The sequence below is a fragment of the Nomascus leucogenys genome, chromosome 6 (assembly GCF_006542625.1).
Source record: "Nomascus leucogenys isolate Asia chromosome 6, Asia_NLE_v1, whole genome shotgun sequence".
NCBI lineage: Eukaryota > Metazoa > Chordata > Mammalia > Primates > Hylobatidae > Nomascus > Nomascus leucogenys.
Window position 1 is genome coordinate 9,369,754 of NC_044386.1, and position 68,360 is coordinate 9,438,113.

Here is a 68,360-nt window from a genome sequence, read left to right on the forward strand (position 1 = left end):
TTCATTAATTTTGCCCCACTGGCTCCCTTTTCTCAGCAAGGGAGCTGATCAATATTAATACTTGATCACTGATGTTTAAATAATATGCCAGCCATAGTTATGACAGTATTTTCAGAGACAGAGTTCTTTTCTTCAGTTTCTGCACCTTGCATCTATTCACTGACTCATTGAAAATTTTACACATTTTACAAATTTTACCATTTACACATACTGTCTGTGTATGTATGCGCTTAATTTTGTAAAAACAATTACAATCAGGTCAAGGAAATGACTGTAATCTAATGTTCATTAAAGTGAAGATTGATCTCAAAAGATAATTATAAAAATACAGCTTAATTCTCTCATAACCTCAGATGTACAAATTGATCTACAAATCTAAAGACCAATCTGTTATTCTTCCCCAAATGGCAGTGAAAAAGACTAAAGAGGCTCCTGAAGGTTTAAAACACTGGAGGATAAAATTTCCATTATGTTTAATATCATTCTAGCAGTGAAACTCTGGATCTGTGATAGATTTTAGAGGGCACTGAACATATTGGATTTGAATCATAATGATCAAATCTATCAATCATTATCATAATAGATTTCTTAATTAAAATACATTATAACTATAATGGTTATAATACCTTTCTTATAAGAAGCCTGCTTTTCAGACTTCCTTCACTAATCCATGTAAAAGGAGGGAGGCAACAGATACTATTAATAATATCTTCATTCCATATTTCAAATAGACAGAAATGAAATGCTTAGCACAATGTCACCTGACACAAACATTTTTAACACTAGGCCAAAGGAGAGAGAAAACAAGCATAATGAACTAAGCATTTGGCACCTGTCATTTAGGGACTAAAAATTTCTACTCTAGGTCAAAGATTTTACAGGTTGAATGTGAACATAACAGTATTAAAGCTCATACAAGTATCTCTGAATTGGAATGACATTTAGATGTTACTAACACAAATGGGATAAAAGCACTGAAAATGCCCTCTTTGAAACAATAGCAATGAAAAATATAGCAGTTCCTACAAAGTTTAAGAAAGTAGTTCATAAGGGCCAGGCACAGTGGCTCAAGCCTGTAATCCCAGCACTTTGGGAGGCCGAGGGAGTTCGAGACCAGCCTGACCAACACGGAGAAACCCCGTCTCTACTAAAAATACAAAATTAGCCGGGCGTGGTGGCGCATGCTTGTAATTCCAACTACTGGGGAGGCTGAGGCAAGAGAATCGCGTGAACCCGGGAGGCAGAGGTTGCGGTGAGCCAAGATCCCGCCACTGCACTCCAGCTTGGGCAACAAGAGCAAAACTCTGTCTCAAAAAAAAAAAAAAAGAAAGAAAAAGAAAAAGAAAGTTGTTCATAAAGATTTTAAGTTGTCAACAGGAGAATTTTTTGAAAATAAAGGAGATAAAGAAAAAAATATTTAGAGCTAGCACATACCTACATATTTTCTCACCATCCCACTATCTAGCATACAATCAGAGAGCTTTTTTCTGCAAATGGAAAATTTCACATGAATATAGGCAAATTGGAAACCTAATTCAGTGATGACACTATTTTCGCACTTTTTAAATTTCTTATGGTATTGATAAAAGATATATATTTGTTCTGGTAGTTGCCTTTATATATTTATAGTGCCTTTACACACCTTTCTTCTTACCATTTTACTATCTGCTTTTCAGTCTTCACTGGAATCCTTTGACTGCCACATATTAGCTATATAACAAGCAATGGTCTTTTACCATTTTCCCTTTTCTCTCTTTTTTCCTATATCTTAGTAACATTTTTTCAACTTTGTCAGAACCTATGACTTTTGCATATTTTTTCTACTCATATTTCCACTCTAGTTTTAGTCTTAATTCTACAATAAAATATATTAAATTGCCATCATTAGTCCTTTTGCTAAAATTTCTCTAGCTGTTTGTAAGTTTGATTAAGCCACTCTTCTGGTAGATACCTCAGAAAAGGTTCCTGAGTACAGTATTCCCTGAGTTCCTGCACATGTAGAACTATTTTTACACAGCTTTGATTCTTAATGAACAGCTCAACTGACTGTAAAATTCTTGGCTTGCACTTTCTTTCCTTGAGTTTCTTAAAAATGTTGCTTCAGTGTTACTTTGCTTTGTACACTGCTATTGAGAAAGCTAATGCCAGCCTAATTTCCTTACCCTTCTAAGTAATATTGTCTTTTTGCAATATTTTTTCTGTCTTTAAAATCGGAAAATTTTTCTTTGTCTTTAAAATCGGAAAATTTTACTACACTATTATAGCCTAGAGTTGATTCTTCCATTCCATTGTTCCAGGCATATCATGGGCCATTTCAATATTTAGATTAAGGTTTTCTCTTATTTCCAGAAAGTTTTCTTGAAATATAGTTTTAAGTATTAGATCTGTTTCATTGTTTTATTTTTCTTCTTCTTCAAATATGCTTTCATTTATTCTTCTTTCTTGAAACATAGTTTTAATATTAGTTCTGGTCCACGGGTGGTAGTAAATCTTCTTCTCTTTCTCCTCCTTTCCTTCCTCCTCCTACTCCTCCTCCTTCCTCGGTATCATCTTCTTCATCTTCACTGTCTTCTTCTTCTCCTTCCCTCCCTCTTCCTCTTCTTCAGTTTTACAAATGTTAGATCTGCTTTGCCTCTCTTCCAATTCAATCACTCTCTATCTGGCCCTTTTTACTCCTGTCTTTATCTCATTGTTATATTCTTGGTTGTTTGCCTACCTTTATTTAATAGTCTTATTAAAATTTCCAGGTACAAATAGCTTCACTAATAAATTTTACCACTGCTTAAAAAAGGAATAATAGCATTTGTGTGTCTAATTCTACATAAACTCTATCAGAAAAGAGAAAATAAGGAAACACTCTTGAACTCAAATGGCCAGCATTGCCCTGATACCAAAACCCAAAAAAGACCTTTGCAAGAAAAGAAAACTAAAGATCACTATTCTTTATGAATATAGGATACAAAATTTTTCACCAAAATATTAGCAAATGAAATCAAGTAATCATAAGAAAGATTATTCATTATAACCAAGTGCAATTTATCTTTGCAATACACAGCTAGTTCAACATTCAAAAGTCTATTAATGTCATTCATCGTGTCGGCAGACTAAAAAAGAAAATATGTGATCATCTTGACAGAAATAGAAAAAGCCTTTTGAGGAATGCTTTTAATCAAATGATTGACATCAATTCATTATTTGTAAAACTTCAGCAAACTAGGAATATAATAGAACTTTCTCAAGCTGATAAAGATCATGCTCAAAAAAACTACAGCTAAAGTTAACATAAAGCTTCATGGTGAAAGATTGAATACTTTCTTCCTAATACACGATAAAAGGCATGGATGTCTTCTTTCCCCACTCTTATACAATATCAAAGTGAAGATCTTCACCACAGCAATAAGGCAAAAAAAAAAAAAAAAAAAAAAAAAAGAACGCATACAGATTAGAGAGGAAGAAATAAAACTGTCCCAATTTGTAAACAAAATTGTGTATATTAAAAAATCACAAAGACAGCTTGGCCAACATGGCGAAACCCCATCTCTACCAAAAAATACAAAAATTAGCTGGGCATGGTGGCACAAGCCTATAGTCCCGGATACTCTGGAGGCTGAGGTGGGAGAATCTCTTGAACCCAGGGACAGAGGTTCCAGTGAACTGAGATCACATCACTGTACTCCAGCCTGGGTGACAGAGTGAGACCTTGTCTCAAAAAAAAAAAAAATTATAAAGAATCTACAAAGGAACTACTAGTAAGCTTAGCAAAGTCATCGTCAATATATAAAAATATATAAATATACAAGTATATAAAAATCAGTTGTAATTCTATGTACAAGGAATAAAACAATTCTAATTACAAACTGAAGTTTTTTAAATACCATTTACAATAGTACCCAAAACGTAAAATACTTAGGTATAAATCCAAAAAAAGTGCAAGATTTATATACTGAAAACTATAAAACACTGATGAAAAATTTTAAAGACCTAAATAAATGTGAGATAGACCATGTTCATATATTAGAAGACTCAATATTGTTCAGATATTAATTCTCCCAATTTAATAGATTTAATGTAAACCCTTTCAAAGTCCCAAAGACTTTCTGGTAGAAGCTGATAAGAAAAGCCAATGAAAAGACAAAGCAATTTCAATATAGAAAACAATGTTTAAAAGGAACAAAGTTGGAGACGTACCATCCAATTTCAAAATGTACTATAAAGCTGCAATACTTAAGACTGTAGAGTATTAAATAAAGGATAGACACATAAATCAGTGGTACAAAATATACAGTTCCAAAATAGACTCACATTTACTTTGGCCAATTAATTTTCAACACAGATGCAATGGCAATTCAATGGAGAAAGAATAGTCTTTTGAACAAATAGTACTCTACTAATTGGGTAGTCATATGCAAAGAAATAAACCTTAATCCATACCTTATCCCATAAAAACTAACCCAGAATGAATCATAGACCTAAACTGTAAAACCTAAAACTATAAAACTTCTAAAATTACACATAGAAGAAAATCTTTGTGACTGTAGCAAAGATTTATTAGATATGACACCAAAACACAATTCATAAAAGACTGATTAAATTGGACTTCATCAAAATTAAAGACTTCTGCTTTGCAAAAGACACTATTAAGTGAATGAAAAGAAAAACTAGGCTGGGCACAGTGGCTCATACCTGTAATCCCAACACTTTGGGAGGCCGAGGCAGGAGGGTTGCTTGAAGCTAGGAGTTCAACACCAGCCTGGGCAACAAAGCATGACCCTGGTCTCTATTTTAAAAAGAGAAACGAAGAAGGGAAAAACAAAAAAGAAAGAAAGAAAAGCCCAAAAACTAGGAGAAAATATTGGAAAAACACATTGAGCCAAGCGCAGTGGCTCACGCCTGTAATCCCAGCACTTTGGGAGACCGACACGGGCAGATCACCTAAGGTCAGAAGTTTGAGACCAGCCTGGCCAACATGATGAAACCCCATCTCTACTTAAAAAAAAATTTATATATACAAAAATTAACTGGGCATGGTGGCACACACCTGTAGTCCCAGCTACTCAGGAGGCTGAGGCAGGAGAATTGATTGAACCTAGGGGATGGACGTTGCAGTGAGCCGAGATTGGGCCACTGCACTCCAGCCTGGGCAACAGAGTGAGACTCTATCTCCAAAAAAAAAAAAAAGTCTGATAAAGGATTTGTATCCTATATATACAAGGAATTATCAAAACTCAATAGTAAGTAAACAAACAACCCAATTTTTAAAATAGTCAAAAGATCTGAACAGACAGTTCACCAAGGAAGATCCATAAGTAGCAAGCAAGCATATGAAAAGATGCTCCACAGAGTCTGTCATTAGGAAAATGAAAAATGAGACTCTAATAAGAAACCAGTACATCAGGACAGAAGGGAGAAAACTAAGAAAACCAAGTGCTGATGAGGAAGCACAGCAACCGGAGCTGTCGTACACTGCAGGTGAGTATGCCGAATGGAACAGCACACTCAGGCAGCTTGGTGGGCCAGGCCCAGGGGCCCCCTGCTCTGTGCAGCCTGGGGTGGAATTATATGGTTTGGCTGTGTCTTCAGCCAAAATCTCATCTTGAATTGTAATCCCCATAATCCCCACATGTCAAAGGTGGGACCAGACGGAGGTAATTGGATCATGGAGGCAGTTTCCCCTATGCTGTTCTTGTGATCATGAGTGAGTCTCACAAGATCTGATGGTCTTATAAGCGTCTGGTATTTCCCCTGCTTGTACTCTCTCTCTTCTGCCCTGTGAAGAAGGTGCCTGCTTCTATTTTGCATTCTGCATGATTGTAAGTTCCCTGAGGCCGCCCCAGCAATGCGAAACGGTGAGTCAATTAAACCTCTTTACTTTATAAATTACCCAGTCTCGGGTATTCTTCATAGCAGTGAGAGTGCGGACTAACACAGGTAGCAAGCAAGCATATGAAAAGATGCTCTACATAGCATGTCATTAGGAAAACACAAAATGAAACCCTAATAAGAAACCAGTACATTAGGATAGAAGGAAGAAAACTGAGAAAACCAAGTGCTGATGAGAATGCAAAGCAACTGGACTGTCACGCCCTGTGGGTGAGAATGCCAAAGGGTGCAGCACACTCAGGCAGCTTCTCATAACATTCACACATAACCCCACTTGCTTACACAACGTCAACAAAAACTCACGTTCTCAACAGAAAACCTGTATGCAAATGTTTATAGTGACCTTATCCATAATCATCAAAATGGGGAAAATCCAAATGTTTCCCTACTGGTGAATGGATAAACAGACAGGTACATCCATACAATGGACCGCTACTCATTGATGAAAAGTAATTAACATGCAACAACATGGATGAAACTCAAATGCATTATACTAAGGGAAAGAAGCTGGACTCAAAGGGCAATTACATTCTGTGTGATTCCACTTATGTGGCATTATAGAAAAGGCTAAACTAATTGCACTCCAGCCTGGGCAACAGAGTGAGACTCTGTCTCAAAAAAAAGAAAAGAAATAAAAGGCTAAACTATAGGGACAGAAAACAGATCAGTGGTTACCAGGAAGTAGGAGTTAGAGAGGAGCTGACTTAGGGGGCACAATGGAATTTTGTGGATAATGGAATTTTTCTACCTCTTGATTGTAGTGATAGTTATGTGACTGTATGAATTGTTAGAACTCACAGCACTGTAAACCAAAAAGGGTGAATTTGTCTCTATGTAAATCATACCTCAATTTTTTTAAGTGTATGACTTTCAAATTCTTCTGTTAACACCTGGAAACATTAAACTAAAACATTCCTACATAGCACTTACATAACTTATCATTATCAACCTACACTCAGAAGATATTTCTATTTTCTCAAGACAGAATATTGGTTTTTCTGAACAAATGATTGAAAACTGAAAGAAAATACTATCAAGCCCACTTTGAACCTTTCTCCTGCTGTGGGGAAAAATTGCCTATAAATTGCAAATCACTGTCCTTCATCATTTCCCTTCACACACAAATTGAGCGGTAAAATCCTGTTTCTTGTTTTAATTTCAGCAATAGTTCATTGACTTCTGGGAAAGAATTCATCATAACCAATCTGATTATTTTCATGTTTGCTAGCAGTTTGCATGATTTGACCAACAGTCATATGGATAATTTGAAATATTTGTTTGTTCATATCAGTCTAACAATAATCCATTGTGTTCTGTAGCAAAGTAATTCTTTATGCCTGAAAAAAAAAAATCAGAATCATCTGTTTTAATGCAAACTCTCCTGATACAGGATAAAATTCCTGTCTTAAATGGCATTGAGTAAAACCAACCTGAAGAAATAATCACCAAATGACTGAAGACACAAAACACCTACTCGTGAGCCAAACCGTGTAGCCGAATAAAATGTAAATCTATCACGTACTTATCTCATCTCAGAGAACAGCTGAGCACTCAAGCTTTTCTTCTTCTTTTTGCCTAAGTGGGTGGAAATGTTTTCCTTTCATTTACTGGAAACAAAAGTGATGCCGCATCAGCAGATAGACTACGAAATGAAACATTAAAAAAAAAAAAAGATGATGCCTAGTTAAATGTAAACAAGGCACACGACAGGAGACTCCATTAGGGCATGAATTTTGCAATCAAAAACTGTATTGGGAGCCAGGCTCAGTGGCTCACACCTGTAATCCCAGCACTTGGGGAGGCCGAGGCGGGCGGATCACCTGGGATCAGGAGTTCAAGACCATCCTGGCCAACATGGTGAAACCCTGTCTCTTACTAAAAATACAAAAATTCACCGGGCATGGTGGCACGTGCCTGTAGTCCCAGTTATTAGGGAGGCTGAGGTAGGAGGATCACTTGAATCTAGGAAGTGGAGGTTGCAGTGAGCTGAGATTGCATGACTGCACTCCAGCTTGAGTGACAGAGTGAGACCCTGTCTCAAAAAAAAAAAAATTGGATTGAGGAAAATGTAAATGTGGAAGGAAAAGGCCTATGATCCTATCAAAGACAGAAAGAGCACACAGCACATGCCAGGACCCACAGGGCCCAAGATGCAATATAGATAGGACAGCCAAAAAATACACCAAGTTAGCAGTGGAGGGAGGACCAGAGGAGTCAGCTCAACCAACCAGTGAACAGGAAAAAACCAATAAGTGGAAAAGAATTCATAAATTGTAAATAAAATCAGAAATACGATCAATGTGAAATAAAGAATTCTATTTTTGGAACACACCCTCCCCAAAAGACACGTTTTGACACATTATAAATGAAAAATGTTAGTAGAGTGAAATGTTCTCTCAATTAGTCATTATGCTAAGAGAAAATCTGTTACTAAAAATTCCAGTTTGGACTAGTTGGACTTTATGAAGGTCCTTATAGTCAAAACAGAGAAACAGAAGCTAGAAGAGAGCATCATTGAGTAGATTATTAGCTAAATAAACAATCAGCCAGGTGAGGTGGTCCCAGCACTTTGGGTGCCCAAGGCAGGTGGATGGCTTGAGCCCATGAGTTTGAGACCACCCATGGGCAATATGGAAAAACCCTGTCTCTACGAAAAAAAAAAAAAAATGCAAAACTTAGCCGGGTGTGGTGGTGTATGCCTATAGTCCCACCTACTCAGGAGGCGGAGGTGAGAGGATCAGTTGAGCCCAGGAGGTAGAGGCTGCAGTGAGCCATGATCACGCGACTGCACTCCAGCCTGGGCAACAGAGGGAGAGCTGTCTCAAAAAAACAAATAAGTATATAAATAAATAATCTCCAAAGAGTGCTTAACAACAGCACAAATCAGATACAATTTGGCAGCTAGGGAGGTCTCAGGTGTCTGATCACAGCCCTGTCTCAAAGTTTGTGTCTGTTCCTCTCAAACAACATAGACAAGAACACTGATCGAATGGTTATTAAAGTCGCATGTGGCATAAAGTACACAGAGATAACCAAATGATTGGTTAAATTTACACCCCAAAAGCCCTAAATAACCCATAGCAATGGGGCAAATCTAACATGATGAAATTTAAAAAGGAATATATTTCAGGTTCCTCAGTTGCTTCAAAAACATAAAACCCACTTGGGTCAAAAATGACTCCACTTACGTGGTTTTTATAAGATATGTTATGTGGCATATCTGGCTTATCAGAAGCATAAGCAAAAATTCCACAGAAGTTGAGAGTGTGATGTCCCAGCCTCATTCATGAGCAAGGAAAGAGGTGGTCTGTTCTCCTCTGCACTAGGTGGCCCACACCAGCGGCTGTGTCTGGCTCTAGGAACCACATTCCAGAAAGATGATTTACAACCTAGCTTCTGTTAAGGAGAGTTACCAGCCTAGGGGACCATTGGGTTATGTAAAGAACTGTAAGAACAGAAGACTGGGGACACGAGAGACCTTCCGGCATTCCAAGTTCTAGCCCATAGTGAAAGTGTTAGATTTGCTCAGCCTGGTCCCCAGAGGATGAAATTAGGGCCAGTGGGTGGCAAATGCTAGACAGCCAGGTTTTAGCCAGGTATAGGAAGACACTTCCAAGCTAGGTGTGGTCCCTGTAATCCCAGCACTTTGGGAGGCCGAGCTGGAAGGATCACGTGAGTCCAGGAGTTCAAGGCCAGCTTAGGCAACATAGTGAAACCCCATCTCTATAAAAACTTTTTTTTTTTAATTAACCAGGTATGGTGGTGCATTCCTATAGTCCCAGCTACTCAGGAGGCTGAGGCAGGAGGATCTCTTGAGCCCAGGAGGTCAAGGCTGCAGTGATTGCACCACTGCTCTCCAGCCTGGGCAACAGAGAAAGACCCTTTCTCTAAAAAAATAAAAAAGAAAAGAGAAAAGAGGAAGACATTTCTGACAGGGGTGCCTCAAGGTAAAACAGGCTGCCTTAAGAATTGGGAGCAAATTGCCAGTTTCTGGACACATTTCTGCAGAGGCTCCAAAACCACAAAAGAAATATTTTAGATGAGGGCTGATGGTCATTTGGGGTTAGAAACCTAAAGGTTCCTCTCGGTGCTGTTTGTGTGTGTCATTTGCTCTTCACCCAATATGTCCTCTTTTAGACAATACAAAAAGCAAAAGAGAACGTGTCTTGGCTTTTATCCTGCTGTCAAAATCTGGTGCAGGAATAACCAGTTCTAAAAGGTAGCATTAAACTTTCAGAGAAGGCAAGAAAGGACAAGGAGGGCCAAGGGCAGAGGGAGGGCCACTGGAGACCAGACATCACCCACCATGGCCAGGGGATGGGAAGGACCCACCGAGAAGGGGGTTCTGCCCAAGGCTGCTCCCTTGCTTCTCCACGCTAAGTCCGAGGCCTTTCCCTGCCCACCTGCTGTCTGCCCCTTGCTAACTTTTTCAGTTCTTTAAGCTGCTGGCCTAAATCTCACAAATAGTGTGTTTCTGTCTTTTTCTTTTATTATAAAAACGTAACAGAAAAAAAAAAAGGGAAAGGACTTAGAAGTTTAAAATAAATCAAATCATGAACTAACACTATTTACCCAATGCAAGTCATCTGAAATTACCTTCTCCATCTTCGGGAAAGCTTCGCTCTGAATGCTAGTGGATTTGCCCTGAAGTACCCCAGCTCTGATTTCCGGAGCATTATTTACTACTGTACATGGTCACGACAGTTCAGTCTATTTCAGTCCCACAGCAACACTGAGTATTTCTCTATTCCATACTTGCTTTAAAAAGTTGCAACTCATATGTGGAGCAAAGCTAATCTTCTATTTAAATGTGCAAGCCTTCAAAACCTTTTATTGAAAAGTCATAAACACAGTAAAAAATGCCAAAAATATTTTAAAATATATAATGAAGAAGAAGTCTTCCTCTCAGGTCCCAATCCCCATCCACCTTCCCCAAAGGCACAAGTGATGACCAATTTCTTGTATTAATCTATGCATAGATTATTTCTTTATTTTATTTATTTTTGTTTTTTTGAGATGGAGTTTTGCTCTTTCACCCAGGCTGGAGTGCAGTGGCATGATCTTGGCTCACTGCAACCTCTGCCCCCCGGGTTCAAGCAATTCTCCTCCCTCAGCCTCCCAAGTATCTGGGATTACAGGCACTCGCCACCACACCTGGCTAATTTTTGTATTTTTAGTAGAGATGGGGTATCACCATGTTGGCCAGGCTGGTCTCGAACTCCTGACCTCAGGTGATCCGCCCGCCTCAGCCTCCCAAAGTGCTAGGATTACAGGCGTGAGCCACCGCGCCCAGCCTGCACAGATTATTTCTAACATGATATGCAAGTGCATGTGTATGCTCACACACACACATATGTGTGCATGCATCAACACGTGAACACTCTTTTTCACATAAATAGAAGCAACTCTCACATTGTTCTGCCTTGTTTTTGCACTCAACAAGGTGTGCTACACTTGTCACTATACCAATTAACTCACACACCACTGGCATGCAGAGGAATGATGTCAGAGTAACCTGAAAGTTGCGTTGGTTCATAGGCCATTTTTTCTAGGCAAGGGGAGCTTAGCTTTGAATTACAAGTGTAGAATTAGAACCCTCAGCAAGAAAGGAAATGGCTCTCCACATGAAAGTCTTTCAGTAGTGTCTTAAGAAAATGTAACAGGAGTGCCTGCACGGCCCCAAAGAGGGACACCCCACCCTGCCAGTCCCCACCTTGTCGGTCCTGGGCTTGCAACAAGGTGTAAATCCTTCAGTGCTCATGTGCCTGCCATCCCCAAAGCAGTATCCCCACGCCATTTATTATTAATAGTATCATCATCCCCTCAAGCAGTTTCAGCTCCACTGAGCTACCTGCCTGGACTGCCCAAGTTACCTCCCTATGTACCAGGATTGCTTCTGTCAATGCTCAGGTTTGGAAGTTGCACGTGTCTCGAGAGGGGTCCTAATAAAGCTGCTTTTTCTGTAAAGCTGGTTATGTTTAATGTGTGCCGGGCAGAGTGCATATGATAGCAGAGAAGGCTGCATCTTGGGAATCCCACATGAACTGGTGCAGGTCGCTGGATAGTCTTCCTCACAGCTGCTCCATACACTAGCTGTGTACTTCACTAGTCTCCAACCAATGCCCATCCAGGCTGCATGCAGTGACTTACTAATTAAATGATGCTGTAATTAACCTAGGAAGGCGTGGTTATGAACTGAATTGTGTTCCCCTCCAGAATTCATATGCTGAAGTCTTAACTCCCAGGACCTCAGATCGTGACTGTATTTGGAGACAAGGTCTTTAAAGAGGTAACTACAGGGCTGGGCATGGTGGCTCATGCCTGTAATCCCAGCACTTTGGGAGGCCAAAGAAGGTGGATCATCTGAGGTCAGGAGTTTGAGACCAGCCTGGCCAACATGGTGAAACCCTGTCTCTACTAAAAATACAAAAACTTAGCCAGGCATGGTGGCAGGAACCTGTAATCCCAGCTACTTGGGAGGCTGAGGCACGAGAATTGCTTGAACCTGGGAGGTGGAGGTTACAGTAAGCCAACATCGTGCCACTGCACTCCAGCCTGGGTGACAGAGTGAGACTCTGTCCCACAAAAAATAAAAATAAAATAATAAAGATATAATTAATATATTAAATATAATATATTAAATATAATAAATATAATAAAATAAAAATAGCAATATGTAATCTAACACTTAAATCAAAGATCAGTGGGCATGTGAAAAAAAAAAAGCCATGTGATAAAATCACAAAGGGTAAGTGCCTGGGATGAGGCGTAGGAAAGCAGAAAGGGAAAATCCCCTGCACGGTGGAAGATTTACCTGCCTCACAATCCTAACTGCTAGCCATGCTTTACCTGGATTTAGCCTAATGCATCGTGTCACCCTGTCGCTCCTTTAACTCTCACAGTCCACACGAGAAACACTACAAAGCCACTTTACAGCAAACCCTATCAGACCGTGCCACTTTCATGCACCACCCAGTGTGGGATGCACATGCATTTTGTGAAATTATTCTGACATTTGGATTCTTTTAAAAAATAATTGTGTGGCCCACTTTTTCATTCCACGATATTACAGAGAAGAAAGCTAACTTGATTCCTTCTTTCCGGCTTTGAATTAAACCTAGTGATCAATGAACTAGTGTTTTATCAATCTTTCCTGGATAATGTTCACACCATAATATTAAATTAGAAAAAGAAGACATCTAATTTCCCTCACCTATAAAAGTTATATGATCTTTCTGCTCATGTTCAATTTGCATCAGTCCATTGAGTCACAAGTGTTCCAACTCCAATATAATCGTGATGTGTCATTATCACGGGAGCACCTCATTCTGAAGGAATAAGGTGTTCCGCCTAAGAGGAGTCCCAGATAACTAAAGTTTGCTATTTGAGCACAGGAACTTTATTATTTAAATGCAGCTATCCTTACATTTATATACCTGTACATTTTTCTATTTAAATATACAGCCCGCATTGTCTTTGGGGGATAATAAGTTCCTTGTGTTTAATAATTGCCATGGCAAGTGGTATTTCCATTTATCATAAAATCACTTATGTCATAGTGGAGTTCTTCCAGGAATATGACACTCAATGTAATCAGATGAGGAGACAAGCCCAGACGTTCTGAGGTTCAGCGGCAGCTTTGCTCCTGCTGAACTCAGGGCCAAGGCCCCGCTGGCCAGTGGATGGAGTGAGCCCCTGGCTTGGTCTTACCCCTCAGGATGGTGGCCTGCTCCCTGGACTCAGAGAAAAGCCTGACTGTTATTCTCCCATTTCTCTCACAGCCACTGCCATTCCTCTGGCCTCAATCTCATGACCTTAATTCTATGTGCCCAATCTTTCTGTTCCCTAAATTCTCAACATGGAAGCTGACATCTCATCTCTTCCTGCCAGCCACTTTGCTGGCCAGCCTACAGCCTGGCCTGCTTTGGCTCAGAGGCCCAACACTGATCCCACCCGTTGGGGAAGGGCTGGAAAGGGGCAAGGGTTGGTCCTCATAAGGCTGCTCCCTTGGCAATGAAGCAGTGTCACTTAAAAGAGGATGAGACACCACTAGTGAGATATTCCCAACAGGGGCTTCAAGAACAGTCCCCCAGTTCTAATTGGCATGGGGTAAGCATCACTGTGTTAGCTCCAGCTAAACCCTCTGGGATCTGCCAGACACCGACTTTCTCTTCTGAGCATCCACACTTCCTGGCTGGATTCTGATACAGTCTACCTTCATCCATCACCTTTGCCAATATTTTGGCTACTTTGTTAGGCAATACCAGAGTGAAAAGTTGCCACAGCGCCCTCATGTCTCGGGGGATGCTAGGTTTAGATGGAGTTACGTGACACACTTTTATTGCCAAAGTTTGCTTTAGTGCCTCACAGATCTTCCGCGGAGGTCTGCCGAAAGGATTCAGGTGGCCCTGCTCAGACTGGAAAACTCCTCATCGTTCAGGGTGATTTTAGGACTCCATGCCTGCCTGTAGATGGATCCCTTCTACAACATCCCCACCAAGTCGCTGTCCAGCCTCCGCTCTGCATCTCCAGGAAGAAGGAACTGCGCCCACAGGCAACGCATTCTAACTTTTAATGACTTTGTTAAGACGGTACTTTGTATTGAGCTTAAACTTCACATCCCTTCAGCATCCACCCAATGACCCTACTTTGCTCCCCAAAGCCAATCAGAACAGGTTTACTTCCAGGGAAGCAACTGAGTGTAACAAAGCCCTGGTGCTCCTGTGTCTGGCTGTGATTCTGAGCAAGTTAACCACCCTTGATTTAAAAAAAAAAAAAAAAAAAAAGGGAAGCCAGGGCTATGTCCCTGCGGAGGAGAAGGGTATACAGTGCATGGAAACCCCTGGCACACAGTCATGTCCACTACCTTCCTTTCATCTGCATGGCAGCCCTGCAGATATGTGAAAATACCTGTCATGCTGCCTCCAAACATCCTCTCGTCCAGAGTAAACATTCACAGCCTCTTTAATTGTGCTGCCTAGGATATGTTTTCAAGGCATTGACCATCCGGAATGTATTTCTGTTGATCAGTGTGGCTTCTGTTCCTTTTATCTATTTCTAGTTTTTTATCTCATCCATTCTAAACCATTGTTAGTTTAGGGACAGGCCATACCAAAGGCATCTCCCATTGTGAACCAGGAAGGGGAGGCTCAGAGGAGACCCCACCCAAGAAGACCTCCCCATGGAGGGATGGTGCCAACTGTACCCCCAGTTGCCACCCACAGGGACAGTGGAACTTCTGGAGCCTGTTTAGCCAACCAGCTGGACTGTCATGCTACAGGTATGGTTGGCCTCTTCCCGGCCACCCCACTGGAGAATCCTTTGGAAGTATGGCTCCCTCCACTTCCCATCCTAATGAGGGCTAAGGAGATGTTGACTAGAGCTGGGAGAGGAGTGGATAGTGCCGGGGCTCAGGACTGGGGGTGGCTCTTCTAAGTTACCAGCTCCTATACTTGGTAACCCTACCTGCCAAGAACAGCAGTCTGAAAGTGACCTTCGTTTCCCTAATTCCTTTCTAATCCTGAGAAATAGTCTCCTCGCCTATAAAGCTCCCTGTGGTATGAGGGCATGGCTGAGGCTATGCTGTGGCTTGCCCATACCCCTAAGAACAGGATGTCCTCCTGGGGTGACTGGTGTTCCTCAGGAGCCATCTGATCACCTGGGAAGTCTGGTCCAAATGCACAGCCCTCTTGACTTGGTAGAGTTCCCCCAGACACCACTCCTAGGAGCTACTGTGAGTGGGGCTCCCTCCCCCTGGGAAGTCTCCATCCCTCACATGCTCCAGACGCACCTTCCAGTCCTCTAGTCCTCTCTGGGTGGAGAGAGTGGCCTCTCCATGCCTGCACTGCACAGTCGGCTCCCCTTGCCCCAGGTCAGCCTTACAACCCTCCTTCCTCCTTCAGGATGATGTAGGGTGCAAATAACACTCATGTAAAGCAGCATAAAACACAGGCTTATTACTTCACATAACAAGACATCTTGCAGTACGAGGCTCAGGGTCAATGCAGCAGCTCAGCAGCATACCCAAGACCCAGGGTCGTTCTGTCTGTCTGCTCCACCAGCCTTGGCATCTTGGCTTCCATCTTCGCTTTTCCCCGCATAGTTACAGAGTAGCTGCTAAAGCTCCAGGCATTACCATCTTACATAGCATGTCCAAAAATAGGAAGGATGCTTGCTCCTCACGTGACACCTTCTATTAGCAACAAAAGCCTTTCCCAAAGCTCCTAGCAGACTTCCCCTCAAATCTCATTGGTAGGAACCAGGTCACATGCCCACAGTCCACCCTAACACCCATGGCAAAGGGGAATGGAATTGGGTAATTGATAGGGCCTCTCTTCACTGAGTACATTGATCCTGACACCTGAGAAACGGAGGGCTCTGCTGGCAAGACAAAGAGGCGGGGGTAGGAGGCAGGTAGTGTCTGCACACCACCTTCCCAGCCCCCTAGTGTCCCTGCTCCAGGACAGGCAAGCTGGGTCAGAAGCCTACAGATGTTACTGCACAGCCAGGTAAGAATAGCTCCATGGTCCAGATGACTTCAGGCATCTTAATGAAAGGCTGGTCACACTAAGGCACATAGGGCCCCAAGGGTACTTCTTGTTCTTCTGTTTGTTGACTTAAGTAGACTCCTGAAGTATGCACTGCAATGACTACGGTTTTTCCCAGAATGTGCTCAGCCAGCGATAAGCTAAGAAATAAATGCAACGGCACAAGCTCACAGGACTCCTGGACTTCAGAACACTTATTTCTTCATAGCCAGGTCTTTAACACCTTTGGCCACCAGGTAAAGTACTTTGGCAGAGGAATGGAATCCAGCTGCATGGCTTAAATGTCTAAAATCTTGCATTGCTTCTATTCTGTTGAGCTGTAACATATGTTGTGCATAACATCTCCCAGCAATGATGAACACAGTGTATCTGGAAGAAAGTCTCATTTCTTAACTCTTTTGAGCTTGATCTCTCCTGCATTTAATGGAGCTAAGCATCTGAGGGAGTCTGAACACCAGAACTAACCGAGGGTCTGAGGAGTCCACCTGAGACACCTGGGGAGCACAGGGTTGCATTCCTGGGGGTCATGCTTTTGGAGGAAGATGCATTCAGATGGGAGTTTGCTTAAGTCATCAGCCCAAGTGTTCATGGAAACCTCCATTTCTGTCTATCACAGGACCTGTTAGGCTACATCACCCCTAAACTATACTTCTTTTGTTTTCGATTTTATCGAGTTAGCATTGGCCTCTGTTAGGCTACATCACCCCTAAACTATACTTCTTTTGTTTTCGATTTTATCGAGTTAGCATTGGCCTCTGATTTCAATCTGTACCTGCATTTATAAATCCTATTTTTGACAGCCAACACAGTAGCTCTCATTCCCTGATTCATGTCATGTACAAATTTGATCAATGTCCTTAACCTAATAACTGATAAAAATTTAAATCAGAGAAGCCACACTAACCTCTGCAGGAAAATCCTTACTGTACAGTTTACTTAACAAGCCACAATTTCAAAAAGCAATTAAAGATCCTGCAGACTCCAAATCACAACACTTCTATGAAACAGCCCGTTTGAGGTTGAGAGACAAGCATCACCTAATTCTTGTGAAACTAAGTGATAAGTTATTAATAACTTAATTAAAAACAAAAATGCTAAGTTATTAATAACTCTGCACATAGCTTGATGCCTGTATTAGTCTGTTTTCACACTGCTGATAAAGATATACCTGAGACTGGCCAATTTACAAAATAAAGGGGTTTAATTGGACTTACAGTTCCACATGGCTGGGGAAGCCTCACAATCATAGCGGAAGGCAAGGAGGGGCAAGTCACATCTTACGTGCATGGCGGCAGGCAAAAAGAGCTTGTGCAGGAAACTCTCCCTTACAATAACCATCAGATCTCATGAGACTTACTAGCATAACAACAGCATGGGAAAGACCTGCCCCCATGATTCAATTACCTCCCACTGGGTCCCTCCCACAACACATGGGAATTCAAGATGAGATCTCAGTGGGGACACAGCCAAACCATATCATTCCATCCCTGGCCCCTCCCAAATCTCATGTCCTCACATTTCAAAACCAATCATACCTTCCCAACATTCCTCCAGAGTCTTATCTCATTTCAGCATTAACTCAAAAGTCCACAGTCCAAAGTCTCATCTGAGACAAGGCAATCCCTTCCACCTATGAGACTGTAAAATCAAAAGCAAGTTAGTTACTTTCTAGATATAATGGGGGTACAGGCATTGGATAAATACAGCCATTCCAAATGGGAGACATGGGCCAAAACAAAGGGGCTACCGGCCCCATGCAAGTCCAAAATCCAGCAGGGCGGCAAATATTAAAGCTCCAAAATGACTCCTTTGACTCCATGTCTCACATCCTGGTCACATTGACGCAAAAGGTGGGTTCCCATGGTCTTGGGCAGCTCCACCCCTGTGGCTTTGCAGGGTATAGCCTCCCTCCTGTTCATGGGCTGGTGTTGAAAGTCTGTGGCTTTTCCAGGTGCACAGTGCAAGCTGTCAGTGGATCTACCATTCTGGGGTAGGCCCTCTTCTCACAGCTCCACTAGGCAGTGCCCCAGTAAGGACTCTGTGTGGGGGCTCTAACCCCACATTTCCCTTCCGCACTGCCCTAGCAGGCCTCACTGCCCACGAGGGCCCCGTCCCTGAAGCAAACTTTTGCCGGGGCATCCAGGCATTTCCATACATCTTCTGAAATCTAAGCGGAGGTTCCCAAACCTCAATTCTTGACTTCTGTGCACCCACAGGCTCAACACCACATGGAAGCTGCCAAAACTTGGGGCTTCCACCCTCTGAAGCAACAGCCCGAGCTGTACCTTGGCCCCTTTTAGTCATGACTGGAATGGCTGGGACACAAGGCACCAAGTCCCTAGACTGCACCAAGCACAGTGACCCTGGGCATGGACCACAAAACCATTTTCTCATAGGCCTCCAGGCCTGTGATGGGAGGGGCTGCCATGAAGACCTCTGACATGCCCTGGAGACATTTTCCCCATCGTCTTGGGGATTGACATTCAGCTCCTTGTTACTTATGCAAATTTCTGCATTCAGCTTCAATTTCACCTCAGAAAATGTGTTTTTCTTTTCTATTACATTGTCAGGCTGCAAACTTTCCAAACTTTTATGCTCTGCTTCCCTTATAAAACTGAATGCCTTTAACAGCACCCAAGTCACCTCTTGAATGCTTTGCTGCTTAGAAATTTCTTCTGCCAGATACCCTCAAGCATCTTTCTGAGGTTCAAAATTCCACAAATCTCTAGGGCTGAGGCAAAATGTCACCAGTCTCTTTGCTAAACATAACAAGAGTCACTTTTGCTCCAGTTCCCAACAAGTTCCTCATCTCCATCTGAGACCACCTCAGCCTGGACCTTATTGTCCATATCACTATCAGGCTTTTGGTCAAAGCCATTCAACAAGTCTCAAGGAAGTTCCAAACCTTCCCATATTTTCCTGTCTTCTTCTGAGCCCTTCAAACTGTTCCAACCTCTGCCTGTTATCCAGTTCCAAAGTTGCTTCCACATTTTTGGGTTATCTTTTCAGCAACATACCAATTTACTATATTACTCTGTTTTCACGCTGCTGATAAAGACATACCTGAGACTGGGCAATTTACAAAAGAAACAGCTTTAATTGGACTTACAGTTCCATGTGGCTGGAATATCTTACGTGAATGGTAGCAGGCAAAAAGAGCTTGTGCAGGAAAACTCCCCCTTATAATAACCATCAGATCTCATGAAACTGACTCACTAACACGAGAACAGCACAGGAAAGACCTGCCCCCATAATTCAATCACCTCCCACTGGGTCCTTCCCACAACACATGGGAATTCAAGATGAGATTTGCATAGGGACACAGCCAAACCATATCAATGCCTCTATAAATCCACCAGGAACACTTCTAGAAAATGTTGAGCACCTCCAAGGCCCCACAGAACCCTCCTCTACCCACATCTTCATGGTAAGGAGCTACCATGGATCCCCCTCCAAGTGTGCCCAGACCATTACAGGACTGGCTACAGTGGAAGGCAACTGAGAGGCACAGAGCAAGAGCTGCCCTCCCACTAAAGCCACACACCACAGAAAGAACTCATTCTTCATAAGGAGATTGGAGCTACTGGAAAAGGGACAGACACTAGCTGCCAAAAACCTGGCTGAAGTCCATAACATCGCATCCCCTCATCTCAGACTCACACAGGTGCTCTCTACACCATCACACTGTTTATTTCTTTCAGAGAACTCCACATACACTAAGACTCCCTTGCTTATTTGTTTGTCTCTCCTTTCCAGAATAGGAATTCCATGAGGCCAGGGGCTTTGCATGTCTATTCACCGCAGAATCTCAGAGCTTCTTCTACAGTAGATACTGAATACGTATTTGTTGAATAAATGAATGTGTCCCCAGATGTTACTCATTTAAATGAAAATTATCAAACTGACCAATTTTTATAAATTGAGTTAAAGATGTGACCGTCTTACTTCATTACATCTCCATTAAGACAGTTTGGTATTTCAGTTACAGGTGTATGACTGGGAGTTCAATTCTTTTCCGTGATAAGTACAAATGACTCAAGCTACCATTCAATATTCACTTTACAGATATATGAAGCTCGTCTACTCACGTTCAAAGGTTTTCGTTAATTCATCTTTTATCTAAATCAGTCAAGTCTCTTCTCATAAATGAGAAATATTAAATAAGTGGCAGCTCTCAAGAAACAAAAAAGTGACTAGCAGAAATAATCTGCAACTTCTGTGAATAAGATTTTTCTCAGTGTCTAAAATAACAAACACCATTTATGGACCAAAGACTAGGTACCATGAGTTTTAGAAATTGGTCCCCAGTCCACTGTTATGTGTACCATTATCCCAATGGCAGAGATACACAGAAAGCCAAGGCTCAGAGGCAGTAAGTTATGGGTCCGAGGCCTCTTGCTGATGACGAAACTGGAATCTGAACCCACGTCGGGCTTACATTTACACATACATGTACACAAATGTACACACATACAGCTTAGATTCCATAAAATACAGTAATCTAGTAGTGGAGCAAATTATTTCTAATAAATGTTACAAAATATAAACGCCTCACTGAATCCTTTAGAAAATTAATTTTGCCATGAAGTACAAAAAGGAAAGAGATACAACTTAAGTATGAATAAAGTTATAGGAGACTGCAAACATTTGGTAATATATACTGTCTTTAAAAATCATTTCTCCTTATCGAGGCATTAAGCCATATTGTTTATAATGTGAAGAGCTATTGGCATCTTATTTTCCTACCCATAACCATGACCGTCACTTATTCATCTTTTCATGCATCCAGGTGCATGAAAAGGCAGTAAGTACATTTTTTAAGAAAATAGCATCAAAAGCAGATTTTAAATCTACCCGTTTTTCTTCTGTTTGTTTTCTCCAACAGTTAAGGAAAGTAATAGTAATTTCTCATTCCAAACCAAAGACAATTACGCTCCTTTGCTAAGGACACAGCTGTAAGTCTCTACAAGATCAGGGACGACTACAACACTTCAGAACAGCACTCTCAGTAAGGTTTATGCTTGAATGGGCGGCTGGAAATGCATCGATGTTCAGGGCCTCTTTTCACGGCCTCTGAAAGTGCTCGCATCATATGCCCACACTGTGTCTATCCCCTCCCCCGTGACGTGGTCCGGAGTCCAATGTGGGAAAGGGAACCGGCAAGCAATGACTCGTGCATCATCCTCAAGTTCAAGTTCAAGTTTCTTCTCCAACTGCAGCATCTGTGGGGAGTAACAGCTATTATTTTAATGAGCAGTGAGTCAGAGGAAATGATCCCAAAATTTCCTCTATGTTTAAGAGTCCCTGAAAATACCTGAGCAAAAATTACTACTTGTTAAAAAGAGCACTCTGGGACACAAACACATGAACAAACAATCCACTGAAATACAGAAGATACACTGACAGCAGTTGTAAGAACATCTTCTAGTATTAATTATAAAATATGCCATTTTTAGCAGATGTCTATCATAGATTGTTTTCTAAATAAAATCAGGATGTGGCAGTAATTACAAGCAGCAGCAGTTTTAAATAACTTACTTCAACACTTCAACATACCTAGTCTCATATATTTAAGACATTATTTTTCCATAATTTTTTAAGAGAGAGGGGTCTTGTTATGTTGCCCAGGCTGGTCTCAAACTCCTGGGCTCAAGCAATCTGCCCACTTCGGCCTCCCAAAGTGCTGGGATTACAGGCATGAGCCACTGCGCCCAACCACATTTTTCCACATTTTTAACATCTCTGAAATCAGGACACATCACACAACACCAATTGTCTTAGAATTATAATTAGCAATTTTTTTGTTTCTCAATAGCAATGGTGCATCCTAAAATCAAGATCTACAGCCAATGAAATGTGGTATAGTTAGACCGTGAAAAAATATACACAATTCTACCAACTGGAAATATCATGAAATATTTCATAATTTTTAAAAATGTATCCATAATATACTGATAATGAATTTCTTGATAGTTAGCCTAACTTATACCACCGTTGTACCATTTTATTATCAATCTACCAATAAAGAGTTTTTATTATTTGCTAAAAGTATTGATATTTTAATTACATCAACAAATTAACAACTACTTAAAAATTTAACTGCAGATCCTAAAAATATATTACCACCTTCACAATCTTCACATCCTAAAAATACTTTTTTTTCTACTTTCTTCTTTTAACTTGCTATTTTGGGATGATTTCAAACTTCTAGAAAAGTTGCAATAACAGAACAAAGAACTCCTGTATACCTATACCTGGGTTCAAATAATTTTTTTTTTTTGAGACAAGATTTATTGCCCAGGCTGGACTGCAATGGTGTGATCTTGGCTCAATGCAACCTTCGCCTCCTGGACTCAAACCATCCTCCCACCTCAACCTCCTAATTTTGTAGAGACGGGGTTTTACCATGTTGCCCGGGCTGGTCCTGAACTCTTGAGCTCAAGCCATCTGCCCGCCTCAGCCTCTCAAAGTGTTGGGACTACAGGCGTGAGCCACTGCACCTGGCCTACGGGTTTACCGATTTTCAACATTTTGTCACATTTGTTCTCTTCCTCTCTCTCTGAACATTTTTTTCCTAAACCACTGGAGAAAAGGTTGTATACAATATGCTCCTTTACTCCCTTAATACTTCAGTGTGTATTTTCTAAGAAAATATTTTCATACATAATCCCAGCACAGTTATATTCAGGAAATTTAACATTGTATTCCAATAGAATAATTCCAAATAACACTGCGATTCTGTCATTGTCCCAATAATGTTCTGTATAACATTTCCCAAGGGTATGATCCAGTCCAGGATCATTTTTGCATTTAGCCGTAACATTCCTTTGGTCTCCTTGGATGGAAAACAGTTCCTCAGTCTTTCTTTGGTTTTCGTGACAATAAAACCAAAGTGGCCCTGGCGGTGGGTCCTCTGATGTATGCTCATGAGCAGTGCAGTGTGTGGTCTCTGGCAACACCCCACCTGTGAGGCTGTGAACTTACCAGGCTCCACAGACACCCAAGAGGCCCTTCTGCTCTTGATGATGGCATTAACCACACAGTGAAGGTGGGATCCGGTGTCTCCATTGTGCGGTTGCTTTTTCTTCTTTTATAATGAGTAGTGTGTGGGGAGATGCTTTGGGATGATGTAAATCCTGTTACTCATCAGAGAGTCCCCACACTTGAAGTAGCACTCATGGATGATTCTGGCCTGAATCAATCTGCTAATTCTGTCCTTTCTTCTAGATGTACAGTTGGCACTCTACCGTAAGGAATGGCTTTCCCCTCACCTGCTCTGCCTCTCTCTCTCTCCTTACCTACCAATCTGCTATAAGGACAAACACCTATATTCTTATTTCACTGGACGGATTATAATCCATTACTGTCCTTGTGTATTCGAATGCTCCAATTCTCCTAATTTGGCCACTGGGAGGCTCTTGCCGCTGGCTTCTCTGTCCTTTGGACATGCTGTTATCAAATATTGTGAGCACTTCCTTACATTTAGACTCAATAAAATGTTCCTGGCTTTTGTATCTTCTCTTCCACAGTCCTGATTCAGCCTTTTTCTCCAAGATTCCTGGTTCCTCTTAGTGAGAAGTGATATTTAGAAAACAAGACCTAAGCAAAAATTACTCCTCTAAAAAGAAACAGATTAAATCAGGATGAAATTGATAGGGCTTCTATGATGGTTTTATTCCTGACCTATATCTTATAAAAGTGCTTAGAAAAACTCTTCTGCATGACCAATGGTTGGAATGAACCAAATTCTAATTCTTCATTAGAATCAATGCCAAGATAACACAGAATAAATTCTATTAAGGATGGAGAAATTTCTATTCTTTTAACAGCCAGTATAGGATTAAAAAAAAAAAAGTTCTGTTCCTTGAGGGAAAAATTAAATAAGCAAAGAATGAAACAATATGTGTTTTTCCAAAATATCAGAGATTTCTTATGGTAATTTTGTTCATAAAAAGGATAATTGTAAACTTATTCATGATGCTATTATTCTTTTCTCTTTTATAGTTTCTTTTATTTCCAAATGATTGTCATATGCTAAGTCAAGATAAACCTAAAAATGAAAGGAGCTATTTCCATCATAAGAAATTAACTGACTAAATTACACATAAATATGCAAAGAATCTGGTGCTTGATATCATACACAAAGAGGAGCCGTGATGTGTCATGTCTGCCTAATGGAATTCAAAATTATTCATACAATTATAGGTTTCAAAATGGCATGAACTCATCCTATTCTAATTACGTCTACAAAACTTTAAACACAGTTCTCAAAGGTATAAGATAACCCAGCCCTGCCACACCTACACACCCCGCCCCCCAGGAACCCTGGTTTCACTGGGCCGCCAGGGTAACTCACTCCTGGCACTTCCTCCTCCCCAGGCTCCCCTCTCAAGTCCTGTTGGTTGCCCCTAATTTCCCAAACCTCTAATGCCAGGGTCCAGAGCCCAGGCCTTCAACAGCTCATCCTCGTGCTCCCCAGGGAATCTCTGCTACTCCCAGGCTCCATCTGTGCGGATGCCCAACAAACCTACATCTCCAGCCAGCCCTCTGGCCCGAACCCCAGACTCCTTCTCACCCACCACCGCCAGCCTGATGTCATGTACACCCAAACTTCACATGCCCATGCTGACTTTCCCAGCCAGCTCCGCCTGCACCTTCCCCAGCATAGTTCAAGGCAACCCCAAGCGTGTGGCAGGATGGCCCCGTGGTCTAAGGTGCTAGACACAAGCTTCCACTTCCCAAGGCAACTCCAAACTTCCAGTAACTTGGGCCAACACCCTGGGGCTGCCTGTGACCCCGCCTTTGTCTCTCTCCCCAACGTTAGATCTGCCATCTAGTCCTGTGGATTTTATCTTCACAATGCACACAGAATTTGACGCTTCTCACCAGCTACTCTGTGGCCTGGACACCCGCAAGAGCTTATAACCTGTCTCCCAGCTTGTACCCACCCCTGCCTCCACATGGCAGCCTGTGACCCTTCTCAAGCCCAGCCAGCCCTGCACTCCTCTCTGCTCACCCAAGGCTCCTGCCCTTCCAAGGGCTGGTGTCCTTCCCATCCTGCTTCCTCTCTGACCTCCCCACGCACACTCATGCCACACCTGCCTGCTTGCCGCACTGCCCCCCACCCTGCCCAAGGCGCTCTTCCCTGCACGCCCCCTCCCTAACCTCAAAGGTCACCTTTGCAGGGATCCTGTCCCTGCCCCACCCCACCCTTGCTTTGCTTTGCTCCACAGCCTTTTGCTTCTGCGGTATGATGCATCTTCTACAGGCGTCTCATGTAATATCTGCTCTCCCCACTAGCATATGAGCACCTGGGGCAGGTGTGTTTTCTCTTGTACTCACTGAAGTATTCCAAGCGATTAGAACAGGGCTTGCTATAGTGGCCACACTTGTCAAATGAAGGAAGGAAGGAAGGAAGAAAAAGTGATTCAGCTATGAGTTATTTTTCTTTACTAGAACATAATGATAATATTTTTGTTCATCAGTTCATAAAAGCCAAGCATGGTGGCTCACACCTGTAATCCCAACACACTGGGAGTCTGCAGTGGGAGGACTGCTTGAGCCCAGGAGTTTGAGACCAGCCTGGGTAACACAGTGAGACTCCGTCCCTACAAAAACTAAAACCATTAGCCGGACATGGTGGCACACACCTGTATTCCCAGCGACTTGGCTGGCTGAGACAGGTGATCGCTTGAACCCAGGAGGCTGGGGCTGCAGTAAGCCAAGATCAGTCACTACTGCACTGCAGTCTGGGCAACAGAGTGGGGCTCTGTCTCAAAAAAAAGAAAAAAAAATTCATAACAGAATTTGTAACTAAAATTAGTCATTCTTCGAAGTTATGAAAGTAGACAGTTTTCTGGGAAAAGTATAAATAATGGGTATACTTAGACCACATTCATTCATTCAGCAACCGTTTACTGAGTGATGCCTGTGCCGGTGCTGTGGTGCTGGAGGCCTGGGCCAGCTAGAAGAAGAAAGGCCTGGTCCCTGCCCCTGAGCTGATGGTGCAGTGCACACAGCAAGCACTGTCGAAGGCTTCAGACAAAGAAACGCACAATAACCCATCTAAGGACAGGGCAACAAGGTACTATATGAGTGCAAAGCGGGCCGCTGGAGCTCGCCTCATTGTCATCAAGGACTGCCTTGCAGAGGAAAAGACAGCTGGCCCATGAGTGGTCAGTGCTGTTCAACGAAGTCCAGAGCCAGGAGGACCACAGTAAGAAGGAAGGAAACAGCCCCAGGCTCTGGGAAGAGCAGCAATGGCGAGGTCCAGGGGGCCGAGAGAAGGACGGAGGGCTGGTGCAGAGCGCTGAGGGCAGCACGGCCCAGGGGAGGCTGGAGGGGAGCAGGGGCCACTGCACGCCAGCCTCAGGGCCACAGTGAGCGTTTGGGCCTTATCCCTAAAAACAGCAAGAAGTCACAGAAGGGTTTTACACAAGAACAAGGTTGATCTGCTCTGCACTTTGAAAAGATGCTCTCGGTGCATAAGCTCATGTTAAACGTGGATGTTCACAACCCCACAACTGGCTTGACCAGATCCAGATGGGATTCCTGCTCCTTTTTAGATAGATACGTACCTGTGTGGAAATGCTAGGGCACTTCTGATTTTGAGCTACAACTGCACAGAGCTGTTAGGGATCATCAGTCTGGTATCAGAAGCAGCGGTAGGGGTTTACAGCCCCAGGGATTCCTGGCTCTGGACCTCCCCAAGGCTCCCCTGGCTCTCTGAGTATCTACCTGGGCATCAGCAGGGAACGTCACATGGCATGCCGGCTTTGTGGAGTCACCCAGCCACGGCTGGGATGGTCACTGGCACAGCACACGCCCCCTCCCCTCATGGCCTCCACTGAGACACAGCTTGATGAAGGCTGAAAGTAGGGCCCTCCAAACACAAAACTCAGCCTTCCAAACCAACAGAAGCCATCCCGGCCCCCGCACCCCTGACCGACCCACCAGCGTGGAGACAGCAAGCTGGCCAAATCTCTATTACAGGGAACATGGACACTGTATATCTTTCAGCTGCTCCCCTTTCTCCTTGGGAATAGTGAAATGCTGCATGTTCCTTATTTCAGATTTCTCTACATACAGAAGAATGGACAGTAATCGCAAAAGTATTCATAAATAATAAGACTCCTATTTCCCCTGATCAAACAGCTCCATGAAGTGAGTCAGTCCACTTCAAACATGGTAAGCACCCGGAGTCGGCTCCACAGGTCCTGGAGTGACGATGACTACCAAAGGCCACTGCTGCCCCCCGCTGGGACAAGTGACCCCGATTTCATCATCCTGCCTCTCCACAACGCACGGCATTTCCAGTAAATGCTAACGTTCTATCTTTATAAAGCATAGATTCAAATTAAAGTTACTTGTCTCCAAAAAGCTAACAATTCCATTTTAGAATGAAAGCCCAAACATCACAGGTAATAAATCACCATCAAAATTACATATCGAGCTATGATCCCAATCAGTTTTTTAAAAACGACCAGGGAGTGTGCCCTTCTACCTCATTTCACTCCTATAAGAAAAGGCTGAATACCAAAGTGTGGTCTTAATTTTAGGCCTAATGAGAATTATGAATGTACAGGATACTGTCACTTTCCAGAACATTTTACAAGACCGGGCACAGTGCCTCACACCTGTAATCCTAGCACTTTGGGAGGCCGAAGCAGGCAAATCACTTGAGGTCAGGAATTCAAGACCAGCCTGGCCAACATGGCAAAACCCCACCTCTACTAAAAATATAAAAATTAGCCGGGCGTGGTGGCAGGTGCCTGTAGTCCCAGCTACTCAGGAGGCTGATGCAGGAGAACTGCTTGAACCAGGGAGGTAGAAGTTGCAGTGAGCCAAGATCATGCCACTGCACTTTAGCCTGGGCAACAGAGCAAGACCCTGGCTCAAAAAATAGAATATTTTATAAAAGCATTTCTACATTATATTTTAAAAGTAAAGAATATGGCATTATACTGAAGGTCTTAGTAGTAGAAATACATTTCTCAAGCACTGAAATGTCTTATACAAAAATTTGGGTATTAATTAAAAAACAAAATAAAAAAAGGTAAATTGTCTTTTTAAAAAATTAAAACCCTATCAGCTATATCACAGCATTTTAGCAAACATCCAATTCTGCCAATTTTATTATGGCTACAATGTTAGACTTTGAAAAGTGAAAAGGGATTTCTTTCCATGGTCTGTGCACCAGCAATACAGTAAAAGCTTCCCACCATGACCACCCTTCCAAAGGCTAAGGAGGGCCATTTTCAGTACAATACTGTGGCATTTTCACTTTTGAAAGTACATAATCAAAGTTCAATACGCCATTCTTTAGCAAATCAGTAAACTGAGGTAAACTGAAACTACTCAATGCTCATCCACCCAGCAAATTATCTTCCTTCCAAATGGGAGGAATGATCAATTCAGAGGGAACATCCCATTAACTTTCCAGAGCGATTTCAGCGAAGTGGAAGTGAGCGGCTGTGAAAACTGCAAACTACATTACACACGGGGACCTCAAAAAGCAGTTTCCAAACTGGAATGTTTAAGGCTTAGGGAAATCATTGAGAATTTCATCTGAAGCCAAAGTTTAAAAGTATGACTGAATCTTTTATGATTAAACTTCTAAGACTCTGAAGTATTTTATTAAATCAATGAACTGAAACCTAGTGTTCCCTAAAATCTCTGGGAGGCCATCACCGTCACACGGGTGAGTGGTGGTGTTGTGGCTGGAAGGGCCTTCAACATCATCTAACCCCAAACAGAGAGCAGGAAAGTGCGTACTCACCATTTGAGGCACACCGAAAATAACAACGTTCGAGTACTGCGAAAAAGTAACCTGAACAAGTGGGAAAAGAATCGGTAGATTACGTGCAAAAAGCCAAACGTTAAGCTTAACTTGTTTCACAGAAACGGAGAGCAGTTTTCCATTTTACCAAACGGTGGGTTTTGACAAACTCCTAAAAACAGTGGCCCTCCTTAAGATTTCACAAGGAAAAAAATGACATGTTCATGCTCTCATTCATTTTAATTCAATCCATTACAGTTTTCCACACGCTTCCCTGTAAGTCATCCCATCTCATCCTCAGGGCGACTCCATGCAGGGCTTGCCCCAGTGATCACGTGTCAGACAGCTAGTGACCACACTGTGACCCCACTGTGACCAGCTGGTGCCACCAGGGCCACGTGTTCCCACACCAGTCCACTCTACACCACCAGCTTCACCAGAACACAAGAGACTTCAGAACCATCTGTGTTTTGTTGTTGTTGAACCATCCTTAAAATTTGAATCCCCCTCCTCTTCTCTAAAATACTATATAAAAAAGTGCAATAAAATGGTCTTTAGTTGAAAACCTGGGGGGAAATGTGCTTTGCCAGTTAAAATTCTTATTCCCCAATAAAAGCCTTATTTACTCTATAGAGAGATCGTTTATGCACATATGGCATAAAAAAACAATGCAAGCAAAACTCAAGTGAATTTTTGTAAGCTACTGATGACAATATTACAATGGAAAACTCTTATTTAAGAAAAAACATTTTATGGAGCATTCCTAAAGCAAAATTACAGGGCACTTTTAGAGTTTTTAGCGTACAAATAAATTTGGAAGTATCTTATACTTTATGAGGATATGAAATAACCATGACAGCATGATTCTCTAGCAACCATCTCTGTGTCTCTCTAAATATACGAATATGCATACACACACACACACAGGCACACAAATGGAAAAGTCTAATATTTATCGATAATAACTTATAGGATTTCCAAATGAGATGAAAAATCTCATTATTTTATAAGAAACAGAAACGACAACATTTTAATTTAGTAAATAAATTCTTGGAATTCACAAGACCTATCACATAAAAACTTTAAACTTCTCTCTAAAGGAGACTATTTGTAAAATGTATCAATTTTACACATTTCATTATGCCAGAATATTCACTTGGATTTTAATTATTTTTCTTTTAATAAATTTTTCAGTTTTCAGTCATACTAATTTTGAATAATAAAATTTTCCCTTGGATTTCTCTAGGGCCATTCTCTGCCTTACATACCTTCCACAAATCCGAAATATAAAATTTGGCAGAACCATGCACACCTTCTCGCCAAGCGCGGTATCTGGAGTACCAAACTAGCCATGGGTTTAATTCATAACCAACTGCTGTGAACCCTTCCTTCGCAGCCGCTATGACCTGTGGAGAGAGGCAGGATTTATTCAAAATAAGAAGAAAAAATGAACATACATGGTCAAACAATATGAATATTTCCTATCGACGGTTTAAACATCCAATCAAAAAACGCCTCCTGTGACTAAGACCACATTTAAAAATGTGTCTCTAAAGTGATACAGCTTTGTGGACAAGGTAACAGTCAACCCACGTAACTTAGTTTTCTTGATTGATTAAAGATTTCACCTCAAGTATCAGAACAGACGTTCAGGTTCACTTTGAACACCTCCATAATTGATTCTAGGTCAGCCAACCCCCAGGGAGGTCCAACAAAACATTGCTGAAAATCCACTGCATCTCTCCATCAGTGGGCTAGCACAGCAGCAGTGAAATGAATGTGTCTGGGAGGATGGTTTTGTGAACAAGTAATAATATGTAATAAAAATAACCTGTCAATGAAAAATCTGCAATTAGTTACATATTTCCTTTGTAGTTAATGACTGTTCACTCAAAACTGAAAACAGGTAAAAGTAAAATGAAATGAATCCCAATAATGTCAACTGTGGAATCCCACCGGCCTCCGGAGAGTTGGAGGGATGTGAGGCAGTCCAGGGTTCTCTCTGCCCGTTCTGTCCTGCCCCATTCTTTCAGGGAGCATCCCTTGACTCAGCTGTCCCACCTAAAATGGTTCCCAAGTAACTACAGTGCTCCAAGAAAACATTTTCTCGGAAACCACAAAGATACTGTTCAAATACGTAAAGCATTCAAATCTGGATTTTAAAACTTTCTCTTTGATTTCTTGATATGGTTTGGCTCTGTGTCCCCACCCAAATCTCATTTTGAATTCCCATGTGTTATGGGAGGGACCTGGCGGGAGGTAACTGAATAACGGGGGCAGGTCTTTCCCATGCTATTCTCATGACAGTGAATAAGTCTCACAAGATCTAATGGTTTTATAAGGGGGAATTTCCCTGCACAAGCTCTCTCCTTGCCTGCCACCATCCATGTAAGACATGACTTGCTCCTCCTTGCCTTTCACCTTCCCCCATGATTGTGAGGCCTCCCCAGCCATGTGAAACTAAGTCTAATCAACCTCTTTCTTTTGTAAACTGCCCAGTCTCGGGTATGGCTTTATCAGCAGCATGAAAACTGACTAATCAATTTCTTTTTTTTTTTTTTCTTTTGAGACGGAGTCTCACTCTGTCACCCAGGCTGGAGTTCAGTGGCATGATCTTGGCTCACTGCAGTCTCCGCCTCCTGGGTTCAAGCGATTCTCCTGCCTCAGCCTCCTGAGTAGCTGGAATTACAGGCATGCGCCACCATGCCTGGCTAATTTTTGTATTTTTAGTAGAGAAAGGGTTTCACCACGTTGGTTAGGCTGGTCTTGAACTCCTGACCTCGTTATCTGCCCACCTCAGACTCCCAAAATGCTGGGATTACAGGCACGAGCCACCGTACCCAGCCACTAATAAATTTCTTAGAAACAAATAGTGGCTCCCAGAGGGTGAGGGGAGGAGGGGAACAGAAAGTTATTATTTAATCTGGGCAGAGTTTCAGTTTTGCAAGATGAAAAGAGCTCTGGAGATGGGTGGTGGTGATGGTGGCATGGCAACGTGAATATGCTTCACACCCTGAACCGTACACCTGCACATGGTTAAGATGGTAAACACTACGGTATGTCTATCTTAACACAATTTTAAAAGTAAAAAAAAAAGTTAAATTAAAAATATCTTAACTTTCTAAACTCCTCCTGATTATTCTAGCTCAGAATCACAAAATCAGCCTCTATGTCTGCAGGAGCTGGTGATAGAGCCCTGCTGGCCTTCACACTAAATGCTTCATAGCACCAGACTTTCCCACTGCTGCTGGAACTTTTCAGCTCATCATTGGGATGAAGCCAAGGATGGTGCCACCCTGCCCACAGAGGAACATGCTCTGAGACACCCACTTGCCCATCAGTGGCCTTTTGTCTTTATTTATAGGTGCCCAACTGGGGTCAAGTGAGAGAAGTTCATAAAAAGTCTGATCTTCAGCTTAGTGAGGGTTAATCACTGGCTCTTTCTTATTTTAACTCTATATTACCCCACAGGAATTATTACTTATACATGGATAAATACAGACAAATATAGAAGCAAACAACTATGGGGCAAAAATGTAAAGGAGTGAAACACCATGATTTAACATGTTTCTTCTCATGCCACCTCTGTCGGCCCACGTATTTTAACAGACAATTTGATAATTACCAGTTAACTGTACTTTTTCACCTGGCATGTCTACAGCATACTTCCTCCTTTAAGAACAAATTAAATCTGGGAAAAATGAATTCCAAATACGCTGGTAGTTTAATAGTTTGGTCAAACAAACATGAAATGAGCACTCTTTCAAGCTGTCAGATTTAGTAAGTCTTTGTGTAGCCTTATTAAATGTAAAGCAAAAATTTTAAGTTCTGGCTCCAAATCTTAAAATGTTTTAGCAGAACTCACAATGCGTCCGTCGCCACTACCGATGTCTACAAGGGATCCTCTTCGGCATCGCAACATTTTCACAACATTTTCAATCTGCTTTGTAGTTGCAGGTACAAACGGCAAACAGACTTTTCGAAGGGCTGGCGTTACAAACGGTGTGGCTACAGCATACACAGCCACCAGGGTCCCACCCACAAGCCCAGTAAGTAAGAAACCCCAGTTGCTTTTCAGCAAACTGTTGGCTTCAAAACTTGCAGGTAGAGCATGTCTTGACTGACTTTCTTCTTTAAGTGTTTCTAGGGGTATACCTAGATTGAAAGCAAGCAGAAAAGACACATGCAGCACCAAATCTGAAATCCAAGACAGTATTTTTTTGTACAATTCTCATTGACAAACTCATGCTTTTTAAAGAATAATTTAGCTGAATACAAGCTAAATGTCAAGCGTAGGATCCCACAATAAGTTCTAAATCCTATTAAGATATTTTGAAGAACATTATTCAATACTACGAGAAGACCAAAATCTTTTCTTTCCAACGTATTGATTTTTTGTGCGTCTAGGAGTCATCCTTAGAAAACAATGTATTCAAACTTATTGAGTAATTTATTAATTTAATATCCATTAGTACAAGTTTTAATCATGCACTACATATTTTTATGTTCTGAACTAACAAAGCCTCATAAACAAATAAGCATAAAGATGTCTAATTATTACCCAATTTCAAGTAGAATTAAAGGATTCCACATCAAATCTGGTCTGGCATCTACAATCCAGTTTCACCAATGAAATTTTAAAGTAATAGAAGAGACAAAAATCAGGTTTTACCAAATATCTTAAATAAGTATGGTTATAAAGAGACTTTTACAGCAGATCCAAAAAGAATAAAAAATAAGGCCAGGCGCGGTGGCTCAAGCCTGTAATCCCAGCACTTTGGGAGGCCGAGGAGGGCAGATCACGAGGTCAGGACATCGAGATCATCCTGGCTAACATGGTGAAACCCCGTCTGTACTAAAAATACAAAAATAAAAATTAGCCGGGCCCGGTGGCGGGCACCTGTAGTCCCAGCTACTTGGGAGGCTGAGGCAGGAGAATGGCATGAATCCGGGAGGTGGAGCTGACAGTGAGCCAAGATAGCGCCACTGCACTCCAGCCGGGGTGACAGAGTGAGACTCCGTCTCAAAAAAAAAAAAAAAAAAAAAAAAGAATAAAAAATAAGATCATCATTTTAGTACTATCATAAACATAAAATAATGCAGACCCCAATCACTGATTACAAAGAAATGAATGGTACCTTAAATATCCTTTTGAGATTTGTCCTTTAAAATGCATTTAAATGGGATCTCAAGATTTTGAAATTAATATTGACTTGAAATTGATTTTAAAATTGATTAATGAGGAGCACAGCACAGGAAGTAAACGCAGGACTCCTCCAGAGCCAGCCAAAGTTAGGATCCCAGCTCTGCCACCTCACTAATGATGGGACCCTGAATCCCTTGTCCTTGCTGAACCTGTTTTCTCATCTGCAAAGTGGGGGTCACAGGGATATCGTGAGGATGAAATGAGTGGATGGAGGTAAAGCACTTAGAACAGGGTCGAATGCAGTTATAGGTTTCCTGTAACTGCTGTAAGAAATTGCCACAAAATTAGTGGCTAAAAATAACACCATTTATGGCCAGGTGCAGTGGCTCACGCCTATAATCCCAGCACTATGGGAGGCCAAGGCAGGCAGATCACCTGAGATTGAGAGTTCAAGACCAGCCTGACCAACATAGAGAAACCCCATCTCTACTAAAAATACAAAATTAGCCCGGTGTGGTGGTGCATGCTTGTGATCCCAGCTACTTGGGAGGCTGAGGCAGGAGAATCGCTTGAACCCGGGAGGCAGAGCTCGCAGTGAGCTGAGATCACACCATTGCACTGCAGCCTGGGCAACAAAAGTGAAACTCCATGTCAAAAAAAAAAAAAAGAAAAGAAAAGAAAATCACCATTTATTATCATACAGTTCTGGAGGTCAGTCTGAAATGAATTGGCAGGCCTGCGTTCCTTCTGGGGGCCCTCGGGCAGGTTTTCTTGTCTCTTCCCACTTCCAGAGGCTGCCCACATTCCTAGGCTCTTGATCCCACATCATTCCAATCTCTGCTTCTGTCCTGACATCACCTTCTCTCACATGCCTGGCTCCGTCTTAATTTATAGGAACCCTCATGATAACACTGGGCCCACATAAATAATCCAAAATAATCTCCCATCTCAAGACCATTGATTACATCTGTACAGGTGCAGGAATTAGAATGTGGATATTCCTGGAGAGGACATTTTTCTTCCCACCACACCCGTGAACTATGGCAATCTATTCTAGTGCAGTACAAATTTGAACCCAAGACACACAGAAAGCTGACACACAGCAGTGGGTCACCCTCAGGGCAGCCAGCCAATCGCCAGCATCCCCCACTCAGCGCAGCTTTGTTCTGGATTCCTGAAGCCCCTTAAAATGAGTTGTAAAACTGATTTCACAGTGGAAAACCAACTGGGTCGGGGGAAGGGGCGGTGGGAGGAAGAATGCTACTAGTGCTAGTGCTAGTATTAATGCTAGTGACGGTGGTAAAGAAAATTAACTTTAAGAAGGTGATGGCATTTGATAGAAAGCAAAAGCTCTAAATAATTTCAGTTATAATTTTGGCATTTTTGGGAGGAACTTACAGGCATACCTTGGAAATATTTAGTTCCAGACCACTGCAATAAAGTGAGTATTGCAATAAAGCAAGATACACAAACATTTTTGGTTTCCCACTGTATATAAAAGTTATGTTTACACTATACTGGAGCCTATTAAGTGTGCAATTGCACTGTTCAAAAACAATGTATGTACCTTAATTTTAAAATCCTTTATTGCTTGACATTTTGGTCTGATTTATCTTCAAAAAGTTTTTTTTAATTTTTAAAAAATAGTTTATTGCTAAGAAATGCTAATGATCATCTGAGCCTTCATAATCTTTTCACTGGTGTAGGATCTGGCTTTGACGTTAATGGTTGCTCACTGATGAGGGTGGTGGTTGCCGAAGGCTGGGGTGGTTGAGGCAATTTTTAAAAATAAGACAACAATGAAGTTTGCTGCATTGATAGACTCTTCCCTTCATGAAAGATTGCTCTGCGGCATGTGATGCTGTTTGACAGCATTTTACCCACAGTAGAACTTCTTTCAAATTTGGAGTCAATTTTCTCAAACTCTGCCACTACTTTATCAACTAAGTTTATAAAATATTCTAAACTCTTTGTCATCATTTCAACAATGTTTACAGCATCCTCACTAGTAGTAGATTCCACCTCAAGAAACAACTTCCCTTGCTCATCCATAAAAAGCAACTCCTCATCCACTGATATTTTATCATGGGGTTGCAGCAACTCAGTCTCATCTTCAGGCTCCCCTTCTAATTCTCTTGCTATTTCGACCACATCTGCAGTTACTTCCTCCACTTAAGTCTCAAAGTCATCCATGAGGATTGAAATCAACTTCTTCCAAACTTCTATTAATGTTGATACTTTGACCTCCTCCCATGAATCATGAATGTTATTAATGGCATCTAGAATGGTGAATCCTTTCCTGAAGGTTTTGAATTGACTTTGCCCAGATCCATCAGTGTAATCACTATCTATTTCATCTCTAGCCTTACGAAATGTATTTCTTAAATAATAAGACTTAAAAGTCAAAATTACCCCCTTGATCCTTGGGCTACAAAATGAATGCTGTGTTGACAGGCATGAAAACAACATTCATGCGCTTGTACACTGCCACCAGAGCACCTGAGTAGTAACTAGGTGCATTATCAATGAGCAGTAATATTTTGAAAGGAATCCTTTTTCTGATCAGTAGGTTTCAACAGTGGGCTTAAAATATTCAAAAATCATGCTGTAAAGAAAGGTACTGTCATCCAGGCTTTGTTGTTCCATTTATAGAGCAAGGCAGAGTAGATTTAGCATCATTCCTAAGGACTCTGTGATTTTCAGAATGGCCAGTGAGCACTGGCTTCAATTTAAAGTCACCAGCTGCACTGACCCCTAACAAGAGAGTCAGCTTATTCTTTGAAGCTTTGAAACCAGGCATTGATTTCTCTTTAGGTTCCAATAGAAGGTTGTTTCATCCATACTGAAAATCTGTTGGCCAGGCACAGTGGCTCACACATGTAATCTCAACACTTTGGGAGGCTGAGGTGGGCGGATCACAAGGTCAGAAGTTCAAGACCAGCCTGACCAACATGGCAAAACCCTGTCTCTTCTAAAAATACAAAAATTAGCCAGGCGTGGTGGCGCGCGCCTGTAATCCCAGCTACTCAGGAGGCTGAGGCAGGAGAATCATTTGAACTCAGGAGGCAGAGGTTGCAGTGACCCAAGATCAGGCCACTGCACTCTACCCTGGGTGACAGAGCGAGACTCTGTCTCAAAAGAAAAAAAAAAAGAAAATATGTTTAGTGTAGCAACCTTCATCAACAATCTTAGCTAGATCTTCTGGTTAACTTGCTGCGGCTTCTCCATCAGCACTTGCTGCTTCACCTTGCATTTTCATGCTCTGGAAATGGCTGCTCTTTCCTTAAACCTAATGAACCTACCACTGCTAGCTTCAAACTTTTCTTCTGCACCGTCCTCACTTCTCTCAGCCTTCAGAGAACTGAAAAGAGTTAGGGCCTTGCTCTAGATTAGGCTTTGGCTTAAAGATATGCTGTGGCTGGTTTGATTTTCTATCCAGACCACTCAAACTTTCTCCGTATCAGCAATAAAGCTTTTTCACTTTCTTATGATTTGCGTGTTCACTGGAGTAGCACTTTTAATCTCCTTCAGGAACTTTTTCTTTGCATTCACAACTTGGCTAACCGTTTGATGCCAGAGGCTTAATTTTCAGTCTATTTCAGTTTTCCACATGCCTTCTTCACTAAGCTTAATAATTTCTAGCTTTTGATTTAAAATGGTAGAAGTGTGACTCATTCACTTGAACACTTGGAGCCCATTATAGGGTTATTAATCAGCCTAATTTCAATGTTGTTGTGTCTCAGGAAATAGGAGGGCCCAAGGAGATGGAGAGAGATGGAGGAATGGCCAGTGCAGCAGTAGGAACACACACATTTATCGATTAAGTTCACTCTTATTTGGGCATGGCTTGCAGAGCCCCAAAACATTTACAATAGAAACATCAAAAATCTCTGATACCATAACAGACATAAAAATAGTGGAAAATTTGAAATATTGCAAGAATTACCAAAATGTGACACAGAGACAAAAAGTGAGCATGATGCTGTTGAAAAAATGGTGTCAACAGACTTGCTCCATGTAGGGCTGCCATAAACCTTCCATTTGTAAGAAGCACCTTACTGAATGGGGCATGTTGGTTCACACGTGTAATCTCAGCTACTTAGGAGGCTGAGGCCAGGAGATTGCTTGAGCCCAGGAGTTTGAGACCAGCCTGGGCAATAATAGCAAAATCCCATCTCTAATAACAACAACAACAAAAGTGCACTATCTGCAAAGTGCAATAAAACCAGGTATGCCTCCACTTGCTAAAGTGGTAGTCATGCATTTAATTATTTAAGAAAAGTCAGCCAGGCACAGCGGTTCATGCCTATAATCCCAGCATTCTGGAAGGCCGAGGCAGGAGGATTGCTTGAGGCCAGGAGTTCAAGAGCAGCCTGGGCAACATAGCAAGACCCTATCTCTACAAAAAATAAATTAGCCATGTGTGGTGGCATGCACTTGTAGTCCCAGCTTTTTGGGAGGCTGAAACAGGAGGATCACTTAGGCCCGGGAGGCTGAAGCTGCAGTGAGCCATGATCACACCACTACATTACAGCCTGGACAACTGAGCAATACCCTGGTATCAAAAGAAAGAAAGAAAGAAAGAAAAGTCAAGGCACATTTGTCAGGCCCTCTATAAAGAAATTATCTTGTGGACATTCCAATTGTACAGTACAGCAGTTAAGAAGATTTGGGTCACACAGTTCTGGAGTCTCAGAACTTAATTAGTTGTTTAACACAAGGTAAGTTGTTACTAAGGCATGGCTTTCTCCTTGGTAAAATTTAGAAATAATTTGTTTAAACACAATTCAAAATTGGCCAGGCACAGTGGCTCATGCATGTAATCCCAGCACTTTGGGAGGCTGAGGCGGGTGGATCACCTGAGCTCAGGAGCTCAAGATCAGCCTGGGCAACATGCCAATACCTCATCTCTACCAAAAATACAAAAAATTAGCCAGGCCTTGAGGTGTGCACCTGTGGTCCCTGCTACTTGGGAGGCTGAGGTGGGAGGACTGCTTGAGCCTGGGAGGTGGAGGTTACAGTGAGCCGAGATCACGCCACTGTATTCCGACCTGGGTAACAGAGTGGGACCTCATCTCAAAAAAAAAAAAAAAGATTTTGCAGTAATACTATCCTCATAGGATTCTTGGAACAGGTAAATAATGTAAACAAAGCATTTAGCACAAGCCTGAGAGGCTAAGTAATGATTATTCATTGCTATTATTATTCTCAATACTATCATTTGCAGGGAGGGGCTCAATTTTTAACAGCTTTGAGATATAATTCATATACATACAATTTGTCCGCTTAAAGTATAAAATTTAATATTTCTTTTTATATTCAGATATATGCAACCATCACTACAGTCAATTTTTGAACATTTTCATTACCTCAAGAGGAAACCCCTTATCCTTTAGCTATCACCCCCGCATCCACCCTCTATCCCCCAGCCCTAAGCAACCACTGATCTACTTTTTGTCTCAAGAATCCCCTATTCTGGGGCCAGGTACGGTGGCTCCCACCTGTAATCCCAGCACTTTGGGAGGCCAAGGTGGGCAGATCACTTGACGTCAGGAGTTTGAGACCAGCCTGGCCAATATCGTGAAACAACATCTCTACTAAAAATACAAAAAAAAAAAAAAAAAAAAAATTAGCCAGGCATGGTGGCACACACCTGTAATCCCAGCTACTTGGGAGGCTGGGGCAAGAGAATCGCTTGAACTGGGGAGGCAGAGGTTGCAGTGAACAGAGGAGCCAAGATCGCATCACTGCACTCCAGCCTGGGAGACAGAGCAAGACTCTGTCTCAAAAAAAAAAAAAAAAAAAAAAAAATCCCCTATTCTGGACTTAAAGGAATGGAATTGTATAGTGTGTGGACTCCCGTAACTAACTTTTTTCACTCAGCATATCTTCAAGATTCATCCATGTTGCAACTTGCATCAGTTCTTTCTTTTTATGGCTTAATAATATTCCATTGTATGGATATGCCGTATTTTTGTTTACCCATTTGTTCACCAAGTTTATTAAGCAAACACAAGTCAAATGACCCAAATTTCATTTAACCTGTGTAGATATGTACCTTTCAATTCAACCAGCAAAAGACATAATAAAAGGTTCCTGTTCTTCACGGCCTCCCATCTAGGCAGATGAGAGGTGGGGTCCAGGAGAGGCAGACACATGTCAGGTTCTGAGAAATGCTGTAATACAAACAAAACGCTACAGGTGTACAGGAGAGGTGGAGGAAACACTGATTCCAACAATAGGACCAGTAAGGTGTTGGCAGAGAGAATATTTGAGCTGGAGCCAAAAGCAGCAAGCCTTGGAACCAAGGTGTGGAAGGCAGGGAAAGCCTTTCTGGAGCACAGAGTGAGAGATAAGCAGCAAGGCAGGCCTCTGAAAGCCAGGCTCAATGTGTATTTTATTCTATGTGCACTGTGAGGAAACTTTTTGAGCAAAGTCACTATAATATTTGTGTTTTTAAGAAAGGCAACACAGGCAATGAGTCTCTTGATGAAATCATTCTATTTTCTGTCCCAAGTTTTGATGCCTGCAAGTCTTGCAATGTCACAAACATTTGCATGGGGAAATCAAGATCCATACCCATTGCTAGAGCTTTGGAAAGAGTTACTATGTACATCCAGTAGAGGAGTACATCCAATATAGGACATTGTTAGCTCCCTTCAGCAAAAACAATTGATTCCTTTCTGAGATGGGGTCTCACTTTGTCGTCCAGGCTGGAGTGCAGTAGCACAATCACAGCTCACCATAGCCTTGACCTCTCAGGCTCAAGCGATCCTCCCACTTCAGCCTCCCAAGTAGCTGGGACTACAGGCACATGCCACCACACCCAGCTAAGGTTTTTAATTTTTTTTTTTTTTTTTTTTTTTTTTTAGAGACAGGGTCTCCCTATGTTGCCCAGGCTGGTCTCAAAACTCCTGGGCTCAAGCAATTCTCTCGCCTCAGCCTCCCAAAGTGCCCCCATGCCAGGCCCTGTATTGATTCTTATCAGTGAAAATCAGGCCCTTAATATTCAAAACTAAAATCAAGACTGTTTCTACAAATCCTTCCAATGGAACATGTTCAGACTCCCAGACTATCCTATATATAAATGGCAAGAAATTTCTGTCAGGTGTTCTTTGGAACAAGGAGCCATTCTATTAAATAACGGCTGCGGTGGCCACTGGCTACTTTCATTGAGCACTTAGTAGGAGTCTATCCTTGAAAGTCAAACACAGGATGAGGTTAACTTCTACTGTGTCCAGGCCCTGCTTGCTTACTGACTTCTAATATTGGTTGAAAACTTCAATTTTCAGTGGCAGATTTGGATCAACTGAAGCTAGAGGCAGTGACAGATGTACAATAAGGTACTCAAGGTTCTTATCCAAGTTCAAGCCAAAAGAAAAAGGCCAGGAAGAGAGAAGGAGCCTGTTTGGAATAGTAACTAGCCACGTGTTTAAAGTGGGCTTATATCAGAATGTCACAACTCTTAAGGACTGTTCATTGTGCACTTGTACGTGCATACCTGTTTAATAACTACAGCATGTTATGTCCCTTTAGCATATATTCTTATGTCCTTACGAACCCTTTCTTATACTAGTCTAATGTCATTTGTGTCCTTTTGACATACATTGAGCTATTGATATTAGGAAAAATCCTCTCTCGCTCCCCAGTGTTTTGACAGGGAATAAACTACACAGAGGATGCCATAGGACATTCTATTCTTCACAACAATCGAAGGAGCCAAATGAATTGCAGAAGTCAGCATTTTTAATGAGGAAACACTGAATTGGCAAAGCTAACGTGAAATAAGACCTGACTTCAAAATCTAAAATGTCCTTGAAGTGTTATTCTACGTCTAGCGCGTAAGTATTCCAAGCATGAAGAGTTAACAGATCACCAACCATCCCATGACAAAGTCAGTCCTCCCTGTTTTGTTTTAGAGACAGAATCTCGCTCTGTCGCCCAGGATGGAGTGCACCGGTGCAATTATAGCGCACTGTAAACTCAACTCCTGGGCTCCACCCATCCTCCTGCCTCAGCCCCCGGAGTAGGTGGGAACACAGTCGCCAGGGTCAAATGTTACAGTGCATGTATTCATTTCAGCATTTAGTGAGTACCTAATAAAGTCTGGGAATAATACAACTTTATTAGTTACGTCCCTGCCTATGGCAGTAGGGGAGAAGCAAGGCTGGAAACCCTCAACAAATAAATCTAAACCTATCAAATATTAAGTCATGATCTTGGAGGGCGGGGAGGAAGGCAGCATAAGAGATTTAGAAGACAGCTGCGTTTGCCAAGATCTTTCTGAGGCAGCATAATACAGGGCTTAAGAGTGGGACCTGCCGGGCACCACGGTGGCTCATGCCCAACACTTCGGGAAACCTAGACGGGTACATCACTTGAGGTCAGAAGTTCGAGACCAGCCTGGCCACTAGGCCGTAACGCCGTCTCTACTAAAAATACAAAAGTTAGCGAGCGTGGTGGTCTGTGCCTGTAGTCCCAGCTGCCTGGGAGGCTGAGGCACGAGAATCACTGGAACCCGGGAGGCGGAGGCTGCAGTGAGCCGAGACCGCGCCACTGCACTCCAGCCTGGGCAACAGTCTTGTCTCAAAAAAAAAAAAAAAAAAAAAAAAAGAGCGTGGGACCCATTGCACCAGGCTGTGTAACTGTTTCTTACTAGCTGTATAACAGTGGCAAGTTACTGAACCATTTGTGCAAAATGTTAATTTATTTACCAACACTGTGTTCAGCTTGCCAGGCACCGTTCTCCTTGAATCTCACAGCAGCCCTGTAAGGTAGGCACCACTGTTACCACCGTCACTTTGCAGACAGGGAACCCGAGGGACAAAGAAGTTAAGGGACTTCCCCAAAGCCACAGCTAGGAAGAGCGGCAGAACTGCGATTCCAATCCATCAGTGTGCCTCCACTGTCCCTATTCCTCAGGATCGTGCTAAAGGCTGAGGCACTTGCACTAAGTACCCTCCAACAGTCTCTGGGGAAACGCGCCCGCCGCCAAGGATCGCCAGAACCGGCGCGGGCACGGCGCGGCGGCCAGGAGCTCTGGGAACCGAACGCCAGGCTGGAGGCCAGGGCAGCCGCCCGGACCCGGTCACCGCCTCGACAGTGGAGACCTCAGCTGACCGCGAGCCCCCCGGCCTGCCCGCACCCCTTCTCACGCCCGCAGGAGCCCACCATGCCGCTCCAGCCTCACCTCCTCCTCCCTCCATCGCGAGATTTCCAACAGCGTTTTTAAAAAAAAAAAAAAAAAAAAAAAAAAAAAAAAAAAAAATACGGAAATGGATCCTACCATCTTCTCGGAGCAGGAGTGCTAAGAAATGAAGAAATAGTGCTTTAAGTCAATGAATTCCTCCTTGGGACCCACTATCGAGAAACCATCAATGGTAAAGTTTTAAAAAATGACAAATTCAATCTGCTCTTGACTTGTGTGTCCTAAGATTTCCACTAAGTGTCTTCAAACCTACCCCCACGGCTTCCTGGATAATAGACGTTCCCGAAGGCCGCCGATTCCAGAAGATACTGTCTGGCGTGAAATTAGTCTCAGTAGAAACATAAGTCTCGCGCGTCTTGTGCTGCGCGTGCGCAAGCTTTTGGGCCCTCCCGCGAGAGGAAAGTGCGTTCACGCTTCCGCAGCGGTCTCCGCCGGTTGGGGGAAAGTAACTCCGGCTGTTGCACCATGGCGTCCATGGGGACCCTCGCCTTCGATGAATATGGGCGCCCTTTCCTCATCATCAAGGATCAGGACCGCAAGTCCCGTCTTATGGGACTTGAGGCCCTCAAGGTAATGGCACAGGGACCTGCTCGCAGTGGGCTAAGGGGAGGCGGCCGAGGCCGTGGCTCTGCGCCTGCGCGAGCTTAGGAGCGACTCTGCCATGTGCTCCCCGGAAAGGTCGAGAATCTCCGTCTCCCGGCGGTCTCCGGCCCCCGCGCACCCCGCTCACTGAGCTCGGGAGAGGCCGGCGCCTAATCCTGGGCTCGGAATGTGGGGGCCAGCCAGGCTGGGCCACCAGCGCCCTTCGGAGCTGGGCGGGGCCGCTCAGTCCGGTCGCCCGTGGGAGCGAAGCGGGACCGCCTCTCCGCCCGGCCCCTCCAGCCTGACGGCCGCCTGGGACTGCACTCCAGTGGGAAGGCGCCGGGGAGATGCTCCGTCACCTGTCGGTTAAGGCGCTGCTGCTTAACCTTTCGCTGGTCCACCCGCAACGGCCCTTCCGTTTTCTTTGTCACTCGTAAAGGTGTGGTCACTTAACAGGGTATTTCATTTCTGAGTGCTTTTTTGCCCACCCTTGAGGAGAAATAGCGAAGAGTGAAAAACGGACGCACATAACCGTAATACAAGGCGGTGTGCAGTGAGGACAGCTACGGAGAGGGTGCAGATAAGCGTGGTGCTGGAGGACAGCTTTAGATCGGGGTAAGAGGTAGCATTCTAGGGAGAGGAAACGGTAGAAGTAAAGGCTTGGGCAAGAATGCGCATGGCACGTTGTAGAATGGAAGAGCCATCCGGTTTTAATGGAGCACTGACTACTTTAACTTACAGTATTTCCCGAAGGTGGAAGTTATTGAATGCCCGACATGGAAAATACGACGTTATCTTTGGGGAAGAAGGGGAGCCATTGAGGGGGTTTTGAGCAGAATTTCAGTAGAGCTGCACTTCAGGCAGCAAAGCTTGAGATAGACCGCAGGGAATAAGGAAGACCAGAGGGGTTAAAGAAACCAGGGCAGGGGTGCAGGTAGGAAAGGAATGGTCATCTGAGCACCAGGCGTTGACAGAAAATGCAGAGGAAGGGACACTCCGAGAGGGCCTTCAGGGTTTGTTATAAAGTGAATTCATAATAGACCATTCCACCAGGTGTCCCTGTTCACTTAGTGTCTTGGAGGTTTACTTACACAAAGTTAGAAACAGTACAGTTCCCCCATGGACTCTTCGTTTGACTTAGTGCTAGTTAACCTCTCGGAACCTCCTTTTCCAGTGGAGGTGGTACGCCTCCGTCAAGCTGAAGACTTGACAGTGATATTAAATGGAGTGACTTAGAGGGGCTGCACAGTGGTTGATCCACGGTGGGCACTCAGTATTTGTTTCCTTTCTAGAAAGAAAAAAGTTTCAAGCTACTTGTATTATAATACATATAATACAGTTTATTTTCCACTTAAGAGGGACATGCAGAGAAAGTAACATCCAATACACACACCTGGTATAACAACATAACTAAAGCTAGGTTGTTTTGCATCAGCCATTTTGTTCTAACTGCATGCATTTGTGCTCAGAAGTCTCACACTCTGAGACAGGTGTTATTTTACAAAACTGGGGACTTGGGCCCAGAGCAGTTGAGAAATTGTTCTAAAGAGCAATTGCTACTAAAGAGCATTACCATGGTTCAAGGCCACCTCTGTCAGAGTCAAAGCCAGTGGTCTAGAACAGCATTCTCAAGTTTGACATTATTGACATTCGAGGTTGGATCATTCTTTGCTGTGGGAGCTCATTTGGACAGTAAGCTGGGTGTTCAAGTCTCTTAAAAGAGTTGGATGCTATGGGTAAGCATCCTTTGAGTGTTGAGGCTCAGCAGTTGAGGGATATACACTTGCTCCCTACCTCATAGAACGTCCAGCTAACTTGAAGAACCAAAATATATGGAAATTGAAGGCAACGGTAAAAGAAATGTATAGGCCGGGATGTGAATGTTTTAATGGTAATGATCACAGTTCTTTCTCTCTGGTCATTTAGAGCCTCGAAGGTAATATGTATTTTGTTGAGATTCTTCAGTTCTTTAACACTTAACTGTATAATATTTCACCTTAAAAATAAAGGCATTGACCGGGCGTGGTGGCTCACGCCTGTAATCCCAGCACTTTGGGAGGCTGAGGCGGGTGGATCACGGGGTCAGGAGTTCGAGACCGGCCCGACCAACATGGTGAAATCCCATCTCTACTAAAGATACAAAAAGAAGCCAGGCATGGTGGCACGCACCTGTAATCCCAGCTACTTAGGAGGCTGAGGCAGGAGAATCGCTGGAACCTGGGAGGCGGAGGTTGCAGTGAGCCGAGATCACGCCACTGCACTCCAGCCTGGGTGACAGAGCAAGACTCTGTCTCAAAAAAAAAAAAAAACAGGCATTAGTTGGCTTAGGAAGGAATCATATTCTAAAACCGTATAACCTAAAACAGAGCAGGCCAGCCAGCATAATTCTGTTTTATGCATGTATTATGCCTTGATGTTTAGACTCTTCCCTCTGGAAACACAGAAGTAGCAGAAGGAAGAAAAAGGTTTTTTCCACTTTCCCGAGCAGTAGGGTAAAATAGATCTCGGGATTTCGAGATCTCTCCTATTTGCCAAATTCTTTACATGCTTTTCTTTCTGCCTCTTGCTTTCTCCTTAAAAAAAAAAAAAAAAATTCTGTCACTCAATTTGGTAGCTAAATGTGAAAAAAAATATTAGGTAACTTTTCTATTGTCACTTTGACAGCTACTTACCTTCCTTAAGAGAGCCAGTTGCGGGCCAGGCACGGTTGCTCACACCTGTAATCCTGGCACTTTGGGCAGCCAAGGCGGGTGGATCACCTGAGGTCAGGAATTAAAGACCAGCATGGCCACATGGCAAAACCCTGTCTCTACTAAAAATCCAAAAAAATATGAGCCAGGCGTGATGGCGCGTGCCTGTAATCCCACCTACTGGGGGGCTGAGGCAGGAGAATCACTTAAACCCGGGAGGCGGAGGTTGCAGTGAGCGGAGATCATGCCACTGCACTCCAGCCTGGGCAACAGAGCAAGACTGTGTCTCAAAAAAAAAAACTAAAGAGGGCCAGTCACTAACTTTCATCTATAAATATAATTATTGGGATTTCAGGTGGGTGGAGGAAGATTTTTAAAGCAAGAACATTTTTTCTTTTTATTTTGTGACGGGGTCTCGCCATGTTTCTCAGGCTGATGTCAAACTCCTGGCCTCAAGCGATCCTCCTGCCTCAGCCTCCCAAGTAGGTGGGGTTACAGGCTCTAGTACTGCATCCAGCTCAAAAGATTACAATTCTGCAGTAAATCATAGTGTGACAGTAAGGTGTTGTATGTTTACAGTTGGACTGTTTGTCATGAGTACAGGCCCCTCCTGATCTGCAGATGGGGAACCCGCAGATATAGAAGCCTAGATGCAAGGGACTGGAGCATCTGTGATTTTGGGTATCCTCAGAGGCTCCTGGAACTGGTTCCCCATGGATGCTCAGGGAGGACTGTGGCTCCTGGAACCAATTCCCCATGGATGCCCAGGGAGGACTGTGTTGCACAGTGGTCTCGCAAGGCCCATAAGGTCATAGTCATACTGTCCCTCTTCTCAGCTGTAAATGGGCTGGTAAAAGAATCTGTCTCGTTAATGTGTTGAAAATTCAGTGAGATAACACAAAGCACTTGGTTCTCTTTTACGTAAGAATTACTTATTAAAACTGGAGTTGTAAATGTCGTAATACTTAAACCTGTCTGTTGCCCCTTAAATGTAGAAGCTTCTAGAAAATAGAAACTAAGTCATAAGTGATTTTTGTAATCATCAGATGTGTGCTTCTAACCATTGAAATTATATGTAACAGTGTTTGCTTTTTCTGTTTGTTTCATTAGTCTCACATAATGGCAGCAAAGGCTGTAGCAAATACAATGAGAACATCACTGGGACCAAATGGTAAGAGTCCACCATTCCGTGTTTTTTAGCAAAAGATTTAAATCATAAAACTGTCAATACAAACCTCTCTACAGAAAGGTAGAGTATTGAGGGGAGGCATCTTACTTCCTTAGCACAGCCAAAATTTTTTGGTGTATTTCAGGTTTCTTAAACATGGTTATAATCGTGTGCAATTTTAGGTTGGACCTTTTTTTTTTTTTTTTAACATGTAACATCATTTCATTAGCATTTTCCAAATCGTAGTTGTCTTTTGAGATTAACACTGTACTTAATGATGCTCCATAATTTTTTGCCATTTATGTTAGCCAATCTAAAAATGCCTTCATGCAGCTACTATTTTGTGTATGTCAAATTATTTGTATATAATAAATTGCATAGATAAGAGCTGGGTCAAGAGGTCTTTTTTTTATAGTTTGTGATACTGGTTGCCAGTTTCTTGCCCAAAGCCTACTAAACGTTGTTTTTTTTAGGGCTTGATAAGATGATGGTGGATAAGGATGGAGATGTGACTGTAACTAATGATGGGGCCACCATCTTAAGCATGATGGATGTTGATCATCAGATTGCCAAGCTGATGGTGGAACTGTCCAAGTCTCAGGATGATGAAATTGGAGATGGAACCACAGGAGTGGTTGGTAAGAAAAGACAAAACATCCTTCCTTTCTCACTTAAGAGACGTCATTTAAGACCACAGGGCTAACACGCCTGCTGAGATTGTTGTCTCTGAATCAGAGCATGAAGAGACAGACAAATCCAAGTTGAAGAACGTGCTACAAAACAAATGCCTTGGACTTTCAAAACTGACAGTGTTACAAAAGAACAGAAAGAGGGCTGGGGATTGTTAGGCAAGGAGAAATGTGTAATGATTGATTGGACACTGATTTTGTTTGTCTTTTAAGCTATAAAGGATGTTTGGGAAACGTGGAGGAATTTGATTATGGATCATGTACTACAATGCTGAGTTTCCTCAGTGAACTGTGACCATTATATTGCAGATGTGTAGGAGAATGCCCTTGTTCTTAGCTGTATACCTAAATACTTAGGAGTGACACGTCATGGTTTCTGTAACTAATTCTCAAATAGCTGAACAGAAACAGTATGTACCTGTAGAGAAAATGTGGCAAAATGTTAATAAGTAAACTGGTATTCATTTTAGTATTGTACCTTTTTTTTCTGAAGATCTGAAATCTTTAAAGAGTTGGGGAAATTGAAGACAAGATACCAGTAAGGTTACCTTTTCTGCAGAGATGAAATTTGAATTCATTCAACAAATATTTATTGGATACCATTGTATGCCAAGCACTGTTCTCGGTGCGCTTGGAGAGCTGTAGATTTAAACAAAATTCATCTTCGTGACCCTAAAATGAGGAGAAAGGAGGATGGGGGTAGGGGGAATAAATAATAAACAAATGTTTTAGTCTTATCACTTGGGTGAATTTCACTGAATACACCCGGGCCCAGGAAACATAATAGCTTTTTACCTCTTAGAAAAATGTTCTTTTTGCATTATATTCTTTAGTTACATTCTTTACATCACTGAGGGTTGAATGTTCATCTGTAAGGGGACACATGTCCTATTCGACCTTCGCTAGAACCAAAACGAGGCTTTCTTTTAAAAATAGATGGTTTCTGCCTCTAAGATGACTTCCAGCTTAATTCTAGAAGCTGCTTCTTTCCATGATAGCATCTAACTTGTGCTGATTATACTAAAAGTGAAGTTTCGTTGTTTTCCCGAACTGATTGTCTGCTGGCTTATTTGCAGTCCTGGCTGGTGCCTTGTTAGAAGAAGCGGAGCAATTGCTAGACCGAGGCATTCACCCAATCAGAATAGCTGATGGCTATGAGCAGGCTGCTCGCGTTGCTATTGAACACCTGGACAAGATCAGCGATAGCGTCCTTGTTGACATAAAGGACACCGAACCCCTGATTCAGACAGCAAAAACCACGCTGGGCTCCAAAGTGTACGTTTCAGTAGACGATATGATTACACATTTGTAGAGGAGGCAGTTTGTTTGTCATTTCTTAAAGGCAACACAAAATGACCACTGGTGAATTTGTATCTATTTGATTCTTTTGATTACTTGATTTTGCTTTGTTTTTAATGTAGACGTAGACACATTCATTTTGTATTTAAGTTGAGAACTGAATTTCTAAGGTCAGGTATAAATCTCCTTGACAATATTTGCAAAATACAGTTATTTTAATTTAGCAGAATAGGTTGTGTTAAAAATCAGCTAGGGCTGGGTGCAGTGGCTCATACTTGTAATCTCAGCACTTTAGGAGGCCAAAGCAGTAGGCTGCTTGAGCTCAGGAATTCAAGACCAGCCAGGGCAACGTAGTGGGACCCCATCGCTACAAAACAAAAAACTAGCCAGGCATGGTAGCACACACTTCAGCAACTCCAGAGGCTGAGGAGAGAGGTCGAGGCTGCAACAAGCCGTGATCATGCCACTGCACTCCGGCTTGAGCAACAGAGTGAGACCCTGTCTCAAAAAAAAAAAATATCAACTAGAAAGGGTCCTACCTGGAGGATATGTGAATTTTCTTAACCCTTCTTTCTATAATTTCTTTGCTGGGGAGCCATTGGGGGTGGGTTCCACTTTTTATTCAGCAAATTGCCGATCCAAAATTATAATTTAGTAAAGAGAGTCTTGAAAGTGACTTGCCTCTGGTGTTTTCAGCGTTTGCGTAGTATTTGTTTGCCAGGCTTACTGCCAGGTCGTATGGGCACTAAGACACAGCTCTTCTCCCAGGAGACTCAAGCAACCTCAGCCAAGGGGTGCACTGATTATGAACAATGCCAAAGACTTTAGGTCTGTTGCCATAATATAAAAATCCAGTGTAAGCTGCTTTATTACATTATATTAAATCAGTGAGAGATGTTTTCAATTGTGTGCTTGTGATAGTTTTAGCAAAAAGGAATGAGGGATCTTCTAAACTCAGAGTAGTCAGGGAAAATGCAGGAGAAGTGTCTGCTTCTGTTGCCTTTTCCCCTGAGCAAAGCCTGTGTTAGGGCAGAAGCCTTCAGCAATGCCTGCTGTCCTCCTCTAACCACAGATCTCAGCAGAGACTGGCTCCCTAGGCAAGAGTGAGTACCCTAGGGGTAGCCTCTGTCACAAGTATAGCACTTAATTTCTCATAGAAGGAGGACATCATTACTTGAAGTGTACAAATCTGCTTTCTCGTTGCCTTATAAGTTGGCCTTGTTCTGTTTGCAAGTATTAAGTCATCTACTTAAGATACAACATGTTTGCTTTCGCGGTTCTCTTTTATAGATAACCTACGATTTCAGACATTATTTCAAGTGCTAGGTTTCCCTAGTTGTTTCTCTTGGCTCAAAAATTAATTTATTGAGCAGTCTATTCACATGTTGCAAAGCTTTCAAAAAGGTAACACCCTCCATCTGTAATGGATGTTGTGGTGAATTCTTGGAAAGTTTGAATGCCTTGTCCAGTCCTTTCACTTCCCGTTTAGTGCTACACTTCATTGAGGTAAGATTGAATCTTCCTGAGTGATTACTTACCTTTCCCACTCTGTTCTGAACTTGTAAAATAGTAACAGCATTCTGTAAAAGTGGTGCGTTCTAAGACGACCTTAATTCATGCCAGACTACAGTGGTTTCTTCAGTACATTCATAATGGAAGGAAATAGTAAATTTCAGAGTTAGCGAAAATAAAGATGTAATTTTTTTCCCATGTAAGTATACAGTCCCCTTTAGGGCCCATGGATCACAGGTTAAGAATCTGCCCCAGACTGTTGAAAATGCAGGTTGAGATGGCATTCCCTTCTAGAAGACTCAAAGCGTCATTTGATTTATATCTTTGAGTAACATTGTATTATGTGGCCTGCTTTGGTTGCAGTAATTGTGAAACCAATGAAGTTTGTTTTGTGGTGTTTTCATCAGGGTCAACAGTTGTCACCGACAGATGGCTGAGATTGCTGTGAATGCCGTCCTCACTGTAGCAGATATGGAGCGGAGAGACGTTGACTTTGAGCTTATCAAAGTAGAAGGCAAAGTGGGCGGCAGGCTGGAGGACACTAAACTGATCAAGGGCGTGATTGTGGACAAGGATTTCAGTCACCCACAGATGCCAAAAGTAAGCCATTGCATTTCACAGCTTCGCACTGTTCACTCTTAATTCCACCAATTAAAATGTCCTTATGTTCCCCCATAGAAAGTGGAAGATGCTAAGATTGCAATTCTCACATGTCCATTTGAACCACCGAAACCAAAAACAAAGCATAAGCTGGATGTGACCTCTGTCGAAGATTATAAAGCCCTTCAGAAATATGAAAAGGAGAAATTTGAAGAGATGATTCAACAAGTAAGTCTCACCAGAGTCCTCAGTGGAATTTAAACTCCCAAAGGATACAGTTAGTTAGGTTTGGTTAGTAAATATGTGTAGTCTTTCTTCAGTTCTAAAACATAGGAAAAAACCAAATTGCATAGGCATAAACAGGGAAGAATTCTAATTTTGTCTTAAAATGGTAGCGTGTTCAGGCCAGATGCAGTGGCTCACGCCTGTAATCCCAGCACTTTGGGAGGCTAAGGTAGGTAGATCGTGAGGTCATCGAGACCATCTGACTAACACGGTGAAAACCCATCTCTACTAAAAACACAAAAAATAAGCCAGGCGTGGTGGCAGGCACCCATAGTCCTAGCTACTCAGGAGGCTGAGACAGGAGAATCTCTTGAACCCGGGAGGCAGAGGTTGGAGTGAGCTGAGCTCGCACCACTACACTGCATCCTGGGCGACAGAGTGAGACTCTGTCTCAAAAAAAAATGGTAGTGTGTTCAGGGTCCTGAAAGAAGTGACCCTGTTACCTAAAGCTGTGCTTTCAATTGTACATACTATATTTGCTGTCCTGGACAAATTTAACGTAGCTTACCTTGCCTTTAAGATTTCTGACTATACCTTTTAGGCAAGAGTTAATGAGTAACTGGAGTTAAACCAGAATGCATTTATAGTAATGCCAGTTTTTCACTCAGTTAAGTCTAGTTTGGGTGCATGAATACATTAGCGTAAGTGTGCTTTCTCTCTGACGTAGCAACTCCTCTTTGGGGGCTCTAGCCTTGGGAGTTGAAAACACTAGTACTCAAGAAGACAGGAACATGGGTTGGTTAGAGCATTATTTATCATAGCAAACCAACTAGAGACTATTTTCATGTCTGTTCTTGGGAAAGTTGTTGAATTTACTCATTGATGATATGGTTCTTTGTGCCTACGACGTACCAGGCTCTGTTGTAGGCACTAAAGGTACAGCAGGGAATGAAGCCAAGCTTGTGCTCTTGAGGCACAGATAAGGGAAAAGTGGGTACAGCTCCATTACAGACACTGGTCAGAGACGTGACTTGTCAGGAGAGGCCAACATTGGGTGAGAGCAGTGCCCCTGGGGGAGGAGCATTCCAGGCTGAGGACAGATGGGGTTGCTCTTGAGCCAGAAACGTTGGCTTGTACAAGGAAGAGCCAGCCTCGGGGATTGGAGCATGCTGGCAGGAGCTTATACATAAAAGGCCATCATCTGGGTCAGTGGGACAGTGGTCATGAGAATGGTGCCTCAGCTGTGCTGGGGGTCACAGATAAACTGAGAGGCCAGGGATGTTACTGGATCATGCTGGTGAGGCACAGGTTGCTGAGAATGAGAAAGGAATGGTGATGGGGCTAGATGCTAAAATGTTAAAAGAATGAGAGGCAGGGACCCAAAGAGGAACATTGTAGGTGACTGAGGAGCAAGAAGGACCCCTCTCCTGTTTTGAGCACGTGAGAGGGAAAGCAGCTGCCATCTGAGGAGGGTTGCAGGGGCAGGCTGGTTTTCAGGGGTTGTGACGGAGAGGTTGTATAAGGAGGCTGCTATTCTGGACTGAGTTCCAGAGGGTCAGGGAAGGAAGAGAGGGAGAGCCAGGCAGTAGCGGGTCGTCTGGGAGGCCTGATGGAGACAGGTAAGAGTTCTGGGACATGGTGTGGCAGTCCCAGGTGAGCACCAGAGGTGGGGTGGGCAGCCTGATCGTTGCCCTCCCAAGGAAAAGTGACTTTGCCATTCGCAGGTCGGGGTGAGGGTGCTTCTTACTGGAAGCAGGGTTGCCTCTGTGGGCACCCGAATTAGTTTATGGATCCACTGAGGATTGTCCACTCAGGTGAGAAGGGCAAGATTGCAAGTGGTTCATAACGTTGTTTGTTTAAAACATACTCAGATGAAACTACTGTAGGTATTTGTGACAGGACAGAGCTGTTAGCTCTTGGGAAAGGGTGTTAGCTTTGTTTGTTGACATTTCTGTTGGTTTTGCATCACTGTAACAATAGGGTTCAGCGTGAATTACTGCTTGTGGTTTTTAAAGCATAGTTTAAACAATGAGGTGATCCCCATTGATAAAATATTCACTATTTAGAATTTGGAACTGACAGAAAAGGGGACACTTGTCTATTTCCTTCCTTCTCTTTGCTTTGCTTTTGTGTTTGAGTGCACCTGCCTTACACCCAACTGTGCCTCTCCTTTTTTCAAACATTGTAATGAAGAATAAATACCCATTTTCTCTTAATACGATTTGTGGTGTTTCTTTTCCCAGATTAAAGAGACTGGTGCTAACCTAGCAATTTGTCAGTGGGGCTTTGATGATGAAGCAAATCACTTACTTCTTCAGAACAACTTGCCTGCGGTTCGCTGGGTAGGAGGACCTGAAATTGAGGTAGGATGTTCCACGTGAAGAGACTTTGGGATGCAGGAGTTCAGCTTATGTGTTGAGGGGTGTTTTGATAGCCCTGCCTTAAATAACTGCATCACACCAAGGCTGGCAGATGAGGGGAGGGTGAGCTGGGAGAGAGGAAAGTGCTGGAATCTTTGTTACTGTTTGGATAACAGTGCTGTGTGTTTCTGGTGTTCCCTGGCATTTTGAAATTCTCTCCCTGTGTTGTCTCACTTGGCCCCGTTGTTGACTTACTAAGGCTGGAAGACCTGGTCTCATCCAAATACTAATGGCAGTCCCAGGCAACGATGCCTCGGTGGTTCTCACTGCAGCACAGTGCAAGGAACATGTAGGCTGGGTTCCCAGAGAGAGGGAGGGCTGCACAGAGGGGAGATGAGGGCATGAGCTTAGGGGACAGGCACCGGATGATAGATCCGGGCAGCACCAAAGCCCCAATCAAGACGCCCAGCTCCTCAAGAGCCTTGTTACCTAACAGGGTGCCTTGGGTTGAACTGGAGATGTTTTGGTCAAAGTGGGGCAGCAATTCTAGTGAACAAGTTGGTCTTAGATCAAGTTTTGCTCATTTGTGGCCCAGTTTTGAAAGTTAACTTCACCAGTACTGTCTTCGTGCTTCTCCCTGACCACCCCAATTAGCTGATTGCCATCGCAACAGGAGGGCGGATCGTCCCCAGGTTCTCAGAGCTCACAGCCGAGAAGCTGGGCTTTGCTGGTCTTGTACAGGAGATCTCATTTGGGACAACTAAGGATAAAATGCTGGTCATCGAGCAGTGTAAGAACTCCAGAGCTGTAACCATTTTTATTAGAGGAGGAAATAAGATGGTGAGAATTCAACTATTTGTCCTATACTATTGCTTATTTTGCTTCATGGTCTGGCTTTTTTGCCTGTATGTATTTAACAGAGACACAGTCACCATAAGAAAAATAATCATGTTTCTCAAACAGTGATGTATCATGGTGTAAAATTACTGAAGACCATGTTAAATTGTTAATTTCACACAGCACATTGCCTTTCTGCTGTCCCTTAGAGTATACAATATACACTGTGAGATTTTTATATCTTTTTAATACTTAAACACAGTTTAAATATTCAAGTCCTGGATTTTAGAATGTTTGATACAATTACCTTAGGGATTGGTTAAGCTGTTAGTCCTAGCAACATAAGACTCATTTTAATAACAAATTACAATATGGTATTATTACCAAGGATGACTTACATCTGTCCCTTAGGTAGAAAAAGGGAACCCTAGTGAATAACCATTGACGATCTCTGTTCTTTGAGAGTGAGTTTTTAGCACATTGTGGTAAATCTTTGCGAGGTTTGTCAGTTTTTGACTCTTGCTTGACCATGTATCCTAGAATGAGTCACTGGCCGCCTCTGCCTCTTGAATTTTGTTAACTACGTTGCAGGAAGGAAAGCTAGAAAGATACAGGTTATCCGATAGTGGAGGCCATCTAAATATTAGAGCACAGCCTCTCTGTCTTTAAAAAGGTGCCAGATACTTGGCTCTAAATTGAATAGATCTTGATCACATTAATTTAGGCAAAGCTGTTTTCCTTAGATCATTGAGGAGGCGAAACGATCCCTTCACGATGCTTTGTGTGTCATCCGGAACCTCATCCGCGATAATCGTGTGGTGTACGGAGGAGGGGCTGCTGAGATATCCTGTGCCCTGGCAGTTAGCCAAGAGGCAGATAAGGTAAGAGATATGTGGAGATTTAGTGAAAGACTCAGGCCTCACTGGTGGTAGAGAGTGTGAAGCTGCGGAATAGCGAGGTGCTGGACGCAAAACGAACAAAAGCATCGTGAGCTGTGTGTAGGTGACAGGTGTTTTAATCTAAGTTAAATCCCACGTTCCTGTATTCAGGTTCTGGTTACCATAAACTAGCATTTCTCAGCTGTTTTCAGCCAGTTCATCCTTGAAATAATCTCTAGTCTTTTAATGTTATTTGAAATTCAAAATTAATATTATAACTTAAAAAATAAAGCCATAAGAGCTGCTGTATTTTGAGACATCTCTCACATGTATGTGTACCCTCTGCCTGTATTCTGCGGTGACATTACAATAGTCTGATAAATACAAAGATAAAGACAGCCTATTCTTAAAATTCTTTGTGAGCTGACTTTTCAAAGTGTGTGATACAGTTATGTTTTCAAGGTGCCGCTGGGTTGTTTTGTTTCGCCAAGTGCACTCACCATACCTCTGTACCTTTCCAGTGCCCCACCTTAGAACAGTATGCCATGAGAGCGTTTGCCGATGCGCTGGAGGTCATCCCCATGGCCCTGTCTGAAAACAGTGGCATGAATCCCATCCAGACTATGACCGAAGTCCGAGCCAGACAGGTGAAGGAGATGAACCCTGCTCTTGGCATCGACTGTTTGCACAAGGGGACAAATGGTGAGGAGCTGTCACGCCTCTGTGTGGGGTGTCTGATTTAAACTGAATAATCATCCACTCTATGTGCTGTGAGATGATGGTGTCTTTTTAAATATGTAAACCCACTTCAGGTATTCAAGTCCTGAATTTTAGAATGTTTGATTGCCGTAGGAATTGGTTAGACTACTAGACCTAGCAACATAAGACTCATTGTAATAACAGTAAACTGCATATGGTACTATCACCAAAGATGACTTAGGTTTTAATCTCTGGTTTTTGGGAAGTAATGCCATATTGCTGTTTTTACACAAATGTCTGTCAGTGGACAGCATATATATAACAGCTCTGAAGTGGGCTCTAGTTCACAGTTCACTGTGTGGTTAATCCTGCACACTGTGGAGCGTTTTCTAAATGTAATACTCTAACCTCTGTAGCCACTTGTGTAGCTCAGCTCCCGAAAAGATATGGTGACGGTAGCTTGTTGAAGCAGTGGTCTCAGGCATTTCTGTACTAAATCAGGCCATGTCTGTGATCCATTCACAGAATGTGACAGTTTTTGCTTAAGGTATAGGTACATTGTGCTTTCCATGCTCATATTCCAGGGGCTTCAATAATAGCAACTCTTTGTGAGGCAAATATGTAATGTTTCTAACTTGAATGCCTGGTTGTGCTCAAATTTAGCATTTCTAGGGCCGGGTGCAGTGACTCATGTCTGTAATCCCAGCACTTTAGGAGGCCAAGCCAGGTGGATCACCTGAGGTCAGGAGTTTGACACCAGCCTGACCAACATGGTGAAACACCATCTCTACTAAAAAATACAAAAATTAGCCAGGCCTGGTCAGGGCAGGCCCCTGTAATCCCAGCTACTCGGGAGGCTGAGGCAGGAGAATCGCTTGAACCCGGGATGCAGAGGTTCCAGTGAGCCAAGACGCACTGTTGTACTCCAGCCTGGGCAACGCCTGTCTCCAAAAAAAAAATTAGCATTTCTAGATCTTTCTTGGAAGTATCTTACATTTCAGCTATGGTCACATTCACTTACTTTAGATTTCCTAAGTTAGAGTATGGATACTTTGTGGGATAAGATGTTACTGAAAAATTTCACCCTGTAGCTAGTCATTGAAGACAGCGCCCTCCCAACAGCTCTCTTTACCAGGTTCGAGTTCCAGAGTGTCCTTGGAAGTAATGAAATTACATTCATCTGAAAATGAAATATAACTGAAATTAGTGGCTTCCTGCTTGGCTTCCAGGAGTTCGTATTTCTTAAGTCTTACTGTGCTTCCACAAATCAGGAAGAGCTGGTTATTGATAGTTTATTGTATGCTATTTTAGGATAATCAATGTCCTTGTATTTTTCAGATATGAAGCAACAGCATGTCATAGAAACCTTGATTGGCAAAAAGCAACAGATATCTCTTGCAACACAAATGGTAAGAATGATTTTAAAGATTGACGACATTCGTAAGCCTGGAGAATCTGAAGAATGAAGACACTGAGAATACTATGTAGCAAGATCCACTTCTGTGATTAAGTAAATGGATGTCTTGTGATGCGTCTACAGCTATTTATTGTTACATCCTTTTCCAGACACTGTAGATGCTATAATAAAAATAGCTGTTTGGTAACCATAGTTTCACTTGTTCAGAGCTGTGTAATTGTGGGGGTACTAGCTCAACTGCTTTTGTATTCATTGTATTAAAAGAATCTGTTTAAACAACCTTTATCTTCTCTTCGGGTTTAAGAAACATTTATTGTAACAGTAATTAAATGCTGCCTTAATTGAAGGGGTTTGGGTGGTTTTTTTTTTCTCAAAATAAGCTGTAGGGGGCCGGGCGCAGTGGCTCACGCTTGTAATCCCAGCACTTTGGGAGGCCGAGGCGGGCGAATCATGAGGTCAGGAGATCGAGACCACGGTGAAACCCCGTCTCCACTAAAAATACAAAAAATTAGCCAGGCGTGGTGGCGGACGCCTGTAGTCCCAGCTGTTCGGAGAGCCTGAGGCAGGAGAATGGCGTGAACCCGGGAGGCGGAGCTTGCAGTGAGCCAAGATTGCGCCACTGCACTCCAGCCTGGGCGACAGAGCAAGACTCCATCTCAAAAAAAAAAAAAAAAAGCTGTAGGGACTATTTTAACAGCTTAAACATGAACTCTCAAGATGCAGTTTTGTGTTGAGAGGAATATGGGCTTGATCCTCTTCCTGTCTATCTAAATCGGTGGGCCTTTGATTGTAGAGGGTCCACCACAGAATTATGGGATGCCTTAAGTGTTGTTACTAGGTTGCTCACAGCCTAACCTAGCATGTTTAGAGCTGATGGAGACCCATGTGAGCCTCTGCTTTCCTCTGGCCCTGGCCCCACCCTGAACACATCTCATGTGCAGAATCAGAACTAGCATGTGCAGAGCTGATGACCAGCACAGGCTTAGAGCAGTTCAGAACCCACTTGTTTTCCTATCAAAGGGACACAGTTAAGTGGAGGTTAAAGTAAATTACAGGAAATAAGGGAGAAATCTTGCAGTTAACCATGTTCAGATAGAGTGACTGAAATTAATTGTACTTGCTAAAGTAGTACTAGCTAACTGATGGGCCAAGACTTGCTCCGAGAACTCTGCCGGGATTGTCTGTTCTCACAACCCAGTAAGGCAGAACACTTTCCTACTGCTCATATCTTACAGGTGAGTACTAATAATTTGCCAGCATCTCACCACCAGCAAGTAGTAGGGCCAGGTCAATCCCAGGCAGTCTGACCCCAGAGTGGCCCAGCTCATCCTCTACCCTATTCTGCTATTTGCTTGTTCATGATTCTCTAGATTTTCTAAAATAATGCTTCTTAAAGAGCATCGTGATGATAAAGCTCATCCTTAACTAGTCAGATTCCCTAGAATTAGGAGATGGTGACTTGTCTAAATTTGCTTAAGTGATGAATTTGGGTTATCTTCTCATGTGAACCTGGAGATTTACCAGTCTTAACTGTTGGGTCATTGTCTTCTCTCTATACATTCATGCATTGGATGTTTTGCTGAATAACGCCTGTGGATTTAGGAATGTGTGCTAATGGCATTCTTCCTAATTTTCATGTTTATATGGAACTATGCAGTTGAGTATTGAAGGTTTTAAACAGTGTATTTCCAAGGACCAATTCTAGCCTACAGAGAACATACAGCAGCCTTCTCTGGACCACAGTCTTATCCAAGGGGTCTATGGTTGTATCAGAAGAGCCACTAAACCAATCCCGCTTTCCAAAATTGAACCTCACAGACATTCCTGATATTTTTTGTGGTTGAGAAACTGGTCAATTAACAGAAAAACTTAAGAGATGTTTCACAAGCCTTTGATTTTTGTTTCATTTATTTGTAATAAACCTCTTGCAGGTGATGTCTTTTATCTTTCACGTTCCAGATCACTCAGGTTTTATTTTGCTGGTACTTTGGCCACACCCTCTCCTTCCCCATGTGGAGCAAAAGCAACTTAGGCTGCTTGACCCAAAGGCTAGATTCCCATGTGAGTCCCCATATATTACTGCTGGTTCCCGATTTCTACACCTGCTGGATTCACTGGAGGTTTGTTAAATGTCCTGTTCTTAATTTCAGCCTACTCAATTTCTATGTGGGGGTGGTTCCAGGATGTCCTGTAGGTGCCAGATTTCATGAATGCTCAAGTCCGTGATAAAAATCATGTGGTATTTGCATATAACATACATCCTCCTGTATAATTTAAATCATCTCTGTTATTCATAATACCTAATATAAATGATATGTAAATGTCATACTGTATTTAGGGAGTAATGACAAGAAAAAATCTACATGTTCAATACAGATGCAATTTTTTTTCTCTGAATGTTCTCAACCTGAGGTTGGTTGAATTCAGATGAGGGTCAACTCTGCAAGCAGCCGCTGTGAGGCCCAAATGTCACTGGGAGGGCTGAGAGGCCCGTCTCTCTGTTACATGGGACTGAATTTCCTGAATCTCATTTTCTTTCTCTAGGTGAAACAGCTCCAACAGATTGAGGGTTGAGGGGGGCCAGAGGAAGGTGACATGGTAGTAACTGACTATTCAGTAATTTGTAAGCACGGAGAAGTTTCTCCAACCTAGATGTTCTTTGCAGGCAGCCTTGGCAGGATGGGGTCATCTAAAAGCACCAGAAAAGTGGGGACCAAAGGCAAATGGCCGAGAAAGTGTTGAAGGGCAGGAAAAGTGGGGAAAACATGACAAAGTAGTAAAAATGTAAATGTGTGTGCCCTATCACTGCTCTAAGTGGTTTATGTACATTAAAACTGGTTTTCTTTTTTTTTTTTTTTTTTTTTTTTTTGAGACCGAGTCTCGCTCTGTCACCCAGGCTGGAGTGCAGTGGCGCAATCTCGGCTCACTGCAAGCTCCGCCTCCTGGGTTCACGCCATTCTCCTGCCTCAGCCTCTCCGAGTAGCTGGGACTACAGGAGCCCGCCACCACGCCCGGCTAATTTTTTTTTTGTATTTTTAGTAGAGACGGGGTTTCACCGTGGTCTCGATCTCCTGACCTCGTGATCCGCCCGCCTCGGCCTCCCAAAGTGCTGGGATTACAAGCGTGAGCCACCGCGCCCGGCCAAAACTGGTTTTCAAAGTCTGCTCCATGGATCCCTCGGCGTCCTGGGTCTTTTCAAGGGGCCCGTGAGGTCAAATGTATTTTCCTACACTAAAGTTACTGCCTTTTCCCTGTGTTGACTTTTGCACTGATGGTGCAAAAGCAGTGACCATTAAAACCACATCTTAGTGTGAGTCAGGTAGTGGCACCATACACTTTCAAAAAGAAAATCAATTTTTTTGGCCAGGTGCAGTGGCTCGTGCCTGTAATCCCAGCACTTTGGGAGGCTGAGGCAAGAGGATCGCTCTAGCCCAGGAGTCAGAGACCAGCCTGGGCAACATAGACCCTGTCTCTACCAAAAATAAGTTAGTTGGGCCTGGTGGCGTGCTTGTGTGGTCCCAGATACTTGGGAAGATCCTTTTGAGCCCAGGAGGTTGAGGGTGCAGTGAGCCATGGTCACGCCACTGCAATCCAGCCTGGATGACAGAGCGAGACTCTCAGTAATAAAGGATGAATCTTTGACATGGCATAATGAAATGTGTCAACAACTGGAAGATCTGCTCACTAGACCAATATTTGCCAAATATGCATATGATGTTACAGCATCATGCACAGGTACCAGACCTTTTCAAGATGCAAGATGGACCAGTGTGACAGAAGAAAGCGTATCCAGTCTATCCTTTGTTGGGTTTTGCTGCAATATTGAAGAATATCCAGTTTTGTGAAAGGCAATTAAAATACTTCTCCCTTGTCCAACTACATATCTGTGTGTGGCCAGATCTTCATATTCCAGAACATGCTGTGGCCAGGCACAGTGGTTCATGCCTGTAACCCCAGCACTTTGAGAGGCTGAGGCAGGAGTATCCCTTGAGCCTAGGAGTTCGAGACCAGCCTGGGCAACAAAGTGAGACTCTGTCTCTACAAAAAAAAATTGTTTAATTAGAGGGCATGGTGATGTGTGCCTGTAGTCTTACCTACTTGGGAAGCTGAGAAAGGAGGATCCCTTGAGCCCAGGGGGTTAAGGCTGCAGTGAGCCATGATCATGCTGTTACTGGCGTTGAATCTGTACAGGTCTGCAACAGCCTCAATTCTCACCTCCTCAGAAGAAAGAATTCGACTGAGGGGCATAACGCAGGAGAGACCAAGGCAAGTTTTAGAGCAGGAGTGAACGTTTGTTAAAAAGCTTTAGGCCGGGCGCGGTGGCTCACGCCTGTAATCCTAGCACTTTGGGAGGCCAAGGTGGGCAGATCACTTGAGGTCAGAAGTTTGAAACCAGCCTGGCCAACATGGTGAAACCCCGTCTCTACTAAAAACGCAAAAAAATTAGCTGGGCGTAGTGGCAGGAGCCTGTAACCCCAGCTACTCAGGAGGCTGAGGCAAGAGAATCGCTTGAACCAGGGAGGCGGAGGTTGCAGTGAGCTGAGATCACACCACTGCACTCCAGCTTGGGTGACAGAGGGAGACTCTGTCTCAAAAAAAAAAAGAACACCCTGAGGATTCCACATGCCACTGCTGGCTCTGAGATACAGGGAGCATGTGCAAGGACTGAAAGCTCTGGGAACTAAGTGTGGCCTCCAGCTGACAGCCAGAGACAAAACAGGAACCCTGATACTACAGTCGCAAGAAACTGAATTCTGCCAAAAACTCAAATACACTTGGAAGTGGCTTTTTCCCAGAGCCTTCTGACAGGAATCCAGTAAGCCAACACCTTAATTTTGGCCTTGCGAGTCCCACAGCAGAGCAACCAGCCAAGGCTTCTGATCTACAGAACTGTTAAGATAATAAATTTGTGTGGTTTAAGTTGCTATGTTTGTGAAAATTTGTCACAGCAGCGATCAGAAACTCATACACTTCTGTCTTGCCTCAGTGGGGGAGGGGAGAGGGAAGGGTACCCTCCTCCTGCCCAATACAATTCCAATGTCCTATTGATTCCATCTCTCGGAGCTTCTCATTTCTGCATCTGAGATTGTCTTTAGTGCTCCTCAGGACGCATTCTGGACTTATAGTAGGATTGCACTGCCCAGACCCCTTGTGGTTGGATGGGGTTCTGTGACTAGTGAGGGCCTCAGAATACAACACCCCAAAATGAAGGCTTAAGAAGCAGCTCTCTCTGACCTCCTTCCCTCCTGTTTCTGGCCCTTCATTCTGCCCTGAAGCTGAAAACCAGAATCCCTCTTCCCCTAGGCAGTCATAGAAACCAGAACCTCTTTCCTCCAAAGCCAGCCACAAAACCTAAAAGTATTACTCTAAAACCACCCCCTGTTGCCACTTCCCTGTAAAAACTGGCCATAAAGAAATTATCTGACCTATCTAGTTTGCCTGTAATTCATAGGACCCCCATTCCAGAGAGGGTCCTGTCTGATAACCAGAAGGAAGAGATGCTGCCCTGAGAGGCCAAGAAGAGTCTCACCAGGCCTTGCTAGGGCCCCCACTCAGTCCACTGGCATTAGACCAGACCCTTTTTCTCCAACCGTATTTCCACGTGCTGCCCACACTTTGTTGAACCTAAGCATAAAAATGGACAGTTTCGTGGCTCATGACTGTAATTCCAGCACTTTGGGAGGCTGAGGTGGGAGGATCACTGGAGTCCAGGAACTCCAGACCAATCTGGGTAACACAGTGAGAGTTCATCTCTACAAAAACCTTAACTGGGTGTGGTGGCACGCACTCGCAGTCCCAGCAACTTGAAAGGCTGAGGCTGGAGGATTGCTTGAGCCCAGGAGTTGGAGGCTGCAGTGAGCCATGATCACAGCACTGCACTGTAGCCTGAGTGACAGAGCAAGACCCTGTCTCTAAAACAACCAATCAGTAAAGGACAATTTCCCCTGTGTCTTTGGGTCATCGTTCTGATGGCTCCCATGTCACATAAAACTATGATCAAATAAATTTGTATGCCTTTTTTCCTCTTAATATGCCTCTTGTCAGTGACTTTCAGAGGGTGATATGGAAGTTTTCCCTTAACCCCTACACTAGTACAGTCCAGTGTCCTGTGGCAGCAGTATGATTTCCGGGTTAGAGCATGTACATGCCAAGGCAAGACCCTCCAAGGCTCGCTCTTCTGAGCACACAGTATAGCGCACTATTCAAGGCAGTGGCTGCCCCATCCACTGAGGCTTCACCCGGAGATGAAGATGATGTAATTCCTCTGCCAACATGCAAGGGACATGGAGCATGGTAAGAATCCAGCTCTTCGCTGGTTTAGACCCTGAGAATAGGCTCCTCCTGTCTAAATCTCTCTTACCTGCACACACAGCCTCCCCTCCTCTGTTAGCACTTTCCAGCATGAATCTCACCTTAAAAAGCAAAAACCAGCCGGGTGCAGTGGCTCACACCTGTAATCCTAGCACTTTGAGAGACTGAGGCAGAAGGATCACTTGAGTTCAGGAGTTCAATACTAGCCTAGGCAACACAGTGAGACTCTGTCTCTTAAAAAAAAAAAAAAAAAGCCAGGTGTGGTGGTATGTACCTGTAGTCCCTGCTACTCAGGAGGCTGAGGAGGGAGGTTTGCTTGGGCCTGGGAGATAGAGGTTGCCGTGAGCGGTGATTGGACTACCGCACTCCAGCCTGGGCAACACAGCCAGATCCTGTCTCAACAAAAAAAAAAAAAAAGAAAGAAAGAAAAAAACCAAAGCATAGGAAAACAAAACCCTTCAATTTTGTCCCCTGGAGCCATCCCTTCCTGTTCACTCTGTTACTCTGCAGCACTGTTGTTAGCCCCCCTTCCTCTCCTGCCTTCCACCTTCTGCTCCCTCCACCCACAGCGATGGTCTGTGGACCCCGCCCTTCATAGAAACCACCCGTGCTGCAATCACTGTGTCCTTCTGCTGCAAATCCCTGGGGTGCTCTCTGAGTTGGAGTCCTCTTTCTCACACACACAACCTTTTCCTGTCTTTTTTTGTAAAAAATTTCTCTTCCTTTTTGAAGCTCCTCTGGTGGCTTTCCTGGAGCTCTGCCCTCTAGTTGCTCCTACATCCCTGGCTGCTCCCCACCTCTGGCCATCCCCCTCTGCAGTTGCCACTTAATATGCATTCAGGGAGAACCACCCTGGGTCCACCAGCATTTACTCAAGGGTGAGGCATGCTGATGACACTTCACCTACTGTTACCAGTGTGAATCTGAAGCGTCTACATCAAATCAAATCCTTGCCTCCTTGAATGAAAGAATTCAGCTGAGGGTCGTAAGGCAGAGGGACAGACTGAGGCAAGTTTTAAAGGAGGAGTGAGAGTTTATCAAAAAGTTTTAGAGCAAGAATGAAAGGAAGCAAAGTGCATTTGGAAGAGGGCCAAGTGCCCTGTTTGGTCCGTGACTTGGGGTGTTATACACTGGCATGGTTCTGAGGTTTGCATTTCTTTTTCCCTTCCAAGGGAAGATTCAAACTCTTCCCTTGGAGCAGGCTGTCCACCATCTTGCCTCTTAGGGTGCATGCCTGGGTCTGCTTGCCCAAATCCTGAGATCTTATCAGGAAGCTACTGATCACCAGCTTCAGATGTTTCTATAGGGAGACTGCCGTTCCCTGGTGCTGGCTGTGACCAAGTATTATTTTAGCGAGACAGTTTAGCAACCACCTGACCATCGCCTGATGGTCACCTGACATTCCTGGGGAGGTAGACCTCTCCTGCCCTGCTTATGTCTTCCTGACTACCTACTCTAACAATGCACCCCTGCAGAGTTATGTTAGTTTACTGAGTTTATAGCTTTTACATTGAGAAAAACTGAGGGTCAGAGAAGTACATTGCCCAAATCCACAGCAAGCTAAACATGAAGCATGGACACATCCAGCTCTTCCCTCCCTCGCTTCTCACCCTCGTCTTCCTCACACTCTCCCTCTGCCATACCTGCCACAGCCACCTCATGGATGACTTCCAACGTTACAGAGCCACATGGGTCTCATACAACTGCCCCCCACAACAAGCCTCCACACTCCTCTTCACGGTCCCCCAAAGCCCAGCTCTGTCCAGAGGGAGCGCACCCCATCCCTGGCTAAGTGAGTCAGGGTCTAATCCAATCCAGTCACCAATTCCCCTTCAGCTGATGCCCAGGTCCTCGGCCTCTCCCATGACACAGGGGGCACACAGCTGGGGGATTTCCCTCCCTCGCTAAAACAGAGGTGCAGGAAAGAGCTCCTTCCTTCCCTTCCTGTCGTGGCTGGGATTTGTAAGGCCCTAGGACCCAGAGAATGCAGGCACCAACCCGGGTCCTGACACCAAGAAACCCCCAAACCACCTTGGATCCCTGGAGGACTGTGTGGGAGATGCTTAAATGTTAGCCTCTTAGCCACTGTCAGTCAGGTTTTCTGTTATTTGCAGCCCAAGAAAACTCAACTGATATTCCAGGCTGAACCAAAATTAAATTCTGTTTCCTCACAGCCCGCTTCTCTTCAGGATTCTGTGCTGGATAATCTGTGCTGAATAATCTCTAAGCCAACCTCAGGGTCTTGCTTCTTGGTGTCCTCTCAGTCTCTGCAGTAAAAGCAGTTGCATCTCTCAGCAACTCTCCACTCTGCTGCCTCGGTCAGTGTATTAGTCTGTTCTCACGCTGCTACTAAAGACATACCTGAGACTGGGTAATTTATAAAGAAAAGAAGTTTAATTGACTCACAGTTCAGCATGGCTGGGGAGGCCTCAGGAAACTTACAATCATGGTGGAAAGGGAAGCAGGCATATCCTCATTCACATGGCAGCAGCAAGGAGAAGTAGAGCGCAAAGTGGGAGGAAAGCCCCTTATGAAACCATCAGATCTCGTGAGAACTCACTTTCATGAGGACAGAAGGGAGGTAACTGCCCCCATGATACAATTACCTCCCACCAGGTCCCTCCCATGACACATGGGGATTATGGGAACTACAATTCAAGATGAGATTTGAGTGAGGACACAGCCAAACCGTATCAGTCAGGCTCACATCTCTGCTTCCTGCTGCTGTGCTCCTTCCCTCTCCAGAGGGGCCTAACTTTAATCTTTCTAAAATGCAAATACCATTGATAACTTCTGCTGCTCTCATCTAAAGGCCTGGAAAGCACATCCCCACCTTGGGACTCAGAGGGGCCAGCCCTACCTGGACTGGCTGCCCTTTTACAGAAGAAGAGGTGGGTGTGATTCTGAGGCCGCAGGCATCCTTCTTGCTTGGTCTTCCAGAACAGGAATGCACTGAGTTTGCAGGTTGCTGGCGCCCCAGGACTGATAAGACTTTGCCCACGTTGGCCAGGCGTTGGGATGAAAACAGCCTCAATCTGGAACTCAATGAGAATTAAGGTCTCACCTGATGGAGGGAGCTGCCTGCAGGGCCCAGGCCTGCATGGGAGGGAAAAGAAATGGCCTTTTTGGTGTCTGCAGACGTGGAGAGGGGCTAAGCGGAGGCACAGATCTAGGCTTGAGGAGTTTGCCAAGTAAATAAATTATCTGGCTGTAATTGAGAAAAACCATGTTAACCAAAAAGCGACCGAGGCAGCTGTCAATCCATAGATGTTTATTTCACCAAGGTTGAGAACACGCGCATGAAAACAACCACAAGCCACAGAAACATCTGTGAGCTGTGCTTTTTCCAAAGGGGGTTTCGGGCACGGCAATATTTAAAAAGGCAAGGGCAAGCAGGAGGGAAAAGACGGGGGAGGGAGGCAGTGAGGCAGAAGCTTGCATTCTTATGAGGCGCTGAGTCTCAGTAAATCTACATTTTACACATGAAAAAAGGAAGCACAGGAAAAGTCAATTACGCATTTGTCTCAGGGATG

The 68,360-nt window shown here is 43.4% G+C and overlaps 2 protein-coding genes across 4 annotated transcripts; one reads left to right on the forward strand and one right to left on the reverse strand.

Moving 5' to 3' along the window:
• Positions 1–20,329: 20,329 nt before the first annotated feature.
• On the reverse strand, positions 20,330–43,587 carry ATPSCKMT (ATP synthase c subunit lysine N-methyltransferase). 3 transcript variants are annotated; one of them, XM_004088194.3, is made up of 5 exons: positions 43,542–43,587; positions 33,071–33,360; positions 30,518–30,611; positions 29,206–29,256; positions 20,330–21,649 (listed from the first exon to the last, which is right to left on the reverse strand). In XM_004088194.3, the coding sequence occupies exons 1-5, from the start codon at positions 43,555–43,557 to the stop codon at positions 21,624–21,626; spliced, it is 477 nt and encodes a 158-aa protein (XP_004088242.1). In that variant the 5' UTR covers positions 43,558–43,587; the 3' UTR covers positions 20,330–21,623. The 3 variants fall into 3 exon arrangements, with proteins under 3 accessions (XP_004088242.1, XP_012357059.1, XP_030669767.1); XM_030813907.1 differs by lacking the exon at positions 20,330–21,649 and adding an exon at positions 22,942–24,045 and having other exon boundaries at positions 30,474–30,611; positions 43,542–43,580; XM_012501605.2 differs by lacking the exon at positions 29,206–29,256 and having other exon boundaries at positions 30,474–30,611; positions 43,542–43,580.
• A 241-nt stretch (positions 43,588–43,828) lies between these two features.
• Positions 43,829–58,861, forward strand: CCT5 (chaperonin containing TCP1 subunit 5). The gene is made up of 11 exons (XM_030813908.1): positions 43,829–44,129; positions 47,942–48,002; positions 48,473–48,637; positions 49,765–49,963; positions 51,907–52,099; positions 52,178–52,327; positions 54,568–54,687; positions 55,339–55,524; positions 56,265–56,402; positions 56,921–57,101; positions 58,437–58,861. Exons 1-11 carry the CDS (start codon positions 44,025–44,027, stop codon positions 58,562–58,564), a joined length of 1,626 nt encoding a protein of 541 aa, XP_030669768.1. The 5' UTR covers positions 43,829–44,024; the 3' UTR covers positions 58,565–58,861.
• The last annotated feature ends 9,499 nt before the right edge of the window (positions 58,862–68,360 follow it).

Excerpts from the sequence above, each read along its gene's own strand:
- ATPSCKMT (XM_012501605.2), bottom strand. Across the intron at positions 30,612-33,070 it reads GTAGTGGCGACGGACGCATT|GTCATAGCGGCTGCGAAGGA; the intron begins GTGAGTTCTGCT and ends CTCTCTCCACAG. Across the intron at positions 21,650-30,473 it reads ATATTTCGGATTTGTGGAAG|ATGCTGCAGTTGGAGAAGAA; the intron begins GTATGTAAGGCA and ends TACTCCCCACAG.
- CCT5 (XM_030813908.1), top strand. The coding sequence starts at position 44,025 with ATGGCGTCCATGGGGACCCTCGCCTTCGATGAATATGGGCGCCCTTTC. Across the intron at positions 48,638-49,764 it reads TGGAACCACAGGAGTGGTTG|TCCTGGCTGGTGCCTTGTTA; the intron begins GTAAGAAAAGAC and ends GCTTATTTGCAG. Across the intron at positions 52,100-52,177 it reads GTCACCCACAGATGCCAAAA|AAAGTGGAAGATGCTAAGAT; the intron begins GTAAGCCATTGC and ends GTTCCCCCATAG.